Below are 60,948 nucleotides of genomic sequence, written 5' to 3'. Positions count from 1 at the left end.
GGAAATGACAAAACAAACAAAAAATTACTTTTTTAAAAATCTTTATTTATTTATATAGCGCCAATTCACAACAGCGTGGTCCACATGGTCCACTTATTAGTTTTTTTCCAGAGGTTGAAATCTCTCTCTCTCAAAGAAAACAGAAACCACAATCAAACAAACAAAAAACAAGCAAAAAACTAGTAGGTGGAGTCACTGATTTTTTCAAACTACCATAACCTGATGGTCACTCTGGGGACCATTACAAGGGAAATTATAGTCCTTCTGTTACGCCAATGATAAATGATAATTTTTGTCTCTGTCTGCTTAAAGTATTTGACCATTTCTTCTAAACACTTCTCCTATGTATATAAATAAGATTAAAATATGTGTGTATATATACATAAATAAATAAAGATGTGTGTGTATTTGAAGGTGCTGCTGTGATGTTACTGTCATGTTGTCATGTTGTTGTCATGTTGCTATCATGCTGTTGTCATGTTGCTGTCATGTTATTGTCGTGTTGTTGTCATGTTGCTGTTGTGTTGTTGTCATGTTGCTGTCAAGTTGCTGTCGTGTTGTTGTCGTGTTATTGTCATGTTGCCATGTTGTTGCTGTCTTGCTGTCATGTTGTTGTCCTGTTACTGTCATGTTGCTGTCATGTTGTTGTCATGTTGTTGTCCTGTTACTGTCATGTTGCGGTCATGTTGCTGTCATGTTGTTGTCATGTTGCTATCATGTTGTTGTCGTGTTACTGTCATATTGTTGTCATGTTGCTGTCATGTTACTGTCATGTTGTTGTCATGTTGCTGTCAAGTTGCTGTCGGGTTGTTGTTGTTGTGTTGTTGTCATGTTGTTGTCATGTTACTGTCATGTTGCGGTCATGTTGCTGTCATGTTGTTGTCCTGTTACGGTCATGTTGCGGTCATGTTGCTGTCATGTTGTGGTCGCGTCGCCATCTTGTCGCTAGAGGTCACCAGAGGATCACACCCGCGCGAGGACCCATCCCAAACATCACCCTGCTACGTCACTAACCCCCGCTCCGCCCGCCTCGTGCCACAACGGCTCCCTATCTGTTGGCTTGTCAGCTGCACGAGACGCACGGTGTATTGTCCCAGACATGAAAACGGCCACTTAGTGTCAGCTAGTGTTAGTCAGTGTCGGCTGTCAGCTCCGGTCAAACCGCTCCTCTGACAGTGAAGACCTGGACACGGTTCGCTGGTGTTAATCGGCGGGTTATCAGAGCCTCCCTGGCGGCTGGCGCCCTTTGTAATTGCCCAAAGTGAATGGTAAGTAGCTTTACCGCGGGGCTAGCTTGTAGCATCTTTGCTAGGTTAGTTGTCAGTGAGTCAGTCACCGCTGAACCAACAGACGACATTAAAGTCACACTCAGCTCGGTGCGGTTCTGGCCTAACTCACTTAAGGTGTTCATGGTGGATGTTGAGTTGAAGTTCAACTTTTTGGTAGTTGTCAGTTGTCTCCTGTTCAGCCTGAACCTCGTGACCAGACTTTGGTGCAGCACAGGCCAGGGTCCAACTCCTGGAGCTGTGCCTCCTCTGTCTGCTAACCTCAACCTGCTCCTGCTTAGTGGACATTTAGTCAGAAGGGACGATTAGTTTCTTTATTTAGTTTGCCTAAAGGCGACAGACTGCAATGGTCAAAATACTAAAGCTAGTTAGTACTGCAGCACAGCTGCAATTGCTGTCATGTAATATACATCTACCTATTACTTTTATTTATTGGGGGTTTGAATCCTCCTACCTTCAAAGCAATTGTGTCAGATGGTATTATTCAATGGAGTGGACATGTTTTATGTTGTAATCCATTGTGGTCTGCATCTTGAACAAAATCACATGTTTGTCTTTCCCTTTACAGTGTGATTATTTAGGGTGTCTGTAAGACCTTCCACTTTGTCTGGTTGTTTGGGGAAAAAGAACTATTGAATGTACATATGATTGATTCTGCTAGCCTTTTTCTTACTGTCTCTTTGGTCAGATGTTTGTTTTTTTAAGATAATTTTTTTGGCATCTTTCCTTTTATTTCAAAATGTACAGTAGATAAACAGGAAACATGGGAAATGAGCAGGGAGGAGTGTTACACTTAACAAAGGTCACCAGCCACCAGGATTCAACGAGAGATGTTACAAGTACATAGTATGTGCTTCAGAGTTTTGCCTCATGTTGTATTTTTTCAATATTTTAAAATATTTTCTTTAAACAAGAGCTGAAACATCTAGAAAATTAATTGGCTACAATTTCACAACTGATAACTTAGTTGTCCAGGAAAAATGCCAAACTTTCTGTAGACATCCAACTATTCAAATGAGAGGATTTGCTGTTTTTCTCTTTGTTATATTGTTGTAAATTAAATGCATTTGGGTTTTGGACTAATATTCTCAATATATAATATTGTCAGCTTGGAAAGTTTTTTTCAGTATTTTCTGAATTAAACAATTAAAAGAATTGATAAATCAATCACTGATGAAAATTGGTAGTTGCAGCCCTTTATCAAATGCAGCTCGTTAACCATCTCATTAACCGTTAACTGTTTTCATTAATGCAAGGGTTAGCATGTTAACCTAATGAAATCACACCCACCCGGGTGAGGATTTCTGCCATTCTTGTTTTAATGAACAGCTAAACAGTCACAACAACCTGTGAGCTCTGACAGAAACCATATGACTGGATTTATGGTGTTAATGGCCTTGAGGCTGGAGTGCATGTCAAAACTTAGTTCAGAATTAACCTCTACAGGTTTGGTCAGGCAATCATTTTTAATCAGGCTTTTCTTCATTCCGACACACTCGTTTTTAACACTACTTTATATTTGTTGGTGTTAATACAGTGTTTGTAGATTTAACTGCAGAAGTTTGAGAGAAAAAGGATTTATTTTCAACTTGGAAGTGCTCTTGGAACATGCAGGCGGTCTGTGTTGGAAAACACTGAGTCACAGCTGCCCAGCGGTGACAACCAGTGTCTCCCTCAGGGACCAAAGCCTTAGCAACATAACATATTCAAGACAGAGCTACACAGTCACACAGCTACAGGCACAGATGATTGAAGCATGTTTAGATACATGCAGTATGGACTGGATCCTCTGTCGCAACACAGTTTGACATAGAACTACCTGCACCTTATTTAACAGGCCTGTACTTCCTCTTTGTTTCAGACTCTGTGTGTTGCTGGTTTCGTCACTCCAGCTACTGGCTCCTATGCCTCCAGGAGCTGTCTGATTCTGGATCTGTCGAGCTGGAATAGGAGAGGTCAGCTGGCACATTGTCTGTCTCATGGATGCCAAACACGATCAGCCACCTTAACTTCTCAGGAACTAAGTTGTCCTTAAAATAGAAAGGGATTGTTGTCACCAGGGTATCTTATAGGACTGCAACTGACAATTATTTTCATTAGCAATTAATCTCTTGATCATGTCCATCATAAATCAATTAGTTGTTTGGTCAATAAAATGTCAGAAAATGGTGATAAATGTTGATCGCTGTTTCCCAAAACCCAAGGTGATGATTCAAATGCCTTGTTTAGTCCACAAAACTGAGATATTCAGTCTACTGTCGTAGAGGAATAAAGAAACCAGAAATGACAATCAGAATAGTTAGTGATTAATGTAATAGTTGACAACTAATCGATTAATCGACCAATTGTTGCAGCTCTAGTGTCTTGTAATGCAGGCAAACTAAAAATCCAGAAGTGAAAATTAACTTGCGCTTGACCTGTTGTGCTGACGTTATTTTCCCACCCTGTTAGGCCCAGGCAGAGGGAGATGAGCTGGGCTGAGGAGGACTGGACGGTGGGGCTGTCTGGACGAGTCCTGCAAAAGGTCAAGGAGCTGCAGGTCCATCAGGAGCGACTGTCCAGAGAAAACAAGCAGAAACAGTGGCAGCTGGACAACATCCAGACTAGCCTCGAAAAACAGACTGTGAAGGTACAAGCAGCCATGTTGGTTTTTGGGTATTACTTACATGCTGCTGTTCCTCTCAACATTGATGAGTATGACAAAATATTGTAAAACATATTTGTATATTCACACTACTGAGGTGCTGACATAAAGTGTGTGATAGATTTTGGATAGTTTAATTTATAAAGAACCATGTATTTTGGTCATTTTACTTCAGAGATGGACTTAAAGTCTGATTGACGACACAATTTTGATCATGGATAATGGCACTTTTTTTAAGTACAACTTAGATAAATATTATTATCAACTAGGTAGAACCAGATAAAGTCTGGTTGGTTGTTCACTACTATCATATTTGGTGTCACCTAAATTTAGTTTTTTTTTCTTCATTCAACATATGAGCATTTAGCGTGAACCTTCATGCGAGTTCAGTTGAAAAAGACACATATCTATAAATATTAAGTTACATACATATTTGATAACGTATGATTCTGCAATATATCGGCACAGCCAATTGTCTCTCAACAGGATTTGTTATTTTCAGTTTTTGTAATCCTAAAATATGAACTGGTCCCTCTCGTGTCTCCTCCCCTCCCCTCCCTAGTATGAGGAGATGCGTGGGGAGCTCCAGTCTGTGCAGAAGGAGCTCCGGAGTGCTCGAGAGGAGGCCAAGGCAGCTGTGACCAGCAGGGAGCGTCTCAACCAGGATCTTCAGACCAAGCAGGCCTTGGTGTGCTCTTTTGAAGGCCAACTAGAAGCTGCTCGCACCGTCAACAACAAACTCACCCAGGAAGTCAAAAGGTTAGAGCCAGTGGAAATTATGGGACAGTTAAGTTCTCTGTCAGTTGTTCTATTTTTAAAGAGTGTTGGTTGACTTTTTTTTATGGGGTTTTATGTTCTCATGAATGACATCAGAATTTTGGGCCTTGCTATTAACCTTGCTGCCATTTAAATTAAACTTAGCAGTACAATACAATTTATGATTAAAATAGGAATAACCTAATGTTGGATATTTTTAGCAGATAATACTGGAAAACTGATCTTAAAGCCTTATACAACATCAAAAAAGATCACGTTTTAAACATGTGGAAAGCTGTGTGAACTCTTTGAAAGATGATGACTGATTGATGTCCAGTGAGTCCATGGGGAAAATGTGTCTGTTCCCTTGCCCACATTGAACTCTTTGCCCCTGTTCCTCCTTCATCTTTCTCTCTCTGGCAGGCTGGAGGCAGAGGTGGATAAGTTGCAGAACAGCAGCAGGTCAGCAGATACTACCCTGTTTTCTACACCCTGCTGGAATACAGCCTCGCCCTGGGAGCAAAATGGTACGGTCCTGTAATTCTGTTACTCTTGTGTTTGTTCTCTCTCGTGGTTCTTATCTTTTCATTAATGCACTGTATAGTCTGGAAAGTTAAACGGAAAAAACGCAAAGCTCCTAAATGAGCAGAGAGGTTATAAATAAACTCCCTCAGGTCCCATCCTCTCCCAACCCTTTACTCTCTGGGGACTGTTGTATTTCTTTCCTCTCCCGTCAGTAAACCATTTGGGTTCTTCACTGCTGTTGTTTCTGTTCAGCTTTGGTGATTGGATTTATGCTCTAAGTCTTGCCCAAATGCTGTGTTTTTGCCCTGTAGAGAGCAGAAAGGAGGAGAGGCCAGGGCACAGAGATGAAGGACAGACCAGGGCGCTTCATGTTCGAGTAAGTACCAGCATGTTTTTTAAGCTGAGCTATGCATAGGCTAGTTCAGTTCAAGACTAATGTGGTCTTAATTAAAGCTACAGTTCTTTAGTTTTAGGAATTGGCTCAATTCATGTCAGTTAAACGGAGCTCAATTAATTCTTTAGGGTTTTTTTTCTTTTTATTCTTTCTTCCACTGATTAATTAATAATGGTGCTGTTGCCATGACTCCTTGTTAAACAGCAAGGTACACCCTCTTTAGCCAATTGGGTCAAAGGAGAAGGCAGACATTATTCTATGCTTTTCTGATTGTCAAGAAATTCCATTAAAAGGCCAAAATCAGACAAACAATAGTGCCCGTGTGCATTTTAATCAAGGAACATGTCACCTAGTGCAACAAAGCGCCTGTGTTTTTAGATAACAGTGGAAGAATACACTGTGAGGCCCTGGATACACAGTATTCGTAAGGAGCACCAGATTGATTTTGATCTTTTCATGGGATTCATTTTCATTAAGGAAAATATTGAACATCACCAAACTTAGTTATTCCCACTTGTGCACAGCTAAACTCCATCGTGCTGTATTGCATTTCTTTACAGGTCAAATGGAAATAAAAAGAAAAAACTTGTTACTGTTTTGACAGTTTGCCTTTACTCTTCACACCTGATCTGTGACTTTTCTCTCAACTTCCAAACTGTTTTCTTTTGTTCAGAAAGTGTTTGTCATAATCACAAATGTGCAGTGAAGCTGTACTCTTGAATTTTTACTCAGAAACCATTATGAATATAGCGCCAATGAGTCATTCTTCAGTAAAATGCTTTTTAAGTCGAAGTGGAAAAAGCCTGAACACTAGAGCCTATTGTCTGTAAATTCTGCAAAAATGTTCTTTATAGTTTGACACCCACTCCAGGCTCAAGCTCTCACACGTTTTCTCTTTATCTAATCCTTCTCTCCTCCCTTTAGCAGCAGCTCCAGTTCTCTGAAGTGGCCCCAGCCTCGCTGCCTCGACAACAACACAAGAACACACCTCACCGCCACCCATCGGACCAATCGGATTGCTTCTCCACTCCCATGGCTGCGTTTCCATGGGAACGGGATGACTCCAGGCCAGCAGCCAAGAGACGATCCCCGCCCTCTCCCCAGACACCCTACACAAATGTCATCAGCCAAGGCCAGTCGGAGCAAGGGGTTTGTGGGAAGGAGAAGGACCACAGGGCAGAAACAGACAGTGAGTGGGGATGTTAAATGGTCTCCTTGGTAACATGGCCGGCTGGCTGTCGCCTGTTTGCAGTTCGTAAATATACACACACATAGCTCAACCCGGCAGCCTGTCCCTTAAAGCAGGATTAATGAATTTAGCTGGATAACTGCACAAAGACCAGAGGCCTGTACTACTAGGCAGAATGTAACTTCAGGTTTAACTTGGTCTTCAGAGTTACAACGCTGGTTCACTTCTTATTGGGGCATATCATTATAGTAACTAATGTTGCACACCTAACCTGCTCCAGCAGGTTATGTTCAACATAAGAGATCAGCGTGTATAAAAGCACCCTGACCAATCATTTGAATAATCATTGAAGTTATGCTGGTTTGCCTTGTGTGTAAATTTGCACAGCATTCACGTTTTAGAGGATATAAATATTAGGGATTTTACCTACCGATCACTACCTCACTACATGTGGCAGAATTACAAGTTGGTTAAGATTAGAGCAGACGTTAAGTCGATTGCTGGCCATGGATCTTCCGTCCACTTGGAATAAGAGCTTAGCTAACCCAGCCAGTACCTACGGCTGCTTCTAGCTAATGTCTGTTTGCAAAGATTGGCTGGATGAAATGGGACTGCCTAAGCAAGACTGTTAGTGCCCACATCTACAGAGACCTGACTTTACCTCAGCACCCCAGATTATTCTATCAATCAATCAATCTTTATTTATATAGCACCAATTCATAACAGCGTTATCTCAAGACGCTTTACATAAAGAGAAGGTCTAGACCAAACTCTTTAATTAAGAGAGAGACCCAACGATTCAGGAATTCAAAATTAAGGATTCAAGAATTCTACTGATCCTGACAGGCATATTACCAGGCACCATTAAAAACAAAGGAAAACAAAATGATAGTCATAAACTTTTAGATTTTTTTTAATAATTGATTGAATATTCAAAAATCATGACCCATCCCTAATAGGAAGGCTCCTCCAGAGCCTAGGGGCCACAGCAGCAAAAGCTCAGTCACAGCTGGATTCATAATAAACAAAGCTAACTCAGAAAAACTAGTTTGGGTGTGATTTCGGAAAGCCCGAAATGATGAGGCTAGTGTGTGTTTATATTTTTCTCATTGTCTAGTGTCATAAATCCCATTCTCCTGATGGGATTTGTTGACAATAACCAAATTATATAAAGTAGCTTTCCTTACCTCCTTTTATTTTTTTTAAAAATGTCCAATGTATTTACAATGGAAATAAGGCTGACAGTTAGTGTTGTTGTTAGTGTGATCTTTGTCTGAGCAATAACACCAAATGATGAAATGTTATCTGTTTTGAGTTAGTTTTTATCTCTGAAGGGACTACCTCAGCAAAATCAGCAGACGTGACACAGTGTGATCATCCTGCATCGCATATACTGTGTTTAACCTCAGCAACAATTGTTACATAATCGTTTGTGTAGAGATCACCGGCTCAACTACTCTGCTTGCCCCCAGGCTGGCTTCATGATGTAGACTGGCTCCTAGTACACTGTAGATTAGTGATATAACACTCGTCTTTCTCTCCACTCTACTCCGTGTGTGTGTGTTTGTTTAGGAGGAAGGGAACAGTTCAATGTGAAACAATAAATGCTTCTATTAGCTGCTATTAGCTGCAGAGTTTACTTTGTGTGCTTTGAGCTGCTGTGTTTTTTTTATCATGCTCTTCTCTGTTGTATTCTAAGTCACATGTGTATACGTTGATCAGATTTGCTTATGTATTTTGAATGTAAAAATCACAGAACAGTAGGTTATTGAAACAGTGGGTTCTTTTTTGATTAATAGGACAACAAATTGTGATTAGCATTAAATCTGCGACAGAGAAGTATATATTAATGCAGATATTACAGTCAATGGTAAAAAGCCCTTTACAAAACACTGATTTGTATTAGTGATGTTTTGTAGAATGATGTTTTGTTTGTTTCACATGTGTGAAGATGGTGACAATAATTATGGATAGTTCATTGTGTTGCAGGTCTTCACTTAAAAAGTTGAACAGTGTTGAACAGGAAAAAGATACTGGACAACATATCAGACAGAAATTTGATTTCCTCCATGGCTTTAGAAATTAGCAGCCTGATATCCATGAGCAACAGCTGTGACTGTCAATAAACCAGTCGGTATAGATTGACCCCATTTGTGAAGACACTGACTATGTGTTGCTGCTCTCTCGCTGACTGTTGGTTTGTCAGTTGTAATACATTAAGATACTCTTGCTGATAATATTGATGCTCAGTTTGGAAAATAATAAGAGGAAAACATTTGTTTTCCCTGTATTTTGTCTCCTGTATCTTCGTCGCTCTCCACCCACTCAACAACCGTTTCCCCATTTAAAGTTGGAAATCCTACACTGGGATTCAAATATCGTTATAACTCCGATTTGCTTCAAAGCTCTTGACTTAAACAGTGTAGTCAGTATATATGACCACTGTTTTCTTCTGGAAGATAGCAGGCAGTGATGATATGTATATAATTTGTAGTGAATAAGTTAAAACTTGAACAAACACTGGTACTGTCCTTTTAAGGCCTTAAAAGATGTGAAAATGTCTCTGTTATCAGAGGCATATACTGTCTTTGCAACACATTACTACATAGTAAATAGTGTTGGTGCTATATGTTCTCCAATATTGTATCTACTAATTACAACAGGACTTAATTCCCTTTTCTTCTAGGCTTCCATTGATGTTGTCAACCTGCGTTTATTTATATTTAATTGAAATTTTGAAATTGTCTCGGTGGTGAACTTAAAATGTGTTCAGATTAATTAGTTTTTTTTCAGACACCTGGTTTTTAAACCAGATGGCATTATTAACCTGTATCTGTGTGTGTGTCTGTGTGTCATCCACCAGTATCTTTATCAGAAATTCGGAGTCGTGTGTCTGCTCTGGAGGAGGAACTATGTGCGAAGACCAGGACTTTAAAGTCACTTGAAAATGAAATGGTGCAAAGCAAGAAGGAGCTCGCTGCCAGGGAGCTCAGTATTCAGAGAGCCCGTGATGAGCTTAGCCTGGCACATACACACATGGCCCAGCAGAGTGAACGGGTAAAAACAAACCCTACTACTACTGATATAACCTGTGGTGGTACCACTACTACCGCTACTACTGCTGCTGCTGCTGCTGCTACTACAAACAAATGTGTTTCAAACCAGTGCTAATGTTCTGTATTTCACAAAAGCCCTGTTGTTGTCACAAAATGGGTGTTTGCCTCATTTCTCTGACTTGCCTGAAAATGACAAACATGTTGGGAATATTTTACAACAATCACAATCTGTTTTTATCAGGAACGTAAAAAAGATTGAGCTGGAAAAACCGCGTCCTTCTCGGCAAACAACAAACAAGACAATTAGTGGGAGAATTGGCAGCCTCTCCCAGTCTCTCCTTGGAATTAAGATTAACTAAGCTCTCAAAATATTAATGCTTTCCTAATGTTTGAATGTCAATTGCAGTGCCTTAATCAGCACTTCAAGTTGATATGAGGTTTAGAGAAGTGACTTATAAACACAGACATAAGTATGCTGCAAAGTTTGAATAGTTGAGTATGTGACTAATTGCTATTCAGTTCTTGCGGTATCTTTATCAGGGTACACACTCAAAAATCATGATGGCAGTGAAGATAATAGCCCCCAGTGGTGTCTTATCATCAATATTAAAGATAATCTTTTTATGTGGCAGGCATCCGGTGCTGAGCAAAGGCTGAAGCAGCTACAAGAGGAGCTAAAGTGTCAGAGGCAAAATGCAGAGAGCAGCCGTCTGCAACACCAACAACGCTCTAAGGAGCTCGAGAAACAACATCAGAGGGTGAGACAGACATGGATGTTTTGCTCCATTCTTCCATCCTTACAAAAATATATTTGTTCCACATTCCTGTGCCTGTGTTGCCTCCAGGATTTGGCGGAGCTGCAGAAGGAGAGACAGTGTTTGGAGAAGCAGCATCAGCAGGAGGTGAATAAGCTCAACCAGGAGCTCCAGCAGGCCAGGACGCTTCACAATGCCCTGCAGGCCCAGGCTGACAAGGTAGATGCATACACAAGGTACACACATATGCACAAAAGCATACATGTGAACAAGGAAAACAATCAGCCGAATATGCATGTTCACACTAATACATATGTTAAGACAAAGCCTTTAAGTCAGATCTGGAAACTTGGGACCAAAATGATATTCTGTACATTTTTTTTGTTTTTTGGTTGATATGTCTGCTCTGTTTTTTCAGCTATTTCCTGTTTCTCTTTCCTGCTTTCTCTGTCTCTATCATTTCTCCCCTTTCTCTTTCTCCTGGGACTTTTATTATTTGTACCAAAGGTCAATAAACTTATCTCACTTGTTCTCCCACGCTCGCTTCTTGCCCTTGCTGTTTTCTCTCGCTCTCTGTTTCACTTTCGTGCACTCTGTGTTTCTGTTTTCTCTTTTCCCTCCACCTGCTCTCCTCTCCGCTCCGTCCTCCTCTCCTCTCGGTTTCTCCCCAGTGGAAAGGTTGAGCAGCGAAGGTAATGACCGTGTGACTGACGTTTGGCGCTGCAGAATGCTTTGGTTATGGAAGTTTGAAACAAGCTCATAACTTGTGTGTGAGAAATACTGTAGTCAGAGTTCTTACTAAGAGAGGCATGAAGGCATGGCTGAGGGATGAGGGTAAAAATAGATGGAAGATTTCTATGAAGGTGTGTTGAGGCAAGTTGCATGGATGTAAAGGAGTGTGTTGCAATGGTGTTGTCATTTTTCTCTCTTTATCTGGATTTCCTTTACGTGAAGGTATGCTGCGCTATTCATTTTTTATCAGCAGAACAATAGTACAAATTTTAATCTCAGCACACGTCTCCTCTTGATGCATACAAAAAAATATTTTCCCAACCTTAATTCCTCTGCTTTTAGACACAGTGTAAAAATTCAAACAATGAGCATTCATTCTACCCACAGTGCCCCTTAAAACCTTACCGTAAGTCCTTTGTAAACCAAACAGAGCTTGTCTTGTTACATCTGATAAGGCTACAGAGGGTGAACACACAGTCTGAGTTGAATTGAAAGGTCAAAGTCATTCAACTGCTGATAGTGCATATTATCACAGCCTTTTGCATTGAAGGAACGTGTACATAAATCTTCCAAAAAACTGGAAAACCTTTGAGAAGACTGCTATCACAGAAGACTGAAAATGATCTACTTATTTGATTTGCGTAGACATATTTCATGCAACATCTCTGCACTGCTCATGAATTAAGTAAAACATTTTACACAGTCAGCCCTGCTACTTCTCACAGTAATGAACTATATGGTGAGGACACTAATTTTGGCATGAACTTCGCTTTAATCTCTAAAATGACTGCTGTGGACATACTTACAATTATTGTGCCAATAGATATTGTAAAACAAAGGTCATATTAGTGGCAGAAATTGTTTAATGAATAACCACAACAAAAGTCTTCTTTAAAGTTTATCTTTAAAGGACACAGCCTACAGCATTGAATTGCCACCATGAACTATATTTACCACCTTGTTTGCTGTTTCATGTACACTGCACTGTACATGAAGGCATAGCATAAAACACAAGTATAATTCATCTAAAAAGGCTGAAGATAGTTAACAATGGAGCTAAAAACAAACATTTATTTAGATTAGTAAATGTAATGTGATTACTGAAATTGGGCCAGTAATGTTAAACAAAAATAATAAACTTTTAGCACTGTTCATGTGTACCACGACATGAGATAATGTACAGAAGTGATGAAGACTACAGTGAAGTGTGCGGAATGAGCACTGGTGGGAAGCCGAATAGCTTTTACTTTCCCCAGAGAGGTAGACAATATGTTAGACACAGCTTATGCTCGCTGTTGATCGCTAATTGCTCTCCTGCTTTCCGTTCCCTTCACTGGTCCTGATTCCTGCACCTCCAACAACAGCTGTTCATTTCTGTATGGGTTCTTTGTTGTTTTTACCTCTCACCTTTTTGTGTTTTTGTTATATCCTGTCCCCCCAATTCTCTTTGATTTCATTTTCCCTGTTTTTGAGCAGCTACTGAACCATAATATCCTCTACCAGCTGTCTCTGCAGAAGCAGGTGTTGGAGAAAGAGTTGGACACTCTGAAAGAGAAACTGAAGTGGACAGAAGTGCAGCTGCAAGAGAGCCATAAGAAGGAGGCACAGGCACAAGCTAAACTGACGGTAACACACACACTAATACACACACACTGACACAATAGTGATGGTACTGGGTCTAGTGAATCTTCATGTGTTAATTATTGATTAGTTAAGTAGTGGGTGTATAATGACCTTGTAAATTTTTAAACATCTCAATGCGCCATATGACTGTCTAGGATCTAGACTGACATAAGAACAAGTGAATTGTAAATGAATGAGAAGATTATTGTTGCTTCAATCATCCAGCTAAATTATTATGTTTTGATGAAGTTGTAGTATTAAGAATGTTTGACAGAACTAAAAAGTGAGTCGTCTGATATTAATTTCTTACATTGCCTCCCCTACCAATCACTTTAGCAAGGAATGATGTATGATACTGTACTTGAAAAAAACCTACTTTAAAATACTGAATCTGGACAGTGAACTGATTGATAGAACTGAGTGCTGAACTTGCACAAGAAACACAAGAAAAATGAATGTCCTTATGAATTAGAATTTTTCAACCCTGCAGAGTTTTTTGTTTGTGAAGGTTCATTACTTATATACCAGCTTGCAAAATCAGAACTAATGCTGCTTTTATCTGTGGCTGGTTTGTTTGTGGTGGAAGTCCTGCTGCACAAATACAAACATTATGCAAATATCGAAATGAGCAGAATCATACATTTTTCTTGTATAGTTATTAGTGGCTAAGTTTTAAACTGGTGTGTGAGAAATGTCTTATTGTGGACATATGTCTGGTAGACATATTTAATTTCAAAAGATGAATATTTCAAAATTCTGAAAAATGTCATGGATAATAAATGGTCAACTAAATCACTCACTAATCTGAGCATTTCCCTGGATTCAGTCTGCCTCATTTGCATTTTTTACCCTTGCATTAGGAAGCGGTGCATGAGGCAGAGGGTGTGGCAGTGAGTCTGGAGCAGAGCAGGAAGAGAGAGCGAGCCCTGGAGGAGGAGGGGAGGAGACTGGCAGAGGAGCGAGCAGACGCCCTTCGTCTCCTCAAAGAAGTGCAGGGTGAGGAAGGAGCTGTGGGTGGGAGACATCCATGAGATTTACCAGTCACGGGATATGTCCTGATAATAATTATGCTAATTTGATATGTTAGTGAACTAGAGTTCTTGTAGAGAGATTTTTTTCTATTTCCTCCCTCCACAGGGAGGTCAGGAGTTGGTAGGGATTCATTGTCTTGCTGCAAGACACTACAGCAGCAAAAACGTTTGTTGACACAGGATCTTGAACCACTGTCCTCTGGTGGCTCGGTTGCTCTGATTAATTTATGATTTTGTAAAGAAAAATAAAGGATGGGCATTAATTATTAAAGTGGATGAGTCTGAATGACTGAGTGCTTGACAGTCGCATACTGTATGCTGTACAGTGACAGCTGTACATTGTCTGTTAATTCCCCTCTAATGTCGCTACCCAGTGCTGCCACCTGCTGGTTAATGATACTTCCTCCATTGTCTCAAATCAGACTAAGATTAGCTATTAAAGTGATGCACATGTTCATTAAGAAATTTAAGAAAGTTAATCTCTTTGTTTACTGCTTTTCTGTCAGCCTATTTATTTATCAGTTAATGTGTGGTCTGTAGCTAAAAAAAATTCAACTTTTATTCTGATGATTGCATCTCTTTGCTTTTCAACTCCAGAGCAAAAGGTTGCCCCAGCACCTCTTCTACATCCTGTCCAGTTTTGCCCTGTTGGACAGAGTTTCTCCCCTCAGCCTTCTTACTCTGTTCAGTCTCGACCGTCACCTCACATCAAGGGATTGAGCCGAGACACTGTAGCCGAGCAGAGGAAAGAAGAGAGAGAGGACATGGGTAAGAGAAGGGCAGAGATTACAGCATTTTACCCCTCTGACAGAGAGCCAGGAGAAGGCATCGACTCAGAACACATCACTGTCCTTATCTCCCCAGACTCTGACTGTATAGAAAAGGGAGGACACAGAAGAACAAGTAACGAGGAGGAGAACAAGAGTAGAAATGAGGCGATAGAGAGTGACAACTCTCGGACAATCAAGCACTCTACAATTGATTATGTACTCTCTAGTTCCTCTCACTCTGCTGCTGGTACACCCACTAACACCCCCATGGATGTTGATCATTCCAAGTCTGAGCAGCCCAAGACCTCTGAAGACCTCAAGAGGGAGAATGCTACACTGCGATCAGAGCTACATGATGCGCGTGAAGAACTGCAGAAACGGCTGGAGGACCTGGAAGCCCAACGACGGGCCGAGGCTGAAGCCAGGTCTCGGCTCAAACAGCTCAGCCGCAAACATGCGAGCCAGGCTGTGGACAAGGGGGAGCAAGACAAGGAATGGAGGGCACAGCTGGAGAGTGAGAGGGCTGAGACAGAAAGGTTAAAGAAGGCCATGGCTGCTTTGGAGACAGAGTTGAAGAGAAGAGTGGAGGAAAGAGAAAAGAATGAGAGAGAGGAGCAGGAGGAGGAGAAAAACGGAGCACTACAAGACCGGGAGAGTGAAATGATCGAGCTTAATGTTCAGCTAAAGAAACAGCTAGGGGAGGTGAAAGCCCAGCTGGCTTTAGAACGAGAAGAGAGAAAGAGAGAGGAAGAGGAGAGGAACCAAATGACCAACACAGACATAGATGTAAAGAAGGAGCTGAGCATGAAACTGGAAGAACTTAAATCTGAATTGGAAGAACTAAAGCGAAGCAGAAGAGAAGACTCAGTGGAAGAGGAGAAACTCTCACTTGCCAACAGCCCGCTGACGTACCTGACGCTCCATGATGATGAACTCAACTCCAACACAGTTAGCTGTGGAAATATGCTCCTCCCTTCGCCAGAGCAGCACCTCCTCTTCTGTAAATCCACAAACCAACGCAACATGCTTGTATCTCAGGCAACGCCAGATCTCATCAAGGAAGAGCAAACAGTAATAGATCCTGAATGCTCACCTCTGTCAGATGAGGAGCAAACGGGTCGAGTGGCCTCTGAGCTGGAAGACATCAGACAAAAGTATATGGAGGGGTCTTCCCTGTCAGACTGCAGAAAGACGTTCTCTGACCTCCAGAACGATGAGCCTGACTCCTCAGATTTGACACAAGAAGTAAAGCGTCTGCAGAAGGAGAAAGCAAAGGCGACAGAACGTGCTAACCAGTACCAGGTTAAACTTGAGGTCCTACAAAGCCAGGTAAATAATGGTTAATATACAGATGAGTACATTTAGTTTGTCCAGCCTCAGTTAAACACTTTATAATGGTAACATACAAAGAAAATAATTTGTATACTAAATCAGAATACTTGAATTGTGTGTTGTCAACTCACAAAGAATAGTTATGGGCAAACATAAAATCGATCGATCCCCAGTTTTGATCAGAAATACTCTACACATTTTCATACCACACTCGAGTAAAGGCACACCTGTCACTGTCACTTATTGACCATAATACTTGTGTTCAGATAGAAGAATGGTATTGTGATGTACAGGAATGATATTTGGGTATTATTAAAAGGATATTTTTGATTCAGAGGGATTCATTAACTGAATTACAATAAGAAGTGAGCCACTCAGTGCTGTTATAAAGTAAACTAAATGCCAACATCACTATTGTTAATTGTCACCAAAACCATCTGAGACAGCTGTGAGAAAAGGATGTAAAATGCAATTTGTCAGGTCAGCAAAGGCGAACAACCACAAGGCGGTAATTCTAGTTGGTTTGTCGACTTTTATCAAATCAACAGCAAATGGCAGAGCTTTGTCAATGAAGTACAGAACGTTTTCTGTAAAGATTTTTCAACAATTCTTTCTTTGGTTTGTCTTTTTAAAATGTGCAATGTGCCATGTAGCTCTTCAATATTCTCTCTATTCCTCTGTCCTTTTAATCTTAATTTTCTTCTCAGGTGACACGTCAGACCCATCAGTTAACCACGGCCTTTGAGAAGCAGAGTCAGCACATCTCTGGCCTCCTAGCTGAGCTGCAAGAGAAGGAAAGTGCCCTACTCTGCCAGGAAGAGGAACTGCAGCGCTATAAGCAAGAGCTGGATGCACTCAAGGCCCAAAAAGATGAGGATGAGAAGGAAGGAAGAGAGGAGGTGAGGGTCAGAGAGGTAGAAGATGGGGAACAAAAAGAAACGACACTAGAAGAGATGTCTGTGGAGATCTCAGAGCTTCAGCCAAACCAGGAAAAGGAGTGTGTCGCCTTCCTCACAACAAACTCACCAGCAAACAGGGACTCTAATGGACAGAGGGATGCTGGTCAACCAGAGACCCCAAACCACGACTCTGCTGTTGTGATGATAAGGACTGAGTGCGGTCAAGATGGAGGAACAGCAGACGTGACTGCAGAAGTGCTCGCTCTCCAACAGGAGAATCAACTGCTGAAACAAAGAACAGAGGGCTTGACTGTCTCAGACAGCAACACCCCAGCATTACCAACGGCCAGTGAAAACCATGAAGACCCAGTCAACACAGAAAATGCTGCTCTGTCCTGTTCAGTGGAGCAGAGGTCATCTAGTGTGCAGAGGGACATCACAACTGAGGCACTACGGCCACTGCTACAGAACGTGAAGAGGAGCGAAGATGAAAGAGAAGTTAGGAAGACCACAAGTGCTGAAGAAGAGCTCGATGCAGCGTGTCAGCTTCAGATCGACCGCCTACAGCAACAGGTAGGGAACTCTTTATATCACAGCAACAATGTGACTTGTCTGAAGAAGAGTGAGAATCTGTTTGTCTGTGTGAGAAAATAAAATATAATGGAGTTTAAATATAGTGTATAATGGAACGTGTAGTTGTTGCTTTTCTTCAGGGATTCACATCCTTTCTCTCAATTTTATAAATGTACAGTATATTACATCAATAATCAAAAACATCAGTGTAGTTTCTTTTCCTCTAAATGTTTAATAACAAAAGTATTCCCAATTATCCGAACTACCGTGCAAAGATTGACTTGCATGTTACTCGTGTATTCTGAAGCAAGTTTTATTAAAAGTATGTTAAGTCTGTCCTGTCATTCCCCCCCTGTCCAGGTGGTGGAGCTGCAGATGAAGCTACGGGCTCTCTCCAAGGAAACCCTGCAGCAGGCTGAGGAGCTTGCTTTGTGGAGACTGGCCTCCCAACCAGCCCCGACATTTGACCAGTTCCCTTCTGAGACCCAGGATCAGATCTCTGCTGTCAGACAGTCCCAGTCGAACCAGCAGAAGATTGATGAGACGACCCAGAGCAGGGCTCTGAGTCCAACTGACCAGGTTCAGGCACCTCTCCAGGAAAGCCCTGGTAATGTGACAGTCCTCAGAGAAGATGAGTTATTCCTCTCCTGCTCCTCCAACAAACTACAGGGCCGCATGTTGTTCTCCAGGTAACACACTCATACCAGGGCTAGGGAAGCCATGAAAATATAACAATAACTGGATGGATTATGTATACATGCACAGTTCAGTATGACTATGAAGAAACCTTTGCTGTCTTCTTTTGTGCATGCTTTGAATCAACTTTGTTTTTGTCTTGCTTTACTACAAGACTGCAGCACAGCAACCTTCCTGAACCAAAGAGTGTCCACCCCTCTAAAAAGACTGCCACACTTCAGGAACCCAATCAGGACACTGCCAAGATTGACAAGGTTTTTTTTTTTTTTAATCACCCAACCACTGTTTGTTTTATGCTCTATATATCAAGGTTTATTCAAATATTTGAGTAGAGCGCTTAATTTTACAGGTCCTTAAACTTCCTCTGATTTTCCTAAGAAGTTTTCTCTTCTTAGAGAGAAAATGTATAGCACATTAAATTGATACACTTCGAATAAAATTCTAAATGAGTGTAACCCAGAGTCTGAACATGAACATGAAATATGAAATCTAACTTTAGAGGGAAGCACACACTTCAGCTTGTATGGAGAATATGACTGTATTTTAGGGGTGCTTAGATAATGCTATTATTTTAAGGAAATTACTATATTCCCTATAATTGCACAGTTCTTCACAAGAAACTTCTTATGGAATTATTAGGAAATTATGGACCTTTTAAAATACAGCGTTTATAGTGTCATAACAGAGAGCACCTGTCTGTCCTCAGTGTTTGTCTTTATGAGGGAAAATAGAGTAAATGCTTTCGTTCAGTTTTATTTTTGGGCACACATTCATGACTAAACCTTAAATTGTTATGTATTTCATTCAGGAATCTGAAAAAGAAAACCAGGATATAAACCTCTTGCATCAATCAAATACCTGTCAAACGCAAAACAAAGAGAAGAGGGACACTGAGGTTATCCAGGTGTCATTTGAGAAAACGGGTCAACAACGTGTTGCCAAAGATTCCCAAAAGGTCTCAGGGCCAAAGCAGACCAAAACAGCAGAGTGCTTCATGGGAAATCCTGAGACCAAACCAGGTACTTCTAGAGTAACCAGCGATTCCTCAGACAGAGACTTCAGAACAGAAATGAGAAGTGTCAGCAGTCAAACAGAGGAGAGATTGCATCCTTCCAGTCCTCCAACAGCATCTGAACTCCACTCTGCATACACACAGACTGAGGAGGAGGATGAAGATGAAGAAGAGTTAGTGGAATCTCCTCCTGTCTCTCCTGTGGCATTGTGTGAGCAGGAGGAGATAGGCGACAAAATGTTGTTTTCAGGCTCCTTCCCCATCCCGGCGGACCCGGCCCGTCTGGCTGAGAGAATCCGCCGTAACAGGACACAGCTGTCAGCCGCCTTTGACGACACAGAGTATGAACCCTATGGACTGCCGGAAGTCGTCATGAAAGGTAACTTTTTCTCAGCTCTTTTTGTGCTCTTCATGGGGACTGACCTTCATCTGCTTTCACCTAATCCTCTTATTTATTCCTCCATCTCTTCCTGTCCACCAGGTTTCGCGGACATCCCCAGTGGTCCCTCATGTCCCTACATTGTGAGAAGAGGTTTGTTGGGGACAACTGTTGTACCTGTCCCTCCAAAAGACCAGCGACAGGAGGAGACTGATTGAAACACAGCCACAGGTAACCTCTAGAGCCTGTTCCTAAACACTGGCAAAACTGATGTAGGTAGGTTAGTAGTAGATTTTATGTTTCAAGAACTAAGAAATCCAAAAAGCGTGTTGAGTCACAATAACTTTGCACATATCTGAATAGGCTTTAATATAACAATATGTGTGTAAAAGTCTTGACACAACAAGACATTTTAGGACATCACCTTAGACTTTAGGAAGTTTTGATAGGGATTTTTTTCCATTATTTTTCAACAATCAATCTATTAATCGAAGAAATAATCAGCAGATTATCAATAATGAAAATAATCATTTGTTGTACTCTAATAACCATGTTCATCACAATCTAACGGCACGCCACCAAGTGCAAAGGTGTGGCTCATTGATACTTGTTAGTAGGCTGAATTTATTCTTCTGACCCGACTTTATCATTTAAAAATGGTCACATGTCTACATGCAGTTCTTGGAAACAAGTGAAAAAGTTGTGTTCAATTACTGATGTTGTTTTTATATTTGATCAAACTAATTTTGAGTATCCCAGACTAAATTACTGTCTCATGTTTTTGCATACTGGTTGTCTACAGATGTGGTGGAAAGAACTGATCACTGCGGCTTGACAATTAACCTCAGTGATGGATGACAGCTGCTGCACAGGGGTACTCCAGTCGCTAGCAACCAGAAGCACTTCAGACCCACACAGGACCAGTTTAAAAAGTGCTGCAATCACTCATGGACTTCTGTATATGTGTGCAGGTAACTGGGCCTGCACTGGCAGAATAAACACCTCCACTGTGGATCTAAAATGTCTTAATGGACACTAGTTTATCCTCTAATTACCGTGTGGAGACTTTGCTGTCCATCACAATGCTGACACTTTGCACCAACCTGTATATTTAGGTACAAAGGTAGTGATTTAGTGATGTTTGTTGATGTTTTTTGAAGTTAACAACCACTTTTCCAAAGGGACTGTTCAGTTTTTAGTAACTCAGAATTAACTTTTGGGTCTAGCCTACTTTGAGTGAAACAGTGCCTAGTTGATGCTTTTCTAAACAAGTGCTTGTCAAGATAAGTTTGACATGTTTTCCAAAAGGGTGAAGCCAAAAGAGGCCTGTTTTTATTCTTGAGGTGGCTTATTTATGGACACTTGAATGTGTTTAAGTAGAACGCAGGTGTTTACAAAAATTGTGTGAAAGCATAGTGAGCGTGTGTCTGTGTGTATGTGAGAGACTTAAGCTGTGAATATGAACGTGTGTCCTCATCTTGATGTCCCTGTTTGTGTGTGTGTGTGTGTGTGTGTGTGTGTGTGTGTGTGTGTGTGTGTGTGTGTGTGTGTATGTATATATATGTGTGTGTGTATATGTATATATGTGTGTGTGTGTGTTTGTGGGAGTGAGAGAAAGAGAGAGTAGGGGCGAGCACATGTCTATGACTCAGTCTAACCTGTGCTGGTTTCCGCTCCATGTATGGTGATACACACTGCGCTCCCTCTCTCCTCCCTCTGCTGCTTTGCTTCGCTGTCTCACACTAATGAACGCTCAGTGGTTAGCTCTATGATGAATTTACCAAAAAATCATTTGAGGCTTTATTTTATTAGATTCTCAGTTGGTTTCTTGTATTTGATCAGATATAATTTATTTGATTGATTGGAGCTGTTTTTGATTTTGGTTCTTGCACATTTGTTACTGTGCCATAGACATCAGACACCCACATGTATGTACACTGTAGATTTTGTAGATAGGTTTGGAGATGTACAGTTTGTATCATGTATCAAAAGAGGATCTCACCACTTTGCTGCTGATAAGGTTTGACCAGTCAGTTAAAGGATGGGTTCACATCTTGACACTATCTTCGCACGCCTACATGTACACTGAAAGAGTTGTCGGTTGTTGTAATTGTGTCTCTTGTCCATATCAGAGATCCTTTTCTGAAGCAAGTTTAGTGTAAGAGAGGAGATTGAAATCCACAGTCAGTCTGTGAAAAATTAGACTCCAACAATAGTAGTTGCAGCTAATATGAAACTTCAGCTGTCTGAGTTTAGGCTTGGTCACACCAGAAAGTATTGCAGTGAAATTAATCCACATCTCTCTTCTGGTCTAGAGGGTCGGTGACGTAGTGACAACTGGCAGGGATGGTTGGTCAGTTTGTCACAGTAGTTTCTGGAGATCATAGCAGTTCTGCTGAACCCTGGTGTGAGCAGCAGCAGTGCCAAATCAAGTGGGTATCTACCAAAGTTACAGTCTTTATAAAGTATAGTTTCTTTGTTTTTCCGGACAGTGCTTACTTGCTGAATTCTGGTGGAGGAACAGTGACAAAAAGAGGGAATTTCATACTAAAAAGACTGAGACAAATCAAACAGGTATCTTCCAAAGTTACAGATGCTGAAGCCTCATATTAGCTTCAGAGATTTAGGACTGTGGGTTTTAATTACACTGAAATGTCTAAGAAACTACTAAGGTTCACTTTTTCTTGTCAGTATAGACAGGGGTAACAATTACATGCGTGCGAGTATGTTTTAGAAGGGACTTAAAAAATGTGAACCAGCCCTTTAAAGTCTTGCTGAGCTCTCCTTCAGTGACTTTTGAGATTGTTTCAGAGGAAGGTTTTTTTATTGACTTTATTTACAGGTAGAATCGTTCTCTCCAGGCCATGGCTTCTTGACTCAGTCAGAACAGCATGAACTGTTCCTGCCCTGACTCCATCGCCATTTATTTACCCTCACACACACTCAAACAAACACACAAACACACACACACCTCCCCTCCCTTTCAGCTGCCTTCATATCTCTGGGATCTGTAGTCTTTTGGTAGTGAGGTGGGATTGTCGGACTGTGAGCAGGGAAGCTCACTGAATTTGTTGCCTTGTTTTGGACACTTTCATGTGAATGTATCTGTGTTGTGTTTGCGGCTAGAATAAAAGGCTTGCTCTTAATTTAACTGTTGTCTCTCTTTTGGATTCATTTAGCGCCTTTGAGTGTGCGACATCTTGGCTGTGTACTTTGTATTTCATATTGTAATGTTAGGTCTGCTGTCAGTGCGAGGAAGTTATTTTTTTTTTATGTGCAATTTAGTCTAAATGAGTGCCATGGTCCAATGAAGAGAGCCTCAAAGTGTTTAAGTGGAATATCTTGGTTAAATCGCACAAGTATTTCCTCGCTCATCAAAGTCCTCTCCCTTTGCCTCGTGGTCATGAGCACATTGTTGAGAAGGTGCTGAAATCTTTAAAGGAGCAGACTTAGATCAAAGAATTAAAGAGTAAATGGAAGAGTTAGGCTTTCCAACTTAAGAGTCTGTTTTATGTCATGATGCAATTCCTCCTCAAGTGCAAGAAAAATTGTGTGGACCATAACTCTGACTTTGAAGAAACAAGTGTCTATTTTTACTTCCCAAAAAGACAGAGATTGGTGAGGCGAGGATTTAGAGAGCTAAGCCCCCCCACGTCCAGCTCAGGAAACTCCGGGCCCTCTGCTCTTCCTCTGCAGTGACGGCACTAAATCACACTCGCTGTGCTGAAACGCTGCTCCTCCTCCTCCTACGATCTGCTCTCCTCTGTCAGAGTGATGTAGGGTCACAAGAATGGGGAAACACCTTCCAAGGAGAAAACACACATGCACTTCATAACACACACACACACACACACACACACACACACACAGAGCTCCTCACTTCTGCTGAATGATGACAACGGCACATGCTGCATGAGACGAACTTGGACGAACTTGCAACTTTTCTCCAAACTGAAGGTAAGACATCCAATAAGTATTTCTTTCAGGCAGAGTGATGGCATCAGGATTTTTGAGAAAAAGCTAATTCTGTTATTTATTTTTACTTTATAGCCACAAATGTGTATTTTTATCCTGCATGCTGCTTGGTTTTAGATCTGGTTTGCAAGTGTGGCTCTTAGACCTTGTCTCCAAAATTTAGTTTTTATTCTTTTTAATTATAGATCACCAAGTTTAGCAGCAGACTGTCACACTGATTTTAAATAGAGATGATCAATCCTCTGCTCCAGCGTTCCTGCCAGTATAAGTTCTCTCAACCCTGACACTGCAGACACCACAGTAATTTAAATGCAAAATTTAGAAAGTTACTTAGCTTAAAACTATAGTTTATGATTTTGCATCTGTGTGTGTGCGCATTTGATAGGTTCTTTTTTGTTCTCAATTCCTTTTTGGTTTAGTAAGCTCAGAGCTAAATGTCAGCTAGTTTATCTTTTTCTTTGGTACTTCTGTAGCGCAAAACAGTCCTATCATTATTTTTGAGGATAATTCTTTCCCAGAGCATGAAACCAGAGAAACAGAGTTGTAACCTGTGATCTCCTACTGACGTCAGTGTTGGCAAACTGAAGAAGAGGCAAATACTTTGTGGGATAATTACATGTGAAAGAACTTTTTTATTTTTTCCAAGCACTGAATACTATGTCCTCGTTCGCGGATGGTCATATTCGTCTCTGGAGGTCTGATAAAGGGGTAGGATGCAATCTTTGTTTCGCCAGCTGTGGCAGTCAGTTACTATACAAACAGGCCTCTTTTTGTTAGCTGGCATACAGTAGAAACAATACAGTCACTAAAATCCAGCAGTGTGCTTGCTGACTTTAGCTTTAGTTCTTAGTTGCTTTTGATCCCACTGCTGTATGTGTAAATCTAATGATCATCTGTCTTTTAAACCCAAAAAGTAATTGGCAGATTGTAGTGCATCCTCGTAAAGTTATTTATGTTTGGGGTCAATTGGACCCCAGAGAATGACTGATCACAGATATAGAACGGATAAAAATCTGTTGTATTTAACCAAGTTTAATAGCTGAAACTGAAGCTTTCGTCGAAGTTTCGACCACCTGAAACATGCCAGTTCAAAGTCAGGCTTGTAAGTAATTCTTATTAAAGGAAAAAAAGCGGGGGGAAAAAAAGGTCTCCTTAAGTTGATAAAACTATTTTGAAGATCCCCGAAATGTTTAAACACGTATTTTACTCAATGTTTTTGTTTGTTTTTTTTTCCACAAAAAGCCTCAATGAGTCCACGCTGATGACGACCGTGGCTGGAGGCACTATATTTTTGGGTGTTCATCTGTCCATCAGACAGAATGTCAGGGAATTTCTTCAAATTTGACACAGATATCGTCTGGGACTCATGAGATTACGTTCGTCAAAGATCAGTTAACAGAGTGCTGGCTGCTTCAGACCGATAGAGGATCAGAAGGAGCCTGTTGCACACACTTAAAGATCTGCATCTCCTCAGGAGGAACAGTCCGCCCGGTCCCTTCCTGAAGTGTGATCTGAGTCCAGTCCAGTATATTGTTGATCTCATGGTACTTAGATGAGTCCGCCCTCCTCACTTCCTCTTCCTGGATGACAACCAGGACAGTGGGCCTCCTGTTCCTCATGGGTTTTGCTGACGTTAAGCTTCAGGTGACTGTCATTGCACCATGTGACAAAGCTTTCTATCAATCCTCTGTCAATATAGTGATGACTCCCATTTCACCAAAAAACACTCAATACCTTTTAAATTCCTTTTAAAGTCTTCGCTAGACTAGTTGAGTCATACAACCATGAGGCGGTATTTTTAGTTTGTTCTGTAGTTCATCTCAATTTGGTCAGATTCGTCTCATACACCTGCCTTAAATGTAAACCTAAGAAAAGCTCATGCACATCCTCTCCCAGCCTCGTGCTTCTTTTCAAACAGCTCACCTCATGATTTATTATTCCCCACCTGCCCCACTGTTTAACTTAAGATTATCAGCTACAGTCCTGCTCTTTCTAAGCCCCCTTCACTCAATATCTTAGCAAAATATCAAAATATGCCAGCGCAGGTTTAGACAGTGATAACTAATAACGTCTGTCAGTGTTGAAGCCAGGGGCAGAGAGCGAGACCGTCCACACAAACCAAAGCCAACAGTCCATTAGCGCAGAATGCTAACAGTCAGCCTGACTCTGGGAAATCTCAGAACATTGTCAAGGTCCATGTGGAGATGACGAGGGCCGGCTGACCCAGAGCAAGAAGCTCCTAAATCCCAGCCCTCCTGGTGTGTGTATCTATCTTGAAGGTAAACACGGTTCAAAGAAAACATTAGAGGCCAAATGAAGATAAGCGATAAACATGTTTTCGATTAATGTCAAGATGTATGTTTGGAGTTTTGGCAGAGTCTAATTGTTTTTGAGACCACTGGCAGGGCGGCCTGGTGTGTGTCAGTCCCTCCTTGGTTATTATGACAAAGTCTCTACAATGTGAACACTTATTTAATGCCACTCATACTCTGCTAAAACAGAGCGAGAAACAGGGAAATGTGCCAACTTTGTTACAGCTGTTCTGCCCCTTTTTGCTCTCATCTGCATCTACACTTTTCTTCCATGATTAAAAGTCTTCAGATGACTTGAAGGAGACAGAAATGGACCCACAATCCTCCACTACTGAAGACTGAAGACAGAGGAGAGCCAGCGAGAAAGCAGAATAGGGACACAGAGTAAAGATTTCTTCTTCTCTTGATTTGTGGAGGTTTACCATGGGATGAGCTCCTGACCTCAGTGACTGAAGGTACTGTCTTTATCATCCTCTTGGATATAAAACATTCTTTATCTACCATGGTAATTATCATATAAACTATCATAAACCATAGAAAGAATTTGGACGTTAAGAATAGTCCCTTTCAGTATTAGAAAACGGCTCCATTTGGCTGTGGTCACAATGGATGCACTTCTTAACACTTGTTACTTCCAGTTATTTCTTAGACTGTGAAAGGAGTTAATCTCCTAACTGTTTTTGATGTGTGTCTGTAGGGACAGATTTGTTTCCCTGGCCATCAATCTGCTCGTCATGAGGAGGACTAATCAAATCAAAAGTCTGACACAATAATGATGACGTCTATACAAACTGGGAGTGTTGAGTTTGAGTCGGCATTGACATTTATTAGGCGGCGACTGTCTAATGCTGCTTCATGTGACATGGGATGGGTGGGAAAGATTCCCATGTCCAGACAGTTGGTTGATTACACAGTTGGTTGTTTGAAGATTAAAATACTGTGTGCTGGCAATATAACACCATATCCATTAGAGTTTTGTTTAATTACATTAAGAGAGTGCCACTCACTCACTGTTGACCTGTTGACCACTTAGACTAAACTAAACTAAGTAAAAAATGTTTGCACAACCAAGTGCATCACCATGAATACCTTTTTCGCCCCCATCTCTTAAGCCTATCTAACAAAATCCTCAGCTTTGCTGCATGCATTCAAAAGACAATATTGTTTTGAATTTATGGTAACTTTTGATGGTTCCCCCTCTATCCACTGAAACATCATAACACAAGCTAGAATATACTTTTACACTGAATGAGGCTGTATTTTATCGTTCTTTTCTTATGGTGGAGTTGTAGGACGGGCTCTCTTTACTGTTTTATGGATTGCTTTAAGAAAAACTGGAAACTATCCTTTTAGAATTCTTAAACTAATCTATAATGCATACAACAGGTTAGTAGAAACATTTTAAGACCTGATTTCATGTGAAGTGTTAATCTGCACTGCACAGCTACTGCTGCTATCAGATTAATGTAGAGAGATAAAAGAGGGCATCTCCCCAAATGAAAATACTAAGTGAACTTCTCACTTTTCCCATCAGTGGCTGTATCTTTGGGTTGACGCACAGATGTATAAATAAATGTTGTTAATGTCTGTCAGCTTTCCAAGAACACTCACACTGCTTGATTGTACATTTCCTTGTTCTCACACACACACACACACACACACACACACACACACCACTGTCTCTCTAAAGGAACTTCCTGTTTACAGCCAGTTGTACCCAAGTGTATCCTGACTGAGAGTGCGACCAGATCCTGGCCTCTGAGCCGTGACCCCTAACCCTGGAGGGGCAAGGGGGTCGACGGGGAGAAAATGCGGTGCACCACCCTCATGGCCCTGCTGGCGGGGGTCATGCTGTACCTGGTGATGGGAGCGCTTGTTTTCAGCACCCTGGAGACCCCCGATGAGAATGGGGCGTACAAAGACCTTCTTGCTACCAAACAAACTTTCCTCAATAATAAATCCTGTGTCACCGAGATGGACTTCCACAATCTTGTGAAGGTATCACTGGACATACTAAGCAAACTCATTACGTTATCTGTTATATCTGTATATTTTTTGACATAATTAAGTCAGATTTGTGTTGGAGGATGAATTTATAGTGAATTAATGACATCCCTGCTCTGCAGGGGGTGGTGTCTGCGGTGGAGGCAGGCCTGGATGTGAGCAACCTTTCTGCCAACTTTACCAGCCGCTGGGACCTGGCCTCTGCCTTCTTCTTCTGTGGTACCATCATTACCACCATAGGTAGGTAGGGACTCACCTTCAGGCTGCTTTTTGAAGGTCCTACAACTATGAAATGATTTTTAAAATATATTCTAGTCTCAAGAATTTCCCGTAGATTAGATTTATAATTTGTTTTTGGGTTGTCCTTGCTGACGATGGACGTTTTCAATCATTCACAACCAAGGGGACAGAAGACTTTGCCTGTTTTCCTTTTTTAAAACATTTTAAAACAAATATGTATGTAATGAAGCGTAAGTCATGTTAGTCCAAAAGATATCCCAATATTGCATCTCTGTTCTGTTCTGTAAATGGACATCACTTATACAAAAATGTTTACAAACTGTAGCTGCATAGCTTATACATGTTGTATAAAAATCCCTTCTAATTAAAATAACTGGACCTAAAATGTAAATAGCTGGAGTTCCTTTGCTCTTTTTGTTTTTCACCAGGTTTTGGGAACCTGTCTCCTCGGACGTGGTACGGCCAGTTGTTCTGTGTGTGCTATGCGCTGGTGGGCATCCCCATGTTTGGCATACTGCTCGCTGGAGTGGGTGACCACATGGGCACGGTGCTGCGGAGGGCTGTGGCCAAGATTGAGACCCTCTTCCTGGTGAGAATGGTCTGTCCTGCACAGGAACTAAATCTCAGTTGGATTTAAACCTGTATGAATCACAGCCTCAAACCTCTTTTTTGCTGAATGACAGGGTTCTGTGCGATTTCCTGGTTAAAACCTCTGACCTGGATACATTTCACTGTTGTTTTGAAGGCAGGAAGAATGTGCAAAATAAAGTAGAGAAAAGTAGCTGCTGCCCCAAAAAAAGTCACAAAAAGTAAACTGCTAACTTCAAGGTCACAAATGTAATTCTGTTCCTGTACCTGTAATTAGCCAGGGATCTTCAACCTAGACACTTAAATATAAAGGTAGCTAAACAAAATAGTAGATTTCTTATTTAATGGACAGTGATGCATGCATACAAAATACAAGTGAAAATGCAACAAAATTCACTCATCCCTCATACTTGGATCACATACAGATGGTATTGAAAAAAAATATTCAACTTTGACTCTAATGTTATCTAAAAGAGATAAAAATGGACACAATGATAAGCACTTTTAATGTAAAAGAAATTTGACCATTAAAACCATTAAAAGTAAAACCACGACTGGCTAAAACCAAACATTCAAGTCTAAAAACTCTTAACCTTTTTTCATTAAATCCAATGTTATCATTTTTTAAACATTTGGTCATCATATCAGTCATTACAGTCTAAATATTCATTATCATTCATTCTGCCCCTGGATTTGCTGCTTTCTTTTTATCTCTCAGAAACGTAAGGTCAGGCCGACCACCGTGCGTGTGATCTCAGCTGTTCTCTCCATCCTGATTGGCTGTCTGATCTTCCTCGCCGTGCCAACAGTCGTGTTTCAGAAAGTCGAGGACTGGTCGTTTCTGGAGTCACTCTACTTCGTGGTCATCACTCTCACCACTGTTGGCTTTGGAGACTACGTCCCAGGTGACTCACACACACACACAATACACAAGTTACACACAACCTCATGTTTTTTTATACAGTTTTTATCTCTTCAAGCCTTTAAAAATCATTCAGATTAACTGGAAATTATGACTCAATTACATCGCTGTAATTCAAGCATTGCTTTGTTTTAAAGCTGTATTTACATTACAGAGGAAAATGAGGTGAGATGATGTGCCACTTTGCTCGGTGCATGATTCTTGGGGTGAAGGCTAATTCATCAATTTTCAGTTTGCATATTTTACAATAATCATGATCTGTTTTAAATACCAGATGATATTACTTTGTCAGAGACCAACACAGGATCCTTGCAGCAAACCACACAGCTGAAACCATTCGTCAATTTATCAGTTAGTTGATCAACAGAAAAATATTCTGCAACTTTTTTGATAATGAATTAATTATTTCAGTCATTAAAAAAAAAAAAAAAAAAAATACTTCTCAAATGTGAGTAATTGCTACTTTTCCTGGTCATATGCCAGGCAAAACAATCAATCTGAAGATGTCACTTTGGGCTCTTGGAAACTGTGATAACCATTATTTTATAGGCTAAATGATTAAACGTCTAAATAGTCATCAAATGAATCCATAATGAAAGTAATTATTATTTGGAGCCCAAGATACAATAATGTGAGCATGACGTAGGAGGCCTCAAACTAATAAGGTTGTGAGCCACTGGTCTGGTTGAGTGAGTAGTTGTTTTTCATCCAGGCCACCTTTGTTGAAGCCAGATCTGTAGCCTCCCCACTGTGGAGGTTTCACTCAACAAGACACCTGCGGAGCAGATCGCAGACCTGCTCCAGGACTGTATCTGTATCAGACTCCGACCATGTTAGGGGGAAACAGAAAGGAGATTTCTGTATCTAACATCATGTTAGACTCTCTTTAGTCCACTCTCTCTGTGCTCAGGTGGGGGTCGTGAGGATGGCATGTTCTTCAAGCCCCTGGTGTGGTTGTGGATAGTGTTTGGTCTCGCCTACTTTGCCTCCATCCTCACCATGATAGCCAACTGGCTGAGGGTGCTATCTAAGAGGACCCGGGCTGAGGTGAGAGATATTTGGGGGAAAAAAGACAGCCAGGAATGCATATTGAGATTGGAAGAGCTGCACGTAATCTTCTTCAGAGCTTCATCTCTTCTTTCCCACATCATGTCTCTCTCTCTTTTCTTCAGATGGAGGAGTTGAGGGCCCACGCTACAGACTGGACCCAGAACATCCAGAACATGTCCATGGACTTCCGCATCCCAAACCCTCTGGAGTTCAACGACCCTTTCCTCTTGCAGCGCCGGCGCTGGAAACGCAGTGAGCGTCGCCGCATCCGTCGAGGTGCCCAGGGCACTCTGGCTCACTGGGTTCGGGGGGGATCTGAGAATGGACACCTGCCAAACCGCTGGGGCGGCCTGTCTAGCTCAATGAGCCAGCTGGAGGCCCATTCGTCTCTTGAGAGGGCAGCGGTGGCCAAGTCCAGGCCCCGGGTCAGTGCTGCCGGAGGAGGAACCGTCCCTAGAGTGGGGCCTGGATTGAGGGTTGACCCCGCTGTGGGTCTCCAGGTGGAAGGCAGGTCGTTTTCTCACCTACTGGCTCGCTCATTCTCCCTCCCTGTGGCTCACTCCACCTCAGAGCTGGACTCCGCAGGTGCAGCCATGCAGGGAGAATCCTTCTCTGGGTCTGAGTCTCCTTTTGACTCCAGATCAGACGTCTCCTCGGTCTCCTCGTCGTACATGGCGCTCCACATGTTCCAGCCCTGTCATACACTCAGCAGCATGGAGGAGGAAGTAGCGAGAGCCGCACACATGAACACAACACAAGAGACAGACAAACTGATGCCAGCAGAGACACATGAATCTGTAGCACACAGCCACAAACAGCCACTTGCCCCTTGTTTGCTCCCTTGCTCCTCCCCTCTTCCCCCTTGTTTTTCTCCTCTCCAACCGATTGTCCTCCCCTCCCCTCCCCTCCACATTGCTTCCTCATCCGCCTGCCAGCTGCTGGATTTCTTCGGCGAGAACCTGGCGTATATCGATGAGTCCTCAGATACTCTGAGTGACCGCGGCCAGCCAGCAGCAAACGAAGAGAGGAGGAGGCGGCCACGAAAGCCCAAGAGGAGGAGCATGAGGAAGCAGCTGCCACACAGGTGGAGCCCACTGCAAGTGAGGAGGACCGACAGTGACATGCAGCCTCCGTCAAATCCCCCCACGCCACCTCCGGACTCTTCTCTTTCAGACCTGCCCCGGTCAGAGAACCAGGCAGGTTCAGCTCCGACACTCTGACAGCCACCGCGCTCACAACACGGTGCCAAAGTCAAGGTGTAACAGAACATGACAGCACACTTAACACTGCTGCCACATGAAAATCTCACCATCATGACTGTAGTTCATGTTCCATGTTATTAGAATTTATGGTTAGCCTCACAAAGTCACGTTACGTTACTTTTACTATTTAAGCTTCAGTAGAGATTTTGCTCTGGACAGGAATTCTGTCAAGTAGGCTGTACAAACTACGATTGACAGCTGCCTCCCTTCAGAGATGGAGGTGAAAAGATGTCATCATTAACCTGTTGTGCTCCTGGCTAAATAATTATGTCATCCACTGACCTTTGCCTCAGACTTTTAAACAGTAAATAATACGAGTTGCCAGTTAAACTTGCAAGAAACAAAGGAGCAAATGGTTTCCTCCGACCTGCAATCAGAGCACAGCACAGCAAAGACCACCTTTTGACACTGGAACCATTTCTGTTCCAGTCTGGCTCATAAACAGATTTGCCAGCTAAGAAAGAAGATCACCAAAAGCCTGCCCTCTGTTACCAGTCTTTGGAGGGAGACACACACCTTAACTGGGCGTATATAGCACAATGTCTGTGTAGACAGCTAAGCAACTGTTTAACCTTTTTTACTGTACAGGTTTTGATTTGCTTTCATGTTGTTCACTGAGTTGATTGTGGTGACGTGTTAGAGGTTATTGTGTAGCCACACCGCTAAGTTGATGTTAGTTGTGCTTCACACAGACACGGGGCCTTTTCTAGTCTGGCATCATTATTCCTACACATTCGCATAAAAACTTACTTTGAATTGGCCTTAAAAACACACGTGTCTAAGCCATCACGTGACCTGTGCCTTTGTCTCCCTCTCACCCACACACCAGGAGGTCTGAGTGGCAGCCATCATGCCTGTAGTCTTGTAATTCCTTCATCCCTGTAGTTTCTTTTGTCCCTACAATCACATGACCATCTTGATTTTTGATTCCATATTTCTACTCTTTTCTCTCTCTGAACATTTAGTTGGATTATGTTTTGTTTGCTGTGTTTTAATAAATGCTTTTGGATACACAGGCTGTTCTCTTTAATATTGTACAAGACTGAATACTGCCAACCTCCACACGGAGCTCCAGAGTCCTTCAACCTTCACTTTTGATATGGTAAGTTATTAAATCTATTATTAATCATAGATCCAAATTGATTGTGTAGTATATCTTAATGAGACTGAATAATTAAACTGACTATCTTTTCAAAAAGTGGTGTTATAGTGTTGTGTGTGTATTGTAGTGTGTAACAACTATGAGTAATTTCTGATAGCAAAATTGACATTAATTGTACAACACCAGAAATATCAAAGATTTTGATAAATGTGTTCCATCTTTAAAAATATTATCAGACAGAAACCATCAAAATAATATCCTGTTAGGCATACAGTTTTTTATTTACAGTAGGCCTATGTGCTTCTAATTTACTCCATTTAAAAGTTTTTTTACATCTCAGCTCTTGAATGTGTTTTTTCCCTCTGACTAACTGTGACCCTGTGTGGTTGATCCAACTTTTGTCTTCCAACAAGTCATCTGAGTTTGTATTTGCATGACTGGACGTTCCTGTTAATTACGACCCAGTTATAAACTTCCACACTTGTGTACTGTGGCAATTACCAGAAATACATCACACAAGTAAGTACTTACAATACTCACAAATACCACAAGTGTGGTTACTGGGCTGGACCTTTGAATTCATTCTGAACCGGGACGTGAGTGTCTGTGACCAGATATCATGACAGTCCAGTAGTTTGTTTCAGGTTGGAACAAACAGACTGAGTTTAACAGATACATTGTTAGATTGATAAAATGCCTTTCAAATTATGGAATCATGGATCCTTTTAATATCAACTGCACCTCTTGTAAACAGTAGGTTTAAGAGGCTATGAATAACATCATCACTCAAACATCATAACGCATAGTTATCTACTTTATTAATCTGTCTTTCGGCGGCTGAGCTTAATCAATTCTTGGAAGTTTTGGTCAACACAAAATCTCAGTTTTAGAACGGCTTTGTGAAGTTAACCTTGTGACGATTGTCTAATAACTTCAAAATACAACATTGAAAAGCAAATGGGACAGGAAAAGAGAGCAGAGGACGTATAAAATGATTGTGCCGGTTGTTTAGGAAGTCATCTACTTGATCACAAGACACAATGCGTCAGGATCTGGGTGGCTTACCACCTCAGCTAACAAAAACTCCCCTGGGAAAACCTTCACAACAACAGTGCATCAGTGTCAAAGCACGGCAGGGTTAGGGTTGTTATGGAGCTAGGTAAAACTGAGAATGAGGTTCATTATTTGCTCTGCTGTCAATTTAAGAACGAGGAGGAGATTTTTAGTAAGATCTTTTTAGTAAGATATCCTCCTTTTATGCTCATTATTTATACTTGAGGAAGGGAACTTTTTTTCCTCGCAGATTTTTCCTGGTAGGTTTGGGAAAGATGGCAGAATCTTTAGTTTTAAGGCCAAACTGTAAAATAACTTGTAATTTTGTAATGAAAAGTAATGAAATGTTTTACCACTGTAGCTGTAATTCTGGTATCTTGTCAACCCATGACGGTTGGGCTCTTTGTGTACATGACACGAAAATGAAAATAAACACATCATCATCATCATCACAAGTAAACTACCCACTTTTTTGAGGTATGAGGCAGGAGGCTAACTTCTTCCCCTAAAGGCTCTTTGATCTGCTGGTTCATGAAAATGCTGATGGATGTTTGTGAGGGTTAGAAGGGTTAAAAAAAAACATTGTGTTCAAATGTGCTCCTCACACCATGGTAAGCATCTTTGTGTTTGCCTTGGATATAAGTGGTCAGAGGACTTTTAAACCAGCACTACGGTTATTTCTAAGTTTGTGGTGTCCTGTACTACCAAGTGTCCTCAAGTCACTGATGGCAATATTGCTCATGACGATTTTTCCTCCAAACTGATGCTGTTTGTTTTTATTAATTTTAATAACTTTTTCCAGTAGCCACATAAACAAAATGCAGGTTTTCAACTCCTTTAAAGTACAGTGCTGTTTGTCCTCAGTTTGATGCTTCATGATGTCTTAAAGTGACATTGAAGTGATTATCAGACCAATTAACACACACACACTATTTGACATTAACCTTAATGAGGCTTGCTTGTGCATATACAAATACACATCATTGTAATGATTTTTTGGACATTGACATTGAAACCAACTGAACGCCCCTCAGCTCGCCCCTTCCTCTCCAAGTGTGTAGGAGAAACTATGGTGGCCGTTGAGGATTTACGCTCCCTTTGTTTTGTTTTTTTTGTGCTAAATAATAACTCTGATCTCTGACCCTTTTGTCACAACACAAAACTGTGTTCCTCCTCTTTCCTGTTCTTTGTCTCCCAACCAGTGCATTGACGCCACCAAACTGAAGCTGCCATCTCAACATAAAAACACAAAGGACTTGTTTGGCCATTCTGGGCTACTGTAGAAACATGGCAGTGCAAGGTGGCGGACTCTGTGGAAGAAGGCCTGCTACTTATGAAGATATAAAAGGCTGATTCTAAGGTAATGAAAACACAACAACTCTTTCACCAGATTATAGACTATTGAACATATTTATGAATATTAAATGTTTGTTTCCTCCTAAATACTACACACTGAACCTTTAGGGGTTCCATGTGAAATTTTTGACCACTGTTGGCGCTAGGGAGCAATATTTTTGTGAGCGGGTCCCCACACAACACATTTTGGTGTCTAACTGAATGTAAACACAAACTGTTTACAACAAAACTCCACAGGACACCTTTAAAGTGTTCACAGCCTGTATTGTCTATGCAGTGATGCTGAGGGATATAAAACCAAACCTGTGTCCTAATCTCATACTGCTCACTAATTCGAGCTGTTTTTGAATGTGTTCACACTGGAAAAAAATACAACACACTTTTATAGTATTCATACTTGAAACAGTTGACTTCAAAGTGTATTATGTATGCACACACAAAAAGGAAATGGAGGCTCAATTTATAGTTGGAAAAAGTAAAATGAGCTCCAGAAACAGTCCCAAATAAATAACATCTATAGAAAGATGAGTTGGTTTCTCTTTATGTAAAAAAAAAAGAAAAAGTTTGATGTATTTACTTCCTTATTCTATATTTAAAAAAAAAGTATACAAAAAGATTAGTGTATAGTACATGCTGTGCATATGGACACAGATAGTCTGTTGTTCCCAAACCTCCATCCGCTGGAGAGCAGGAGATGTGAAGTGACCTGAATCGTGAACTCTGAAAGTCCTGAATGAACTCGGCTCTTTGTGGATGTGGGATAAACAGTAAGTTCCTGCTTACTCAGAACCAGGAACTACGACACCAGGCCGTCGTGGCATTATGCCCTCTGCCAGGGCCAAAATAAGTAACTGACTGAATCTACACTCAAATTCAGGCTCCCACATATTTTGTCATTTGTTGACAGAGGGCTGGAAGGAGAACGATATTCACATGGCACTGAACTGATGTGCTGACCATGACGCAGTACAGTCACTCTGACTCTCAACCTATGGAGGATGTTTTTTTTCCCTCCGTTTCTTTAAATACAGTTTGTAGTTGATAAAAAAAAAAAAAAAAAAAGTAGACAGTCAGGATATTTGACTTCTGCCTGACTGAATTAGGACGTTCTCAGTTTAAGTCTAAATAATTACATTTCACATTCACATTTGTGTTTCGGACTGCGTGATGTGAGGCACTATTTGTAAAGTGTAACATGCTCATATTGTGACACAATTTTCTCATATTCAAAAAATAGATTTAGAGTGAGATTTATTTTAACTTTTTTTTTTACTCCGGTAAAGCATTACTAAATACCTGTTACATTTACACTTTTGTTTTGGTGATAAAAGAATTAAATCTAAATGAATTTATAAATCTTAATGTAAACCCTAAACGTCATACTCGAAATCTACCTTAGTTAGCGTATATTTTATTTATATCTTACCATCTTACACAAGATTACAGCGCTCCCCTATGTATCAAACATTAAAATTAGCACAAGACATCTTACAACAAAACAACAAAATAAAAAATAAATCAAAATACATATAAATATACATCTACATACCTTCAAAGAACGTGTTTACATGCACAATTTAAAGAACATAAATGCTGCCAGTCTGATGAAGGGTTTGGATTCACTTAAACTTAAATGTTTCATATGTGAATAGCAAACAGTCTTTGTGCATAATGGGTTTTTTTTATCCGTTTTTGCTTCACCAACAACAGATTTGTGTAGTTCTTCTTAAAAAGGCCAAAGAAAAAAGAAACTCAAGTAGAGTACAGGATGTAACTTTAACAGTTACTTATGCAATCATCTAGATTTAATTCTAACATAAAATTAACATTTACATTCATTGATGTTAACAAGAAAACTGATTTAGTGATGCTGAATGTGGGGAAAATGGGCTTTTGAGCATGTTACAGTTAACAAAGAGCCCTTGTAACGTTATAGATGCTATTTGCAGGTTCATTACAGATAGACTGAACTCCTTTATGTGAATCTCACTGTTGACTATAAATCAGCCTGCTGTGAACACAAAGAGAAAGCGTAGAAATGTCGCCCTCATCTGTTTACAAAGAGAACAGCCAGGCCTCTGTGGGTTTGGCCTCCCGGCTGTTTTGTCCCAGTTGGGCCTAAAGTGCCGCTCCGGTCTCCAAGTTTGACTGCTAGAAGAATATGGCTTCAATAATGCCGAGGTCACAGATCAGTATCTTCTGTTTACTCCTGTGTCTCATTACCTCTCTGCTGCTTGTATAACGTTTTATTCTGTGTTTATGGTGTCCTGTTTGCCCGAGAGCTGTATTTTAATTTAATTGCCAGAAATAAAACGGAGCAATTTCAATCTGAACTCTTGTCCAAAACTGTAATGCGAGCTATATTTGACACAGGCCATAAGGTGCGAGTGAGAAAGAGAGTCTGTCATCCTCAGAAACGTTTTACAACCATTATCAAAGGCCCCCTTACATGTTTGGTCGTATGTGAGGGGTGAGTGAGTGTGTGGAGAGCCGGAGCCATTAATCATGACATATTTTGTTATATGGAGGCTATACAAGCCGGATGTAAGTGTGTATGGGTGTGTTTTCAATGCTTTGAGGGTCTATGCGTACACTCCCTCTCAAGGTCAAAGGCACATACATAGTTTATGAAGCGAGGTGTGTGTGTGTGTGTGTGTGTGTGTGTGTGTGTGTGTGTGTGAGGGAGAGAGAGAGAGAGAGAGAGAGAGAGCAGGGGTCGATATCCACAGCAGACTTACCCTCCCAAGGACAGTGGGACCCAGTGTGAGACAGAGCAGGGCGCTCTACCGTGGGATAAGTACAGGTTGGATTTAGCAAGGGGTAGTTAAGTGGAAAAGACTAACAGATGCTGGGGCTAGTTTACTCAGGGGGAGGGAGCCTCACCACAGCTCGAGCACTAGCACCCCGACAAACACACACACACACACACACACACACACACACAGTGAGGCTGCTGCATTCTCACTGCGGCTTAGAAAAAACAATTTTACTGCAATGGCTGGAGAACAGTTTGTATCTCTTTAAGCTATTTTAACAGCAGAAGTAGCTCGGATAAATTCCTCCTCAGTAAAGACAGACGCATCTCCTGCTGCTGAATTCAGTTTCAGGACATTAAAAGGCTCAGTTCACCAGATTTACATCAAACAACAAAAAACACCTACTACACATAATGAATGTAAGTTTTGGTTTTATTTTGCCAGGTTTTTCGAGTTTTCAGCCTCCAACCTGATACAATGGAGGTGAACTGAATAACAGCACTTCAGATACAAACAGTTCAGCTGATTTTGTTTGTTTTGTTTTTGTGAACTGGCCCTTTAAGAAACTCGCAGCTGTTTCAGATATCAAAACTAGACATGAACTGGACAAAGAAGTCAAGGCGAAGACCCTGAAATAACGACAGGTAAGTACAGGTACGCAGCAGCCTGTTGCATCAAATGATTGTAAAGCATCAACACGTAACATCAATATGCAACATATCTGAGGCTCATGGGTATTGTAGTATTTAGAGCCGCTCACTTCACCAAAACGACAGATATAACATGACTGAAACTGGTGGTCATAACATAAACCTAAATGTTTGTTACACCCTGTCCTGTGTTTCCATGTTAAGTAACATTGACGATATTGTTGAAAGAAAAAAAAATTACAGAATGAAGAAAAACACTTCCGGTGCCAGCGGTCCTCCCACTTCACAACTCCATACAATGTTATTTTAACCAGCACCTACCAGCCAATCAGAAACAAGTATTTCCTGCGGCTATGCTATAACTTGCATGAAAAACATGCATGGAAACCACTGGCTCTGTTAATACATCTATGACCGGATGTTGTTGCGACTATTCAACTAAAACCAGTCAACCAGATTTTCAGAGCACACATGCGCTCCTCACAAAACACAAAAACAAAACATAAATCCTAGTCTCACTCGTCAGGGTCACCGAGGGAACACTCCCCGTCATATTCACAGCGAATACACAATAAGAGCCAGAGAATCATTTCTGTGCTATCACGCATGACCTCACCAGCCACACACGGACAACACACCCAGTCGCTCTCCGTCTCACACACACACACATAAACCACTGGCATACCAGAGGGCCTATATTTAAAATGAGCCCTGGGGATGTTTTTTATTTTCAGCATTTAGACATTCTATCAAAAGTGGTCAATGTGGATACTTGGGTGAAGAGAGAGACTGTGTGTGTGTGTGTGTGTAAGCGAGTGAGTGTGTGTGTGTGTAAGCGAGTGAGTGTATCAGTGAGACTGATAGTAAAACATAGGTGTGACGAAACATAATCACGGCACAGGAATAGCAATGAGTCGACAGCTTTTTTACAATAACATAATAAATACGCATTCAGAGAATGATGATTACTGAATGTCTGAGCCAGACCCAAATAGTTACAAATTTGCCAAGGCTGCAAAATACCACCTTCCAAACTTGTAGCCATTCCAAATACAGCCCTATCATCCCACGTCTCATTTTCAAAGCCTCTCTTTTCTCCCTCTCTCCTCCCACCACAAATCCCAGAACCTCGAGCAACAGAGAGGGAGAGCGAGAGAGACAGAGGAGATGAGGGGAGCATTTAAATCTAGCGTTCCGTGAGTGGTCGGGTCGGTGTCTGGAAATCTTTCACATCCTGTTTACGCCGGGCAGATTTCAGCCCAGGACCGCAGAGAGCTGGCCGGGCCACTGCTTGGACACAGCTCCTCTCTCTCTCTCTCTTTTCTATCTGCTCCCTGCCTCCCTCGCCTAAAGATCTCAGTCTGCAAACCTTTCCCCACCGCCTCCGTCCTATCAACACCTTCAAACCTAAAGCAAACAAGCAGACGTCTAGTTCGTTCCGCTGCCCACGGCCGCAGGAATATACGACCGCGGTGGAATCAAAATCCTGATAAAAAGAATCCTTTTCATGGAGACCAAACATGGCCAAATCACACAGCACCCCCTTTAATATCCAAGTTTAATACAGTTATGTGGTCATATTTACAGTGTCCTATATCAAACGGAAAGTTCCAGACTGGAGAAAGATGATCTGAGAAGTTTTCATGCCTGTAAAGAATGGGAGCTAAATCCTGATATTTGAAATCAGGTAGTGTGAAAATATAACATCGCAGAAGTCTGCTAAAGATGGTCAGACATCGAAGATTAATGAACAAAGGATCCCTCTGTCCTCTTTATATCCCCCTGAATGAAGCAGTTTGTACTTTGCTCCTGTAATCATTCTCCTCCTCTGTGCCTCCCTCACCTCTTCCTCTGAACTCAGCGGCACTTGCAGGATTTGACGACCATATTGGAGAGTTGCTCAACACGTGGCGTGCGGCCTATGAAGTACATAATGGTGAGGGGCTCCAGGTCCTGAGGAACACAGCAGGGCGAGGCAGAGGCCTCGGGGTTCAGCTTGTTGTACAGCGGCAGGATCTGAACCAGGGAGAAGAAATAATGGTGTTAGAGACCCTGAAAGACATCAGTTTCTTACCATGAGTGATGACGCCCATCATGATTTTGAACCTCTAACACTTCTAAATCTAAATTAGTGCCCAGACTTATTGGCCAAGTGAACTAAGAGTCTCTGCAGGTTGCCTGGCACCATAACCATGACGACCAGACCTCAGGTTAGCCGTTTCCCCATAGACATTAATGTGTGTCCTCCTCTTTTCAGTCTTTGTGCTAGGCTAAGCTAACCGGCTGCTTGCTGTAGCTTCATATACAGACATGAGTGGCACTGAATTTCTCAAGAAAGGGAGTAAGACGTCTATCGATCTCTCCAATCAAATTTGATAACATCATAGCTTTTTTTTTTAGAGTCTTTGATTATTCTCTATATCCTTTAACTCCTGTCTGTGAGTGTTTTATTTCTCTGCCAAATACTTTAAAATGTACAACAAAAACTGCAAAACTCAGTCAAACCTTGGAACTGAGAAACTCAAATTGTGAGAAAACCACAGAGGCATTTGTTTACTGCAGAAAAATGTCTCATTGCAGCGAATTCCAGTGTCAAATAAAAATGCAAGTCCTGCACATCTATATGACAATAGAGGACATAGAGAAAGTAAATCAGAGGGTTCTGTTAGCGTCAGTCCGGCTGCAGGCTGAGCTGATGAGACAAACAGGCTGTGTTACATAAGCCTATACGTTCTGTAACTGGCATCTGTGAGGTGACAGCCCATTTATGGTTGTGGGGTTAACCAATCTGAGCTAACTGTGGTGTTAAGTGACCACAAACAATGCACTTAAAGCTCATTTAATGGCCAACGTCACTCTCATCAAGTTTCTGTACATTGAAGTCAGGCTGGAGGCTGATTGGAGTTCGGTCCAAACCAGAGTGTTTTACTGGAGACGAGTTACTCTCAGAAGTTGCTTTTGTTTGGACTGAAGCAACTCTTTCTAATTGAATCACAGATGATTTCTATTTATATAATTTGGCTGCGTATCCACATGGAGAAGTCATTCAAATTATTAACAAAAAACACATTTCCTGAGTTCTGATAATTGGAAAAACACCACCACTGTACCGACCGCTGCCAGCTCACCATGTTATAGTGGTTGTTGGCACTCCAGAGGTAAGGACAGTTTCCTGCACAGAAGTTGGCTTTGTAACCTTTGGGCTCATGGATCCACTTCCAGTTGAGGTCACGTCTGAAGTCGATGTAGAGCGAGCGCAGGCAGCAGCCCTGGTCCGAGCTCCTGAGACACGCGGAAAAGAGACACAGCGTGCACACAGAAATATTACAACTTCCATCCTGCTCTTTAAGGTCCGAGTTGGGTCATGGGAAAATGACAACGGGTCACCATCGAAGAACCAGCCATCACATGGTAATGACTACACAAGGCTGCCAGAGTTTTCTCCTGCAGCGTGAGGTAGCCTAAATAAATCATTGCACGCCCGTTGGCCTGCAGTCTAAACACAGGGTCAATTTTGTTAGTTTTGCCACACAATCGTCTCCAAAGTGAGTTTTGGGTCTGGAGGGAAAAAAACTGATCTACAACTAGATTTCAGAGTTATGAAACTACAAACCCTGGAAGAATGTCAGCCCTGTCAGTCAGTCTCACATAACCACACACACACACACGGCTGCTGGCTGGCGGCCTACCGGGAGCAGGTTGTGGTGTCTGTGGCGGCCGCCCTCTTCTTGCGGTTCTTCTTGGCCGGGTTGTCCACTCTGTCACTGGGCAGTACGGTGAGGATGAGGTGTGGTGTCTTGGTGCTGAAATCTGCCTGACCTTTAACCTGCCCGGGCTTTCTGATCTGACGAAGAAGCTCATCGTCCACACCTAAGGAAATCAGGGTAACAGTTCATACAGTGGTTCTCAACCTGGGGGCCGGGACCCCGAGGGGCCGCAGGGTAAACATGCGGGGTCATGTAATGATTAATAAGAAAAATATTTATTGAAATGAAACTGTCTGAGAAGGATTCATCACTCATTGGTGGAACTGCTCTTGTTCTCTGAGAATTTTGAAGTTGTACAATTTTTATTTGCTGCTGAACAGATTGTACAATACACCAACTGAAATAAATATCTGATATAGTCGTTTCATAAGCCAGGAACTGTTTGTATCTGACTTCATGGTTCTCTGGGTCTCTGTGGCTTATAGAAGTACAGGAGCTCGAAACAAGACTCTGCTTGTCCGACATCAGCATCAAAAGTTGAAATTTTTTCCAAGTGGTAAAAAAAAACAAAAAAAAAAACTTGGCTCAGCTGAGTGTAAATGCTGAGGAAAGTGCCGTAATTTGGGGCCTAAATGAAGCGACGCATACATTCAATAGTTTCACAGTGTGTGGAGGAACAGTTTCTCCATTATTCCTGTGTGTGTGTGTGTGTGTGTGTGTGTGTGTGTGCGTGATAGTATGTCCTCAGGATTCATCAATCATCCTGCAGGTGCCTTACAGAAGAGTCTCTGCTTTATGTTCTGACCTGCAGGATTATTGCTGCGCTGATAAATCTTCCTCAAGTGCTTTTATCGCCCCTACAAATCCACATACAGCCAACCTGTTGAATTTGGACTCCTGATCTCTGCAACCACTGGGGTAAACCTGAGCCTTCACCTCACTAGTTTAATTCATCAAATCTTTGGCACAATCATGTTTGTTTATTTATTTATGTGTAGTGGTTAGCTCAACAGCTGATTTCCACATGTATCGTCAATAATACCTCATGCTGCACACTGACCAGTCATCTACAAACAACACACACCTACAAAAAGTCTAAAGCATCGTGCTCAGGCTGAATTTAAAATCCCCGTCTTTTCCAGTACGTCTCAGTCAATGACATGAAACAACTTGTCTGGACCAGGACGCTGCTCTAGTCATCAACTCTACACACACACACACATAACAAGACTTGACGAGCATGAAACACAAAGGCAGCAAAACAAGCTGCAACAAACCTGCAAAGAGAGCCTCCAGCTCCTCGCTCTTATTGGGAACAATGTTGTTGGTTGAAGGGACGAAGGTGCAGCAGGGACAGTGGACGCCCAACTTCAGGCCAAGATTATTCTCTGATCAGTAGAAGGAGACAGAGAAGGCAACACGTTGTGCTCAAATGATGAAGAAGTTCACAAACACTGTACATATGGATCATTATGTGGAGGAAACGGCCAACCTGGATCAGACACCCAGTCCTTAATGGTTTCAGTGACGTCCACAGAGATCCAAGCTCCCTTTGCCTTCGGCTGAACGGTGCGGGAGTCGATGTAGCGTTGAGTGGAGGTGCTCTCTTCATCTGGCCTCAGCAGCTGACATAACACACACACACACACACACACACACAGAAAGATGAGACAGTGATGGAGCTGATGTACAGATAAACAGTCTAACACAGTCTGTCAGAATAGTTCGTAAATATTATCATTTCCATGGTAGCAAAGGGAGCAGAGAGTTCATATCAATGCAACACATGAATGGCATAGTGCAAAACATTCATCAGGCATCTCAATTATGTTCACTCACTTTCCTGAGGGCACCATTTTTCTTTAAGAGGTGTAAAACCCCTCCCTCAAGGCAAAATATGAACATAATTGGTGAAGATTTATGGTCGTAATAGTTATGTTGTCCCGATGCCTGAAGCCTGGAGAGGATAAATCTACAAAAAACCAATTGAAACAGTATTCCTGGTCATACCTTATGCATACGAACATTATTTTTTAAATAGCTATAAAAAGAATAAAAAGAAACAAGTGAACAACTCCTGAATCTGCTTTTTTACAATAAAAAGGGGGAAAATAGGATTCAAGTGATTTTAAAGAAATGGATTAAAGGATCATTTTAGACCTGGGCTATATTTTTACATATTTGTGGTTGGAAATGACTGGTAGGTACAAAAAGTTCTGGAGGCGAAGGATACACAAAGACTGTAATGTAATTCTTTGGGGCAATTGTGCCTGTCAAAGTACAACCACTAAAAGTGCTTGTTTTTGCCGCTGACAGGCTCAGATTGTTATTCAAACAACATCAGAGAAAGGATTCCTACAGAGACAGACCTGGAGGATCATTATTGCTTAATCAGAAACAGCCATCATGTGATCCAGTTCAAAGCCACTCCACTCACATTTTTACAACGAAGAACACAGGAGTTGCTGGTCTAGTTGCTGTGACTCTGGTGTTTTAGAATGTTAGATCTGATCTGAATCTGAATCTTCACAGCACCAAAGTCACAAAATAACGCAAACAAAGTAACAGATCAAAGCAGCAGTAGACCACTAATTCCTGTGTTCTTCAAAATAAAATTACTGTTTTTGTCAGTGAAGTCTGGTGGCTTTAACCAGAAACAGCCTTTGTATCATTTGGTTTAAACAGTTTTATCTCTGTTAAAACCCAGGTTTAAGAATACAGGAGCTATCCTTTAAGTGTCTCCTTCATAAATGGGGACAAATGTGCTTATTTGGATGGCAAAGTTTAAAAAGACATGGAAATCAAATTGTCTGTTAATGATACAGCTAATTACTCATTAGTCTGCTGGTTCTGCTGCAGTCAGAGAGATGAACAGGTGAATTAATGTCAGACCGTTTACCTGATAGATCTCCACTCTCTGCTCTGAGGCCCGGGCCTGCGGGTTGGGAGCTCTGAAGATCCTGAACTCAGCCTTGACCAGGGTGCTGTTGGTCAGGTCGACTCCACTGACGTCGAAGTGGACGACTCTGTAATGTGGGTTGGGGGCTGCTGGCTGTAGGGCGTCTGGAAGAAGAAACACAGAGCGCAAAGGATGACTAAGGATCCAACAACATCTCATGCCTTCTTCGACAATGTTGTATTTATACTTTTGGTCAAAACAGTGCTGTGATGCATTGTCTCGGACATAATTACTGCTGATGAGTGTCTCGGAACTAAATTACAGGTTTGGGCATTGTGAGTAAATGTGTCTGGTCTTATGTTTAATATATGCGTTTGTGGGGTTTTCTGTTCACCTCCCAACTAGATGGTTATGTAATTATGTTCCATCCAGTATCCAGTGTCATTAATCTTAAAATCTCCCACATAAGAGCCGTGACTTAGCCACAATAAAGCGTCTCTGAAGGCATCAGAGTCAAGTGCCGTGCTCAAGGGTTCATCTGCAGGAGCTGTTGAAGGAGAAGAGCAGGATAACACATGATAACTTCACTTTCTCCACCACATCTTCCTCAGTTGCCCAAACACCACTGCTTCCATTTTATTAGAAGCTCCCAACAGTCTCCCTGCTTTACAACAATATAAAGAGCCACCTGCACCAGACACATTAAGTGGTGTTTATACATCAGTGGATCAGCAACTTAACCATATTTAAGCTATTAAAAAACTTTGCTGCTCACACTGTCGTGCTGTTACCTGAGTGTAGTGCAGTGCTTTCACATATTAATATTATTACCTAAGTAGGATCTGAATACTGAATATTTGCTTTATTTAAGAAGGAAAAAGCTAAAAAAAATAACATGAGATCATATCTGGTAGGTGTGCCACACTCACAACATCCTGTGCAATACACACGTATGTAAATCATATAGATTTTCTCTCTCATATTTCTACATTTGCATTTGTTTTTATATTTTGTCATATCCCTTGTTTTTGCACAGATTCTGCTACTAACACGTTCTGCCTCCTCTGAAGCTGTAACAAGTAAATTTCCCCTAAATAAAGTCTCTCTTTTCTGTAGTGACCCCCTCAGAGACCCCGGACCACACCTTGAGGACCCTCTCGCATCCCACATGCACTCACTCGTGTCGGTGCGGGGGGGCAGCATGTCGATCCTCTGCACCTCTTTGGCGTAATAGTCCTCTTCGCTGCTCTCGCGCTCGCACGCGGACTCGGCCAGGCGCGCGCGCTCCTTCTGCAACTCCCGCGTGCTGTTGTAGAGCAGCATGACCTCCGGGGGCACGGGGCTGGACGGCGGGTCCTCGTCCTCGTCCGGCGGGCTGCGGATGCGTAGCTTGCTGAGGATCTGCCCGCGGACCGCCTCGATGCGCCGGGACTTCTGCCTGTCCAGGTTGATGGACTGGCACGTGTTGAGCCCCTCCACGAGCAACACACCGGAGAACCGGAGCAGCAGCAGCAGCAGCGCGAGGCGGGGGAGCCACATGGTCCGGAGAGGAGACGGAGGGACGGAGAGCCTCCCTGCACGGCCGCGGAGGAAACCAGCTCAAACAATTAGGGCCCCTGTGGCGGACTGAGACTAAAGCAGAGTGTCCAAACCGAGCATGAAGAAATGTGTGCGTAAAATTCAAAACTGAGAGTCAAACCAATGCCCCCAAAGCGCACTTAAATAAAAAAAAAAAATTTAAAAATCCAATATCCAGTTATAACAGGCTATTTTGGTCAAAACCACTTTCTGCGGAAAAGGAAAACCACATCTGCTGACTTTACATTTATTCTGCTAAGGTACTTTTGTAACATCGTTCATACGTGCCTGCATATTTTAACACAACACACACAAAGACGGTTGTCATTTATTCATTAGTCTAAATTTAAATTATTAAATCTAAAAAGGAACATTTCAGTACAAGAGCAGCAGCTTCTCCCCTCCAATTGGTATCACACACAACCAAACTCCACTGTAAAAACCTCTAATTTAGTGATTGGAAAGTTGGCAGACGCTTTCACTCCAACCTGGTGCGCACAAAAGCTCAGGTGTTATCTCGTGAAGGTGAAGCTATGTAGTGACAGTCTAACCGATGAGTTAGAGTTTTATCCGTCTCCGGTTTCCGTCGTCCATCCTCGGATAATTCAACAGCTCTCAGGAAAAACGAGTCACCGCAGGAGCTCAGCCCATGTCGCAAATCCTCCAAACACAAACCGGAGCTGCTCACTTCATCCGAGGCAGCGGGGTCCCCGTGATTTCTCCTCCATCTGTGGAGAGAAAAACTGGCCCATGCCCGTGTCCAGAAAATCTAGTTACAGCTTTAAAAAAAAAAAAAAAAAAAACCCAATGAGATCCTCCCATTCACTGTTATAGGTAAACAGAAAGCAGCCTGCACTAAAACTGAGGAAAAAAATGTTGATTTATGTTGGAAAAACCATGGTGGGCCTGTTAATCCCCCTCATATAAACATCAAAACACGGAAAAAGTCAGACGACATAAAAAGACATGACGCAGAAAAATATATATGAAAGAAGTCCTTGTGCTGGGAATTAAAAAAAAGAGGAAACTTTAGAGTAATTTAGAGATCTCCCGGTTTAAATGAGCTCCAGCCGGAGAGCTCTGCTAAAAACACTCAGACCTGCTGCATGATGGGACTCCATTAATGTGCAGATCCTCTGGGAGAGACTGCACCCGAGACAGAGGGAGAGGAAGGAGGGACTGGATGTGAGAGGAGGAGGAGGAGGTGGGGTGCCACCAAAGTGAGTGTGTGATTATGTAGGCAAGGGCCATCTTCCACTCACCAGCACACACACACACACACACACACACACACACTTTGCCATTTCTCTTTCCACAAAAATGCTCTCACCACCGTCTCTCTCTCTCTGCAGGTAAACATCCCCAGAGGACACACCAGGTTTACAGGAAGAAGTTGACATTTTGGTTAATCCACGTTCTTCTGGAGAGCTTGATGAGGAGATTGATTCTTTTCCACTCTCATGTCTGCATTAGTTTAGCACAAACACTGGGAGCAGCTGGTCTAGCTCTGTAAAAAAGTCCACATACCAGTAAAATCAACACTTCTATAGCTGAATAATTCTGGGGGGGTTTTATTGTGTACAAAAAATTAAGTGTAAAGAAACAAATTTGCAGTTTAAGACGGTTTAGGACACCAGTTGATCCTCCAGGAAGTTACTAGTCCCAGTTAAGAAAAAGTCAAGCATATATCTGTGCATAGATATAGTGAACTGTGCCTTTTTGTGTGGGTTTTGTTTTGGACATATTAAACAAAATGCGTTCTCACATGTTAATTAGTGAGATTTGTAGGTGCTGGAAGATGGATTTTGTTACCTGGCTAACATTTTTCCAGTCTTTTTGCTAAGCTAAGCTAACTGATCATCAGTTATAAGCCACAAAGCTCACTTCTATAAATAAATAAAACTAGATCTTTACATGTCAAAATGATCAACTGGAAGGTAAGACGTGCAAGTCCATTCCAGTGATTTGAAAATGCAGCTTTCATGAGGATCTTCGTGTAATTTCCACCTTATTCATGGGGATAGCTGAAGGCTTATCCTAATGTCATTAAATCACCACACAGCCCATCCCTTTTTATCTTTATCTTTTCCAGCTTTCAATCTGGGTCCTTTCTTTCCCCTCCGTTCCTCTCCGGTCTCATTGTTAATTACAGCTCAGAACTTGGAGAGGACTGTTAATCTGTCAGGGGTGGCTTTTATTGCTGCTCTGCTGCCATCCCATTATACCGTTATTATAGTTGCGGGTGCAGGCCTGTAATTGCTGTAAGTAGAAGGGAAAGGTAGGAGAGACTCAGGCTGCCTCGAGGCTTCTGGTCAGGGCAAACCCCCCCCTTCATCGTCTGTCCTGGCAACGTTTCTAAAAATGATAGCGCCACCAGCGAACAAACAGGCTCCTGTTCCAACATGACGACGGCTGCTGCTGCTGAACCATCTCAGACAGCCAGAAATGAATGAAAAGAGCTTAATTTATCTTTAGGGACTACAACTCTTTCTTTCAGTGAATTTAAAAAGATCAGACGCATTGTGAGGCAGCTCAGAGCACAGGAGCCCGCCCAGGTGGGGTGTCATATGTGTGTGCGCTGTAATATGAGGCATAAAGGAGGAAAAAAAGAGTAACTTCCTCAAAAACAACTTCTGGCCTGCCTGCTTTTTCTGCTTCTTTTCCTCAAAGCCAAATATAGACAAGCCACTGCCACGTCATCTGGCCCTCAGCACTTTCTTAAACCCTGAGAGAGGGCGAGATGGGGTTCAGAGCCTGCCGCTCACTCGTCTCTGGGGTTATATTTTAGCTTGTCTTTAATATAAGTCAATCCATATTTTCCACAAAAACCTAAAGCGATTTTGGCCGTCACGGAAATCAGGACAGTTTTATTGAAAAAGAAAAAGAGCCAGAACACTTATAAAAATAAATACAGATAAAACCACTGGGGGTTACGCTCAGGGGAACATTTCCATCTGTTATTCTTCAAATCTTTTTCCTCCATTGGCAGCATCGGCCGCTTAAATGTCATAACTATAATCAACCAAACAGCGTGGCCTCTTTTCTCCAGTCCAGCCTGTCTCTCCTCTCTCTACGAACACCCACAGTCCCGTCTGATTGAGGTTGTGTGTGAGAGCCGTCGATGTCCATCAGCGGCCGTCTACGCCTCGTCTTCGTTCAGCAGCATGTTGGGGATTCCTCTGGAGATTGGGAACTCACGTCCTGACTCGGGGCACTGCAGGCAGCCCTCCATCACCTCCACCTGCAACACAAACGCCACCCAGAGCAGGCAGGAGGAGTGAGGCCACCGCCAAGATCAACATTCATGTATTGTCACTAAGCAAGTACAGAGAAAGTCATTGTGGCAGGCAATATAAAAGCAATATAAACGGAGCTTAATGTTAAAAAATAAATCAAAATAGAAAAAGAAAAGATTAATAAAACCTGGAGAGTTAATACAAATGTTACCTCCTACAGTGTAGACAATACAATTATGCAGTCAAGGCACAGTTTTTAGAGCAGTGGATTATTGCACAGAATAAGTGGACATATTGCCAGAGATAGAAATACACTATGTGGCACCGCTGTTGCCATACTCTTTGTTTGGAGTCCCTTTAGTCCCATTTGAGGAAAGTCTTAAAGAGGTGTACGACACTTTTTTTACCTTTCAAGGTACCTAAACCAAAAAATTCCAGACTCTCAAAGCCTTAATCATCTAAATTTATGCCCACAGCAATTAATGTGCATATTGTCGCTTTGTTTGTTTTACCTGCTGCTCATATTAACTGGGATTGTTTCATTTCAAATATTAAAACATTTTTGGTTTACATGAGTGACTTTGAAAATGAAACACCAGTTGAAGTTGAAAGTTGAGTTGAAAATCAAGCACGTTCCAAGGAGTATATGCAAATACAGGCATATTTATAACCTTGAAAACATGACAGTTAAAATTATTTCAAGACCTTGTATGAACCCTGTCAATGCTACAGCATACAATGACCAGGGTCACACAATCACAGCTCAATAAGAAAGGTTAAAGGTATCCGGTGGAGTTTCTGATCATTAGTGGAGCAAAGGAGCAGCTTTTTTTTTTTTACACTACTCCAGTGGTCGACAGGTGGCGGTAACACACCTAAGAAATGCAGCACTGCACTAAAAAGGCAGAGAAGAAGACGACTGCAAACATGCTAACACTGATGTAAACAAAACATGACTGAAAATATTTTTTAAAAATCTGTTTGTCTATTGTTTTATGAGGGAGGAAATGATCTCAACCTTGAGGATTCACACACTGTGTTTTGGTGAGTAACACTCAATATAAGTACTAGTTACATAAAACTGTAGCATTTTTGTTCCCATGTCTCATCTCTACAAAAATCTCCTCCACTTCATGGATGTGGTGCAGCTTTGAAAAACAAGACCTTCTGCAGGAAACGACCACATGAAAGCTTTGTTGCTAATTGCTGCTGCCAGTAATAGAAACAGGATGTCAAGAACATACTGTACCTTTTATAGGTTGCTCTGAGAGAGAGTGAATATTGGTAGCTGCTTTAGTTTTATCCAAAAGGTGCACTTAAGTCTTTTATACAAAGACATCCCATAATTATCACAATAATTTACTGTGTGACACAAGAAGAAGTGGGAAACGCTGCTGGGATCCACAAGGTAAATAATGTCACCAGTGGAGAGGTGGTCGCTGGTAAAGATGGTGTCAGGCTTGTGCTGGTTTTGACAGACAATTAAAGAGCTAAAACAATTAAGAGTCTTTTCACCAGAAAAAAAGATGTTTGTGACCATGTCGATCAACAAAAAAATCCATATACATCTATTCTGATAATTAATGATTTATGTAAGTTTTCATCAAAATGCCCAACTTTCTCTGAATTTACTGTTTTTCTCTGTTTTATATAAATTAAAATTTTGGACTGTTGGTCAGACGAACCAAGACATCCGATGAGGTCACCAAAGCCTCTGGGAAAATATGATGGCCATTTTTCACCATCTTTGGACATTTTAAAGACCCAATTTTCAGCCCCAATAGGAATGCATACGTGCCGTCTCCAAAAATACAACTATATATCCTGGTAATAAATGTCAGCATATTTACCACTGCAGTAAAAACACTACTGGAGGAGCAGGAATGACTGTGAGCTCCTTACCTCTAGTAGCACCCTGTGCACTTGCTTCAGGAACTCTTCGTTGCTCTCGTAGTTTGGCGTCAGCTCACTCGGCAGGTCTCGTCGATGACCCAACTTCAGAGGGAGGAGAGACGGTAACAAGTGTTCAAACTGAGCAGCTGTAATTCATTAGTGAAGGCTACTGGGCGGAAGAAGAGAGCAAGACATGTTCTTCACCCACTGGTGAACAAGACGTGAAACAAAAAAAAACACGACACAATATCCAGCAATGGAATAATGTTCACTGTATACTGTACTGTATACTAATCTACAACCTGTGCTGCTGATACAAAATTTTCCACACTCGTTTGATAAAGGATTATAACGTGAGATATATACATAAGGCTTTATTTATAACTATTCCAATCGATAAAAACATAATACAACAAAAGTCAACGCATCACAGGGAATCAGTGAAGGACAGAAAACAAAAAGGTAACCAAGAACAAGTAATAATAAATCTAGACACCAAGTAAATGTATATAGTACAGAGAGAAAGAAGGGACACAAAGGACAAATAAAATACCCTGTGAATATCGCATAAATAGGGTAGCACATTTCTATTATAAAAGATTTAAAATTTAAAAAGGCGTTGTTTTAGTTTCCCTGCAGCATAAAACCTGCCAGTGAAATCCAAATTAGTTGTTTGCGTATAGCTGGTGGTGGGAGACCTGTCTAATAATAAGGAGCTGGGGGATTCTGACATTGGGTTATGGTAACCACTCTGCAATACCTTTGACTGCTTGTTTCCAGCTTAGTAGTATTTAATGGGCAAGTATTTGCCCACTGATCACCTATGTTTTCTCTATTTATCCTCTATGTTTGAATTCTCTCAGTTACCATACAGAGTTTTGCCACCATTTTATAAACAAACAAACAAACTGAATCTCACTGTGCACTTTTCTGCTAAATAAAATAGGATATGGTTTTGTTCTCCTATTCACTTAAACTTTTCCCCAAACTCTTTAAGCAGCTCCTAATACGAGCATGATTCCTCTGGTCTTTTAAGCCAAAATCGTCTCAAAATTAAGTTCTTGGAAGGATCGAGGACTGTCTTTTGGATTGGCTATATTCTTGGATATTCATGCTTGTATTGTGCAGTGCGCCTCACCTCCTCTGCAGCCTGGACCAGAACGCTCCACTCCAGTTTGGGGATCATCCGGCTGACAAACTGAGGATTGAACTCCACATCACTCATTTTCACCTCAGTAGCCTGCACAAATAAAACAGAACAAGGAAACAACACAATGTGTTAATGTGGACAGTCAGGGTCCCAAATCAACAGCCAGAAAGGAAGTACACCTACTTCTGTCTCTTGATCCTGACCATTCCCAACGTAAGAAACACCAAATCACTAACAGTCACCAGTAAATTAAGATTCTGCTCACAATATAATTTCTCTTTAAGGACAGTATAATGTAATTCACACTTCTATTAAATTAAGTATTGTATTTCAGGGATAACAGTAAAGTAGATGTTACAGACACGTTTTCTCATTGGGTTGTGGGACTTTTTGAGGGCACGAGTGACTGTAGAGCAAATATTTAACACTGGAAATTCAGAAACTCAAATTAAGAGAGCGAATGCATTTTTCTAGATAGAAAATGGTGTGTGATTTCGAGTTCGTTTCTTCATTAAAATATGGAGATGATAGCACAGCATGAGGAAATCAAATAAACCGGGTCATGCATATTTATCTCCATTGCTTGCCTCTAGTTACCTGGTTATTGAATCTCTTCCAAACAAACAATAATCACATGTTCAATGCTTCAGTACAGGTCTATCATGAAGGAAATGTCTGAAAAAGTTAGCGTTAAAAAGGCCTGACTGACACTCTGAACTACAGAAGCGTTTGTCTCTCCTTTCAATTCGACCCAAACAGCATCAAACATAAAGACTAAGTGATGTTTTAGCTCAGCAATGTTAGCAGTTAGCCATGTTGTTAGCAGTTAGCCATGTTGCTATCAGTTAGCCATGTTGCTAGGTTACCTTGATGAGCAGCGGGTATCCTTTAGTGACTCCCTTGACGTGAGATGTCAACATGTTGTGCGTGAGCAGCTTCATGTTTACGGATGTTTAAAGTCAGAAAGAACTGTCACAAGTTCAGAGGTATTTTTCCAGTAAATGTTCACAGATAATTTCAGTCTGCCGTCAACGGACATGTGGACCGGAAGTGCTGCTGTTGCATCGCTAAAAACGTTCCCCAAAGTTTTTCCTCCACTGCCGTTGGTTCCTGTAGTATACAGGTTCCTGTTTATTTTGTTAGTTATTTAGTTAGTTGTTTATGATTTTCTTAATTATGATGGGTAAGTCTCTTCATAGTACTGCAGTACAAGTTACTGTTTAATTAACGCGAAAGTGTTTTTTCCACAACCTTCATGCTGACAAAAATATACTTAATAGATTTCATGTAGCATACTTTTGTTGACCGGTAATGTGTAATCTATTTATTTAACATGTATATTCTATTCTTCAAACATGCCAGTTTTCAATAGTCTCCTTCTATTGTGGCCCAGTGACTTTTTATAAATACTTTTACGGAGAAATTGTAATTTTCTTTAAATGGCTTGCATGTAATGTGATGTGGTGTATCTTGTAGTCGACGCCTAAATTATGAAAAGTTAGCAAAACCATGTACAAAACTCTAACGGATTGGCGTTGGCGGAGAATCAAACTTCGGCTCTCGCCATGAAACAGGAAGTGTATTATAACTCGGCTGTAGATGATCAAACCTGGATGAAATTTATCAGGTTTGATGAGAGTCCGGCCCTGAACAGATCTATTAGGACAATATTCACTGACATTCATAGCGCCTCCTAGTGGGCAATAGGAAATGCCATGTTTTACTCCGTGAATAGACGGATGACCAGATCTACTTCAAAATGCTGTCAGATTACCCTAAAGGCCTTGACGAAGTTTTTTTTGCGAAAACTGTGACTTTTCGTCAAAGTGGAGTGGGCGTGGCGTCACAACGAAGTTCGATCCTTCGCCATGAAATTTCGATCAGCTATAACTCGGTCACACAAGGTTCCATCTTTACCAAATTCACTGCTTAATGACAGTCCGGGTCTGAACACACGTACAGGCCAATTTTGAATCATAGTCATAGCGCCACCCAGGTTAACCACAGACACCTCAAATTGGGTGAAAACCTTCCCAAGACTTTGATGTTGCTGTGTTACGAAGCTCTTGAGCTTTCGTCAAACACTGTCCCCGTGGCCACGCCTTCTTCGCCATGAAACTGGAAGTTGCTGTAAAATGGCCAGACATGATTCAAATCTCACCAAACTTGGCACACACATCAGGGGGACGATATTGTATAATTTGATCTGGTTTATAGCGTTGGGTTTGTCAAAACGGCTCAGCGGCGCCCCCTACAAAATTTCTTCGAGATTTTAACGAAGCAGCCTCTGCACAACATTTCACCTGGATGTGAAATTCACTGTGTATATGGCCAATGCCAAGACCTTAAAAAAGTCTCTTGGAGCCATGTCCTAAACCCAACAGGAAAAGCACTATTTTTATTTTAATTATGTGTCTAAAAATAGGCCCCATGCCTGTCCAAGCAGACAAACTACACCGACCTGAATTGTGGAAATTTTATCCTTTAAATCCTTCAAGATGCTTTGTTAAAATCACAAGTCTTTTCCCCACCTATTCACATACCTGTCACTGAGAAGGCCACACCTCCCAAGACTATATAGGCCAGCCCCCTCCACACCAGAACAAAGGAATGGATGTGAGTTTGTTGCCTCTCCTATTTTGCACTTTTACAGCAGCATTTGTTAAACTTAGTATGTATTTCTCAACAGTTATTGACTGTTTTCTCTGTTGTACTAGATTCCTGAGTTCATTGCGAGTACCTTAGTTTAACTGACCCAAAGACGGATGCATTAATGATCTAAGTTTAACTAGAGACTTCATTTGTATTATAACTGTCTTTGTTTAATATTGCAAGAGTTGTGATATTTTCTTATTCATTTGTAGACAAAATCATCCAGTCAACCAGTTGTTTTGAGAAAGTGGAAATTAAATACTTGGAACATCATGAAGGATCCTGTGTTTAAATGTGCACCCACATCAGATGTTCAGTGAGCCTGCGCCACAAAAGCCACAGTTTTTTCATGCTTCTTTAAATATCCTTTTTGTTTCAGTGTAAATAAATATATGCATGGCAAAGGTCAAATTATGGCTAAAAAATGATAAGAAATCCCAACATTCTGCAATTATTTCATTGGCCAACAGAGGGCGATACTGACTTTCTAATGGATGTAATACTGACAATCCCTGCTTTCCTAATTGTTTTAGCCTTTTATCTTACTTCACAATGTGCTAAACATCTCTCCCCTCTTATTTTAGGTCCCCCTTATGTATCGTATAATGTGTGTATTTTCATACCATCTTAACTTATCTTATGAGCACATGTGTTCTGTGAATTAAAAGTGTTTTGTGTTTTTTAACTGACTATAATTCTTCCACACATCAAATGCTAGAATAGAGTTTAGGATTAACAGACATCTGCATGCCTTTATTGCCTCATGGTCACAGCAACAGCTGCAGACGACAGGATCTCAGTCTCACTCTCTCAAAGATCATTTGATTTATATGAAACGTACATGTGACACACGTGAAATACATCTCGGTTCCAGTTTTAGGCTCGCTGCAGTAATCGCGAAAATTCAGGCAGTGTCGCCCAAACTGCGGCCGCGTGCCCGCGGCTGTAGACACGCCCCGACGCGCGCACATTAACGAGACCCTTCCAATGCTGCTTGCAGCTTTAATTTGTATTAATTTTGTAGACTCCTCATCTTTGTATTATACAGGTCATTCATACAGTTTATGATATAGTAAATACGTAATTACACACAGGAGCTGTGACAAGCATCAACCTGTCACCCTCAGACATGCATCATGCGCGCACACAAACACACACTCATTCTCACGCATACGCACAAACAGAGGGACACATTTCCCTCACACTTAAACAAAAAAGATAAAAATGTAAAACATTTCTTAAAACCACAAAACCCCGAATTTCTCATACTCCATTGTCACAAGATTCACACCCACTCGACTCTTATTTTGAAAACGAGTATGACAATACTTATAACAAGATTTAAAAAAAAAAACGAATAAAGAAACAAAAATAATGCAGGAAGGCAACTAAGGAAGTGGGCAAAGCAATTCTGAAGACAGAGTAGGTTAATTCAGATCCCAGGCTGCAGTCTTTTAACTCTTCATGGAAACAGAAGCACAAATGAGCTGCAGGTAGAAGAACCACTGGCTGACATTTGGATAGTTTACAGACGACTGATGTCCAGCTTGACTTTGTGAAGCTTTAACATAATCCAATGTGCTACAGAGTTTAGAGGCTTTGTGTGATCCGGTGTCTCCATTCAGTGAGGAAACGTGTTCTCAGTGTGAGTCAGTGTGTGTTGTACTTCTAGTAGGGAGAGGGCAGAACTGAAGAAGGCAACACAAACTAGTTAAAAAGAGAACTCTGCAAGGTTTATGGCACAAATAACAGCAGAGAGAGAGAGAAACAGGTGCATAGTGGGGCCAAAGCTGAATGACACTGTTGTGTAGTCAGGGTGAAAACCATCTGCAAACATCTGGAGGTTGTTAGCAAAGGACACTTACAAAGTTCACCTACTTCCAAGATTCAACTAGTCTCAGAGATGTTGGTCTCATAATTCAGTTGCAGGAGCTGCTGGACTTTTGACCCCTTATTTCTCCTCTCTTTGCACCTTGGAAGAAAGTGAAATTGTGCCAGAAATCCCTATTTTAAATTAGAACACAAGCAGTTTGAAGCAGCACAATTCAGAGTACATGAAATGCCCACAATAGGAGTCTTTCTTGTGAATGAGGAATCCTTGAGAGGGATAAACCATGCTGCCGTTGGTTGGATTGACAGTGAAGCCAGTTGAGAGCGACGGTGATATGTTTGCACAGAGAGTAACAAGAATCTGCAGACTAGAGCAGCACTGAGGGGAGGATATGAGGAAAGCTCTTGCTGAATGCAATACAGAGTGATTAAGTCCACGTGTGGTGGAGCCACATAAAACACTGGGTGCCAGTAACTGCAGTAGTCGTTGTTTTGTTTTTGCATTGGAGCACACACTGACTCTCATTAGTCCAGATGCACTTGCAAATACACATTCAAACCCTGGATTCGCTCTGTTGACTCACACACACACACACACACACACACACACACACACACACACACACACACACACACACACACACACACACACACACACACACACACACACACACACACACACACACACACACACTCTCTCTCTCTGTGTCTGTCTCACACTGACAAAATAAAAAAAAGTCGTCATCAATCCTGGCCTTCCTCCGTGCGCCACTTCAGGAAATCCTCCTTCCGGGCGTCTGGTTTGATCTGGTTCCTCATGCCACCAAGCAGATTGGAAGTAGCTTCAGAGGCCACAATCAAGGGTCGGACCACGGTGGGAGGGATCTGTCGTAGGACGCCGCCCACAGCACCGGGTAGACCCTTTTGTTCGTGGCCGCGGGATGCTACATCACACAAGGTCTGAGCCGTGTCAATCACTCCCTGGAGAGCAGAGAGTCAAAATGTTTATCGTTTCAATACATTTACATGGGATGGGATTGGCTCCTGCCCCCCCCTGCGCCCCTTAAGAGGATAAGCATTGTAGACAATTGATGGATGGATGGATGTTACCTCTCTGACGGTGTCGTAGGCCTTGGCCACACCCTCTCGGAGGTCTGCAGGCTGAGCAGGTCTGCGGGGGCGGCCGGAGGTGGCCCGTCCTTCTGTGATGGCATAGCGGTTCAGGGGGGGGGTTGGAGACAGGATGTCATACACCGTCTCTGCTGTGGCCTGTGAGAGAAGCAGACCGACATCAACAATGGAGTTAAAGGCATCAAAAATGGTCAGAAACTGAAATAATTTCAGGGTCTAAATTGCTTGAATTCACAGTCATGACCTGCACTGAAAATCCTTTTTAGACCAAGTACCTGTATGGCCTGCACCAGCCTGTTGCTCAGCTCCAGAGCAGCTGATGCTGTGGAGGTGCCGAAGGACGCTGCTCCCCTCTGGAGACCTCGAATAATCCGCCCATCCTTCCTGTACTGCTCTATGGGCAGCCAGAACAGATCCCTCACTCCATGGACTGGAGTAAGACGCAGAGATGGAAAGACGGGAAAAGGGAATGAGCCATAAAACAGGATAAAGAATGAGTGAATATTGACAAAACAATGTGTTTAAAGCAGAAATCAACTCACACAGCTGGACAACGGAGTGCATGGGGCCAACACCTCCCAGAATGCCCGGCAGCTGGTTCTTCCTGATGTCTGTCAGCCACTCTGTGACGGCGTACTGGATCACTTTGTCCACACCAAGGAGACTACAAAGAGGAAAGAAACTTACAACTGATAACTCAGCTGGTTTGTCTTTCAGATATGGTGATCCAGTCTCAAAAAGTCACAAACCACTGAACACTGAACAGATTAGAAAGTTAGGAGAGACTTTCTCAGATGACAGAAAAGAATCTCGAGTAACCAATAAGATGTTGGTGTGGAGGTGTGTTTCTACCCATGTCTGCAGCACAGCCTCTTCAGCTTCAACTCAGAACAGTTTAACTGGGCCAGACCGATCAGAATCCCCGCAAATGTTCCCTGTAGAACGAAGAGCCGGACAGAGACAGAGGAAGGTGAAAATCCATTCTGAACACTTATTTCCTGATCAAATGTACATAGATCCAACAGATTTCTTTATTTCTAGCTTAGGGTGAGTGACAGATGAGCTGATGAGTGAGCTCTCACCTGTTCAATAACGACATGTTTGCCGTGATAGTCCAGCCAGATAGGCACTTCAGAGGTGAAACGAAACTCCCTGAAAATGTGGAAGAAGATTATACAGCCAAGTTGTTTTGTTTTTGTGTGATATTTTCCACAAACTGCACAGTCACACAAACAACCTTAATTGTTTGCAACACAGATGCTCCTATTCCCCTTTAGTTTCTAAAAGCAGTCAGTGGGTCGGCAAGGGCTGATTAAGTGGAGAATATGTCAGCCAGTGGCAGCAACCACATAATTGTTAGCAGACAAAACAAACAACGTCAGCCTAAAGGGCAAAAGCCATGGTAGCTTTCCTAATTTATGAAAGCCTGGATGACATTCATCAGTTCTCATCAGTATGGGCCACATGGACATTGATGTAAACGCCGCTCTTGTTACTGAAATTGGTGGTGGATCTGGCGTATTTGCTGGATATGTGGTGCGGCGTGGACCCAGTCGGTCTTTCTCAGAGCCTCCTCATGAATTAGTGTTAACGTACCGGAAGTAGATTGGCTGGTCAGAGGACGAGGAGGAGCCGGCAGAGGAGGAGCTCTGCTCGCTATAGGTAGTTTCCACAGAAGCTGTGAGGTCAGGTCCCAGACCAGCAGCTGACTCCGCCTCCTCAGGCGCCTTCTGAGACGGGTCTGCCTTCACTGGAAAAAAAAATACATACATGTTCACCAGAGCATGTCTTCATATATAGTTGTGGTCAAAAGTCATCAGACAATGTGATTTTCTGGATTTTTTTTCTCATTCTGTCTCTCATAGTTGAAGTGTACCTATGATGAAAATTACAGGCCTCTCATCTTTTTAAGTGGGAGAACTTGCAGAATTGGTGGCTGACTAAATACTT

The 60,948-nt window shown here is 41.8% G+C and overlaps 5 protein-coding genes across 8 annotated transcripts in view; 2 read left to right on the top strand and 3 right to left on the bottom strand.

Annotated features, from left to right (window-relative positions):
- Positions 1-1,084: 1,084 nt before the first annotated feature.
- Positions 1,085-20,982, top strand: LOC139207317 (centromere protein F). 3 transcript variants are annotated; one of them, XM_070837000.1, is made up of 20 exons: positions 1,085-1,268; positions 3,148-3,241; positions 3,738-3,915; positions 4,493-4,689; positions 5,110-5,213; positions 5,523-5,587; positions 6,530-6,794; positions 9,658-9,851; positions 10,483-10,608; positions 10,696-10,824; positions 12,841-12,963; positions 13,821-13,956; positions 14,589-14,759; positions 14,856-16,090; positions 16,801-17,565; positions 17,926-18,254; positions 18,416-18,515; positions 19,070-19,652; positions 19,755-19,883; positions 20,455-20,982. In XM_070837000.1, the coding sequence occupies exons 3-19, from the start codon at positions 3,754-3,756 to the stop codon at positions 19,868-19,870; spliced, it is 4,800 nt and encodes a 1,599-aa protein (XP_070693101.1). In that variant the 5' UTR covers positions 1,085-1,268; positions 3,148-3,241; positions 3,738-3,753; the 3' UTR covers positions 19,871-19,883; positions 20,455-20,982. The 3 variants fall into 3 exon arrangements, with proteins under 3 accessions (XP_070693101.1, XP_070693100.1, XP_070693099.1); XM_070836999.1 differs by having other exon boundaries at positions 6,533-6,794; positions 14,589-16,090; XM_070836998.1 differs by having other exon boundaries at positions 14,589-16,090.
- Positions 20,983-23,540: 2,558 nt separating this feature from the next.
- Positions 23,541-32,025, top strand: kcnk4a (potassium channel, subfamily K, member 4a). 2 transcript variants are annotated; one of them, XM_070836597.1, is made up of 8 exons: positions 23,541-23,609; positions 26,222-26,394; positions 27,647-27,937; positions 28,066-28,183; positions 28,612-28,772; positions 29,490-29,676; positions 30,604-30,740; positions 30,866-32,025. In XM_070836597.1, the coding sequence occupies exons 3-8, from the start codon at positions 27,749-27,751 to the stop codon at positions 31,961-31,963; spliced, it is 1,890 nt and encodes a 629-aa protein (XP_070692698.1). In that variant the 5' UTR covers positions 23,541-23,609; positions 26,222-26,394; positions 27,647-27,748; the 3' UTR covers positions 31,964-32,025. The 2 variants fall into 2 exon arrangements, with proteins under 2 accessions (XP_070692698.1, XP_070692697.1); XM_070836596.1 differs by having other exon boundaries at positions 27,630-27,937.
- An 8,426-nt stretch (positions 32,026-40,451) lies between these two features.
- Positions 40,452-47,224, bottom strand: tgfb5 (transforming growth factor, beta 5). Its single transcript, XM_070837002.1, has 7 exons — positions 46,707-47,224; positions 45,529-45,692; positions 44,122-44,254; positions 43,907-44,017; positions 42,612-42,792; positions 42,051-42,204; positions 40,452-40,938 (listed from the first exon to the last, which is right to left on the bottom strand). Exons 1-7 carry the CDS (start codon positions 47,065-47,067, stop codon positions 40,780-40,782), a joined length of 1,263 nt encoding a protein of 420 aa, XP_070693103.1. The 5' UTR covers positions 47,068-47,224; the 3' UTR covers positions 40,452-40,779.
- Positions 47,225-49,944: 2,720 nt separating this feature from the next.
- On the bottom strand, positions 49,945-54,433 carry trmt112 (tRNA methyltransferase activator subunit 11-2). The gene is made up of 4 exons (XM_070837005.1): positions 54,252-54,433; positions 53,374-53,475; positions 52,245-52,337; positions 49,945-50,347 (listed from the first exon to the last, which is right to left on the bottom strand). Exons 1-4 carry the CDS (start codon positions 54,324-54,326, stop codon positions 50,246-50,248), a joined length of 372 nt encoding a protein of 123 aa, XP_070693106.1. The 5' UTR covers positions 54,327-54,433; the 3' UTR covers positions 49,945-50,245.
- A 4,026-nt stretch (positions 54,434-58,459) lies between these two features.
- atg2a (autophagy related 2A) overlaps positions 58,460-60,948 on the bottom strand; it is a 23,656-nt gene continuing 21,167 nt past the window's right edge. Inside the window, exons 36-42 of the mRNA XM_070836318.1 lie at positions 60,595-60,748; positions 60,081-60,150; positions 59,851-59,933; positions 59,541-59,662; positions 59,274-59,428; positions 58,978-59,136; positions 58,460-58,848 (exon numbers count right to left, since the gene is read on the bottom strand). Of these exons, the coding sequence (XP_070692419.1) occupies positions 58,612-58,848; positions 58,978-59,136; positions 59,274-59,428; positions 59,541-59,662; positions 59,851-59,933; positions 60,081-60,150; positions 60,595-60,748 (980 nt within the window). The 3' untranslated portion in view covers positions 58,460-58,611. The remainder of the gene's footprint in view (positions 58,849-58,977; positions 59,137-59,273; positions 59,429-59,540; positions 59,663-59,850; positions 59,934-60,080; positions 60,151-60,594; positions 60,749-60,948) is intronic.

This window comes from Pempheris klunzingeri, chromosome 9 (genome assembly GCF_042242105.1).
Source record: "Pempheris klunzingeri isolate RE-2024b chromosome 9, fPemKlu1.hap1, whole genome shotgun sequence".
Classification (NCBI taxonomy): Eukaryota; Metazoa; Chordata; class Actinopteri; order Acropomatiformes; family Pempheridae; genus Pempheris; species Pempheris klunzingeri.
This window is presented reverse-complemented; position numbering and strand designations above follow the sequence as displayed.

Excerpts from the sequence above, each read along its gene's own strand:
- LOC139207317 (XM_070836998.1), top strand. The coding sequence starts at position 3,754 with ATGAGCTGGGCTGAGGAGGACTGGACGGTGGGGCTGTCTGGACGAGTC. Across the intron at positions 9,852-10,482 it reads TGGCCCAGCAGAGTGAACGG|GCATCCGGTGCTGAGCAAAG; the intron begins GTAAAAACAAAC and ends TTTATGTGGCAG. Across the intron at positions 12,964-13,820 it reads AGGCACAAGCTAAACTGACG|GAAGCGGTGCATGAGGCAGA; the intron begins GTAACACACACA and ends CCCTTGCATTAG.
- trmt112 (XM_070837005.1), bottom strand. The coding sequence starts at position 54,326 with ATGAAGCTGCTCACGCACAACATGTTGACATCTCACGTCAAGGGAGTC. Across the intron at positions 52,338-53,373 it reads TGGTCCAGGCTGCAGAGGAG|TTGGGTCATCGACGAGACCT; the intron begins GTGAGGCGCACT and ends CTCCCTCTGAAG. Across the intron at positions 50,348-52,244 it reads TGCACAGGGTGCTACTAGAG|GTGGAGGTGATGGAGGGCTG; the intron begins GTAAGGAGCTCA and ends TTTGTGTTGCAG.
- kcnk4a (XM_070836597.1), top strand. The coding sequence starts at position 27,749 with ATGCGGTGCACCACCCTCATGGCCCTGCTGGCGGGGGTCATGCTGTAC. Across the intron at positions 27,938-28,065 it reads ACTTCCACAATCTTGTGAAG|GGGGTGGTGTCTGCGGTGGA; the intron begins GTATCACTGGAC and ends CCTGCTCTGCAG. Across the intron at positions 28,184-28,611 it reads TACCATCATTACCACCATAG|GTTTTGGGAACCTGTCTCCT; the intron begins GTAGGTAGGGAC and ends GTTTTTCACCAG.
- tgfb5 (XM_070837002.1), bottom strand. The coding sequence starts at position 47,067 with ATGTGGCTCCCCCGCCTCGCGCTGCTGCTGCTGCTGCTCCGGTTCTCC. Across the intron at positions 44,255-45,528 it reads AGAGAGTGGAGATCTATCAG|CTGCTGAGGCCAGATGAAGA; the intron begins GTAAACGGTCTG and ends GTGTTATGTCAG. Across the intron at positions 42,793-43,906 it reads GCTGGAGGCTCTCTTTGCAG|GTGTGGACGATGAGCTTCTT; the intron begins GTTTGTTGCAGC and ends TGATTTCCTTAG.